This window comes from Numenius arquata, chromosome 9 (genome assembly GCF_964106895.1).
Source record: "Numenius arquata chromosome 9, bNumArq3.hap1.1, whole genome shotgun sequence".
NCBI classification, from domain to species: domain Eukaryota; kingdom Metazoa; phylum Chordata; class Aves; order Charadriiformes; family Scolopacidae; genus Numenius; species Numenius arquata.
The window spans coordinates 40,960,375-41,032,463 of NC_133584.1; the positions used below are offsets into that span (position 1 = coordinate 40,960,375).

Here is a 72,089-nt window from a genome sequence, read left to right on the forward strand (position 1 = left end):
ACTTCTTTATGCGGTCTCACTTTCCCCTGACACACAAATGCACAGAAAAGTGGTGGTGGTCATGAATTCATTTCCTATATTGACACCTCAAGGCACTCCACTTGGTAGAAAGCAGGAATGAAGGCACTACTCAGGCGATATAACATGGCAGAGCTACATGTGAGAATTATACAACTGACCCATCTCGCTATTCTCTCCGTCACCGAGGCCACATCTGGTGACTGAGCAGAGCCACAGCTCCTGTCTGGCTCCACCACCTTTCACTCCTGACACCTACAAGCAGACCTATGAGACAGCAGAGTGCTACAGAGCATGAGGAGGGGAATGCTGGATAGAGAATCAATGTGTCGGATTCCCAGTCATTTCTGCTGCAAAGTAAAATAACTAAATATAAAAAAATGCAGTTGTACAACTGCATTTACAACAAATGTGTTGTACGCAGGTCAGCATATGAAAAGGAAATGTGTTCCATTCCACAGAAAATATGCTACATACTAGCGTTTTAGGTTATAATGATTGACTAGTCACCACTTTAATTTCAAAGTCACAGATTTGGCACAAAATTTAGAATCTGGCATTTCTATTTAACTTCCAAAGAGCCAATTTTTGATGGAATAACAAGGCAAACAAGTCTTGAAAGCAGCGGAGGAATCCAGTCCCGACCACACCCTGCCATCACAGGGCCGGCAGCCTGACAAAACCCAGCCAGGTTTTGTACACCAGGATATCCCAACAGATGAAGCCAGATACAAAAAAAAAAAAAAAAAAAACAAAAAAACCAAACAAACACTAAATAAATAAATAAATAAATAAAAAACACTCAAGCTCTTCTGAAAAACGCCGAGCACGTGGGCTCAACTCCACCAGCAGCCTGGTTATGCCAAGGCTGTATTTGATGCTTCTTAAATTTCTACTCGGAGGATGCACCACATGCCGCAACATTGGGCGAGAAGGGAAATTAATGGGAAAACCAAGCGTGGCTCGCGGTGTAAGAGCACCGTGAGCTCGGTTTGGGGTGAGAGCCTGATGGGCTTAGCGCGGCGGAGACCCCCGGGGCAGCAACCGCCTCAGCCGCCGAGGGCTGACCTAGCGCCCCGCGCCCTCCCGAGTGGCCTCCGCAGCGACAGGGGAGGCAAGGGGCTTCCTCCCCTCCCCGCCACGCCCGCCGCAGCGGCCACCCGGACAGCCAGCCAGCCAGCCGGCCGCCCACCCTGGAAGACGAGGCGGCGGCGGCCGCCCCCTCAGTGAGGGAAGCCCCCCCCGCCGCGGAGCCCACCTGCCCCTTGCGGGGATACTCACTCCTGCCCGAGCCGGGGCTCCCCCGCCTCGCCTCGCCTCCCTTCTCCTCACCGCCACCGCCGCCGCACTGGGCCGGGCCCGGGCGGCCCCGCCGAGCCGCGCACCTGCCTCAGGTGAGGCGGGCGGGGCCGAGGCGGCCACCAACCGCCTGCCAACCCGCCCCGGTCTCATGCCGTGATTTCCCCCTCCTTCCTTCCTGCCCTCCCTCCCCAGCCCACACACTCGTGCTTGGCAGAGTTTCCCTGTTCCCTCCTTTTTTTCCTCAAATCAGGCAAAAATTGTAGCCGGCTGTAACGGCCGGTGCCGTAAAGCGAGGCGCGGGCGGTGCGACAGTTGGGAAGGCCCCCTCGCCGGGTGGCTGGCTGGCCCCGAGCGAAGATGGCGGCGGGGGAAGCGAAATCGGTGCTGTTCGTGTGCCTGGGTGAGCGAGGCGAGGCGAGGGGAGAGGCGAGGCGGGCCTTCTCCCGTCCTCCTCCCGCCGCTCTTCGGCCAGGGGCACCGGGCGAGGGTGTGGGGAGCGCGGCGGGGCGGGGGCCGCTGCCGGGGGAGCGGTGCCCGCCGGCGGGGTTGCGGGTAGGCCCGCCCCGGTGGCCGCAGGCCGAGGGTGGCTCTGCCTTCCCGGGGAGGGCCAGAGTGGTGGCCGAGAAGGGAGGCAGAAAGCAGTATCCATGTCTCTCCCCATCTTTGTGATAAGTCGGAGTAATCAATATGAAACGACACCTGAAATCTAGTATTAGTATAGGCGGAGGTTGTCTGTGGGGAAGAGCGGCTCCTCAGTACGCATAAACCACTCACGGGCATAAACCTCTCAAGGGCAGGCCTGAGGGCTGGTCGTTAGTAGCTTTCTGAAACGGGCTGCCCGGTCCTCAGCTTCCAGAGCAGCAAAGAGGGAAGGGGGACACGCCAGCCGAGGTCCTTGCCCGCGCTTGCCGGTGCCTCCGGGAGGCGGCTGCCGGTCCGAGCTCCCGGCAGGAACAGGGGCGGGGAAAACGTGACAGGAACGACTGGCGTCAATGGAGCGGCCTCTGCAAGAAGAGGGGAAAGATATTAGGACTTTTAAATAAGGAAAGGGACCTGGTGGAAGGTGGAGATAATTTTGATCTATGAAATTATAAGACTTTTTTTGAAGGGCTCCCTAAATGAAGAACTAGGCACCATTTTAATTTTTTTTAAGAAAAGATACTCTGTGTGTTTAAGTTGTGAATCTTATGTCACAAGAAGTCATGGAAAACAGATGTGTAAATGGGATCAGGAAGGGTTTGGATGCTTTCCTGAAGCTTAAGACAATTCATTACTGATAAGCAAGATGATCTTCTGCATGTTCACAACCAACATATTGCTAACCTAACCTGACTACATGGATTACAGGGCCGTGCCCCGTTTTGTACATGCTTTCTCTAAACATCTGCTTCTGCTCCCTTTTGGGAATAACAAGCTAGATGGCTCTTTGCTCTGATCTAGGAGGGCTTTTAATGTTATCTGCTTCCTAGCCTTTATAATCTTACCTATGTGCTGAGAGTTGATCCCTGTGAATCCCTGGCATTTTGCCAGTTTTGTTACAAAACCATTGGTTAATATGTTGTTGGTTTGTTGGTTTTTTTGCTTTCTGCTTTTCTGTTGTAACAGGAGAAATGCAGATTAGTTGAATAGCAAAACAAGAGTCTAGTTCTGTGAAATACGTTCTGATGCTTACCTTAGAGTAAAATCAGCTCCTAATACTAATTTAGGGAAAACACTCTTTAGTAAGGGATTATCAATTGGCATATGTTTGGGAGCCAGTAGCCTAGACAAAATTTTTGTATAAAAGCACCTAACTAATATTCATCCTTCTTTCCAAACACGGTATTCTAAAGGCATTAGCAATCTTTACAAAACTATTCATACGTATGGGTCTGAAGCCCATGATGGTGGTTTGCACTGTAGCAAGTTCCTAATCCAGTTGAGTATCTGAGGAACTGTTATTACTGGAAAATAACATAATAATTTAGGTATGGAGTGAAATTATTAATACTAAGCTTGAGGAAAGGGTGAACAAGTCGGGACCAATGTTAATGGGATGGAATTTTTAAAATGTTTTAAATACCTTTTAAATTTCTTCTGTGCTACTGGGTTATAAAAAAGTAATCATAATGGTATGTGACATGGGCCAAGGCCAATGGTATGAGGTTCAACAAGGCCAAGTACCGGGTCCTGCACTTGGGTCACAACAACCCCATGCAGCGCTACGGGCTTGGGGAAGAGTGGCTGGAGAGCTGCCCAGCAGAAAAGGACCTGGGGGTGTTGGTCGACTGTCGGCTGAACATGAGCCAGCAGCATCCTGGCCTGTATCAGGAACAGTGTGGTGAGGAGGACTAGGGAAGTGATCATCGCCTTGTACTCGGCACTGGTGGGGTTGCACCTTGAGTACTTGTCCAGTTTTGGGCCCCTCAGTACGAGAAAGGTGTTGAGGTGCTGGAGTGTGTACAGAGAAGGGCAATGAAGCTGGTGAGAGGTCTGGAGCACAAGTCTTATGAGGAGCAGCTGAGGGAGCTGGGATTCTTTAGCCAGGAGAAAAGGAGGCTGAGGGGGGACCTTATTGCTCTCTACAACTACCTGAAAGGTGGTTGTAGGGTGAGGTGGGTGTCATTCTTTTTTCCCAGGTAACAAATAGTAGGACAAGAGGAAGTGGCCTCAAGTTGTGCCAGGGGAGGTTCAGATTAGATACTAAGAAAAATTTTTACACTGAAGGGGTTATTAAGCATTGGAACAGGCTGCCTAGGGAAGTGGTTGAGGCACCATCCCTGGAGGTATTTAAAAGACAGGTAGACATAGTACTTAGAGATATGGTTTAGTGATGGTTTTTGTCAGTGTTAGGTTGATGGTTGGACTCGATGACCTTATCGGTCCCTTCCAACCTAGGTGATTCTATGATTCTAATTGACAGGACAAGCACTTCTTTTTTCCAGTTAAATATATACTCTTTTCAGTTCAGTTTTGAAGGCAACTTGTTTCTTCTTCCTGCTTAAAGTTTGCTTAATTTTTTTTTTGTTAGTCTTGAAGAGTGATACTTATGCCTTAATAGATTTTTTTTCTCCTAAATTTTATTAGAAATAGTACCTATGGTTATTGCTGAAAAGAGTACTCAACAGATTTCTATAATGTTTATCTGTAGTATTCTATGCTGGTTAATGAAGCACGTTAATTCAGAAGTTTGCCACATTCAGTGAGACCTGATCCCTGGAAAGACAAGCCTTCCTGAAAAATTACATTTTCTTTCTACATTATTTTGAAAGAAACCTATTTCTGAAATATCTGTTGACTGTGTTCTTTGGGTGTGATAAGGAGATATTCATCACACAACAAAATACAATCTAGTTAATGTGTATCACTACATTAATGCGAAGGGTTTCTCATCACTGAGAAATAAATGAAGCACACAGGAACATATGTAATTACAGTATATGAAAAGGCACCGGGAAAGAATTTTTTTTTTTTAAGGCAAAGAAATAATTAAAACTGGAGGTGAACCAAAATGCAATTTGCTCTTTTTGCACTTATGTAGCTCATCTAATTAATGGTAGAGCTCCAGAAATGAGCTTATTATGATGCCGTGTTACATAAATCAGCCTCTTTCTCTCTGATTACTTGTCCACTGTAACATAACAAGCTGCATGGGCGTCTTGGATCAGGCACAGGCCTACTGAGCTCCTCCGTGTGTGGAGGAACAGTTGTAAGACAGGTAAACAGTAAGCAAATAGGTTTTGGCTAGGTCCTCTGAAAATCGATGCTTGTTGCCAACCACTGAGTATGAGTTTTGCCATCAGAGTTCTAGACTGCATAAAATAATTTCTGAAATGACAATTTATTGGGTATGAAGAAATTAGGTTACAGAGAGATTTGAGTTTCAGTTGTCACAATCCATTATATGCCTTTAGATATAGCCAGATACAAGGTTTCATGGGACAAAATGCTGCAGAATGGAAGAGCAGTAGATTGGATGAGACATTTAAGAAGTCATGGAAAACAGCTGCTGTAATGAGGGTTCTTAAAAAGCTGACAAAAAGAAATAGTGCTTTTTTTTTTGGATAAAGAAGAGCATGTTAAATAAATGTAAGGAAAATACCTTTCTTTCATGCAGCATTGGTAAGATAGCTGTAAAAATACAATGTTTTATTTAAACTGTGTTTCAGAATGACGCAGAAGTAATAGAGAGTTGATACCACGGTTGTAAAAGCGATCTTGGGATTGGAAAATAAGATTAAGATGTATGCAGTCCTCGTTCAGACATCCCCATTTAGATATCTTGAGCCAAAATTGAGTTCCGCTTAGATGTGCATATATATACACACACACACACGCTAATAATTCAGTTTCTGAGAGAAATCCCACTGAGTGTTGGTAGTAGGGGGGATGTATGGAAGTAAGATGATGTCATTTAGGTAGCTATATACTTAGGTGTTTATCTGAAAGAGTATAAGTATTCAGTGAAATTGATTGTGAATGAAAAGGCCAAGGAATTTGAACTAAAATCAGAGCCCTTACAAAGCTAATTGAATGTTGAGTGTGACAAGATAGCCTTAACTGGGAAGAACTAAGAATCACGATGACATTCAGACAGACAGGAATTTGAGTACAGAATGGAATAGGGTGACTAGTAAGTTTTAAACACTTGCTATGAAGGGGACCTGATGGATGATGCAAATGATACTGAGAAGCAGTATTACAGTTACTCCAATGAACTGACTATGCATGGAAACATAAGTAGAGTTAAAAGCAGCTTTTAAATGTGAGAGGATGAAAGCTACTAAAACTTGTGTTACAGACAGCAGACAGAAAAACAAAGGAAGAGAAAAGCATCTGTTTGCATTTGGGGAAGGTCTGAAGGAGTTAGCTGAATAAGGAACAACGAAGATACAAAAATGATTGAGAGAATAGATGATTAGATCAACAGTACCTAGAGATGAGCTATGGACCTGAGCATGAAATGGATTCAAGCTGTCCTTCCTGTCAGTAGAAGCAATGCTTCCATTTCTATATGGGAATGGGTCAAAGATTACTGCACAGTCTGGAGTAAAAACTCAAAAAATTAAGCATTGCCTTGGATAATCATCAGTGGAGTCCTTGTCCCCAGAAAATGAGTGAGAAAGCATGACTCCGTGAAAGTGATCAACAAATCATTCCAGTACTGATTCTGTGATTGAAATTTAAGTCTCTTATCCTTGAATCATCATGTTTGGAGATGTTTGTAGGATTTATTTCAATGAGCAGACGCTGTCTAGTTTTCTGTGACTGAAAATGTCACTACAGCTTAACGGGCTTGAAATGTGAAAAATGAAGGGAGAAGGTGGAGATTCAGAGAACTTAATATTGTTAACGTCTACATAAAAAGAGCATGATCAGATCAGTCAGATATACAACAAAGGAGAAAGGAATATTAGAGGAGAATAGGTAAGAAAGATAAGATGTAGATAACATTTTAGGAAAATATGGTTCAAGTCAAGTGAGGAAGGTAATCTCCCTATGAATCTTTTTGTGAGATTCCCCCCTTCGTTCCCCAGTTATGGCTGTCAATCCATAACTTAGGAAATGCTGTGCATCTGAGAGGAAAGTCAATGAAGCCTGGAAAGACAGATGTGGGATGGTTAAAACTGGATATGAAATGGATAGAAATTATAGTGGGAAAGGGATGATAACCGGAAGACAAGGACGAGTTTGCACGTGTCAGTGAGATAAGGTAGGGCTTTACGTTATAACAGTCGCAAGGAATAGCATGGCTAAACAGAATTGGTTAGCGTGAAAATAATATTGCAGAGTATGTGGAGAAAAGAGCTTCTATTAAGTCAGTTCTGGGATTCTGTCTGTAGTCCCCAAGAATAGATTTGAATGGTGATTGCCGTTCCGTAATAGTGTTAATGCCTTCGGTAATATCTGGAATGTGTCATCATGGAAGACATTAATTTTTAAGTCACAAGCTAGGTTACGGTTTGTTTCAAAAATAATATTACTGCGATTTCTAGTTATTGCTAGAAGCGGTAGTTAATATATTTAATCAAAGATGATATTTATGGCTTTTAATTTTAATAGTGAGCAGGTTATAGAAGAGTGAAAATTTGGAACGAGACATTCAATCCAGGTAAAGTAGAAGGTTAAATAGAAGAAGCCACGAAGGATTTATTTCAAAAGTACCATTTTGAAATTTTGGGAGCTAGTTGATGAATTGGTAGGACCAAAAGTACTAATCATTGTTTACTACTGAAATTTTGAGTGTAGTAAGGAAACTTACTGTTCATACACAATGGCGTGGGATCATTCATATGGAGGAAAAGTATTAGACAGGAAGAAGTGGATGGCCTCAACAGCTGATGTAATGGAAACAGAATTTAATAGTTTAGAAAGAAGACTTAAAGGTCACCTGTGTGAAACAACAGAGAAAGAGAGGGAATGGAAAAATTAGAAGCAGGGGATTATGATCACAAATTTGATACTCATGAAGGAGTGAAGTGTGATTGTGGAAGTTATTTAAGGTTATTTTCAAAAGAGCTAAGTAAATATTTCAGACTTGCGGGTTTTTTCTTTTATAAAACAAATTGGTAAAAATCTTTTGGTGCAGTGTAGTCTGTGGTTTTATTTGTCAGTATTCAAGAAAAATAAATTCAAATTAGAACAAGTGCAGAGTCGGCTTAACTGGAGTGATTAAGGGTCAGTTAATTTCATGAGGAGACTGAGAGCTTGGTTTGTTTAGTTTAGCACAGCTGTGCTTGACAAGCATTCTGTTGAAAGAAAGAAAGGTTTTTAAGGTAGAAAGTGATGTTAACCAAGATCAGAGGAGTGTAGACTTCCAAGAGGAAATATTAAGTGGGAATTGGAAGGTTTTAGTCTACTGAAGGAAATAAGTATCTGAATAGCCTTTTAAGACAGATTATGCTTTTTAAAAGAGAGCTTGATGTGTTTGTAAGAGAAGTGATGCTGTGTATGCCTGCAATATCAAAGGATTGGGCTCATTGATTATAAAGGTTTGTTTCTGTCTTAGCTGTATGTTACCATGTTCCGTCTGTTTCCTATTAAAGTTACATTGTTTAATGCTTAACTCCCTTACTCAATTAAAGGTGAGATTAACTTTCTAATTTATTACCATATTCTGTAACATTCTTATAATGAATAAGTACTAACCTGTTTTCTCACTTACTTTATAAATAAAACTAACATTTTCCTGTTTTATTTTTATTTCAAGACTGATTTACTGTCTCTGCTTGGAATAAACTAGTTCAAACAAAGTTTTTAAAAAAATTGGAACAATTATTTTCCTGGGGTGTTTTTTGAGCTTGTATAATTGATTTGATTTTGGGGGTTTTAGAATTGGTATCTGGAGGCTGTTCTTGATGAGGGTTCAGTTTGACCTGCAGTGAGTTCACTTCAGCGGTCAGAAACACTTCTACTCCAGGTTGTTCAGCCATTTCCCTACCTTGGTTCCATAGTGGTGGTGTCTGTGTTTTGGAAGTGTCCAAAAATTTTTGTTAACAGATAGGTAGCAATGTAAATGCTTCAGGCAAATATTCATGATTCTCCAGTAAAGCATTAGTTGAAATTTGCCAGTGTGTAGGAAGATTTGAAGATACAGATTATTTGCTGCCATTTAGATTCTGTAATTTTTCCTGGTCTTCTGTGACCACAGATTGTTTGTGCAGGAGAAGAAAAGAGCAATGTGCTTACACAATATTCCTCCTATTTATTTTAATAAATTATATCTTATCATATAATGATATGCATTTCAAGAGACTGATAAATCATTCTATGATTCTATACTATCTAGGTGGGAAGGGACCTTCAAAGATCATCTAGTCCAACTCCTCTGCTATGGGCAGGGATATCCCAACCTGACCTTGAACACTCCCAGTGATGGGGCATCCATAACTTCCCTGAGCAACCTGTTCAAGTGTCTCACCACCCTCGTTGTAAAAAAAAAAAAAAAAAAAAAAATATATATATAAAATTTTTCCTTATGTCCAATATAAATCTACTCTCTTTTAGTTTCAAACCATTGCCCCTTGTCACTGCAGTACCCTTTATATATTGAAAGGCTGCAACAAGATGTCCCTGGTCCTTTTCTCCAGGCTGCACAACCCCAGTTCTCATTCAGAGGTGTTCCATGCCTCTGATCATCTTTGTGGCCCTGCTCTGGACATGCTCCAGAGGTCTGTCTTGCTTGTGCTGGGGATCCCAGATCTGGACACAGTACTCCAGGTGGGGCCTCGAGAGCGGAGAAGAGGGGCAGAATCACCTCCCTCAACCTGCTGGCCATGCTTCTTTTGATGCAGCCCAGGATACAGTTGTCTTTCTGGGCTGCAAGTGCACGTTGTCAGCTCATATCCAGTTTTTTACCCACTGGTATCCCCAAGTCCTTCTTGACAGGGCTGCTCTCAGTCCTTTCATCCCCCCGCCTGTGTTGGTACTGGAGATTGTCCCAACCCAGGTGGAGGACTCTGGATTTCCACCCTTGTGGAATCTCTTGGGTTATAATAACATAAGTAATCTGCGTTTTACCTAAGTAAATAAAAATCTTTAATCTGATCTGTGCTGACAAATCCACAGAATTATTGATTTGTTTGTTTTTAATCATCTGAAATTTCACTTTAATCTCCTGTTTCTATAGGAAACATTTGTCGCTCTCCAATAGCTGAAGCAGTTTTTAGAAAACTTGTAACTGATGAAAAACTTGAAAATAAGGTAAGCTATTTATTTCTGTTCCTGCCTAAGAAATAACTGTTTCGTAGCCAGTTAGTAGAAGTACAGGCAGTGAGAAAGGAAACATAAAAATATAAATTTGTTTTTCTGTAGTGGAGGATAGACAGTGCAGCGACATCTACCTATGAAATAGGAAGCCCTCCTGACTATCGAGGACAGACTTGCATGAAGAAGCATGGCATTACCATGAATCATATTGCCAGGCAGGTACTGTACTTTAATTTTCTTTAAATGTGTGTATGTATTTGTTTTGTTGTTACAGTGGATGACAGACAGCGCTGCTGTTTCAGACTGGAACGTGGGGCGCTCCCCAGATGCAAGGGCTTTAAGCTGTCTAAGAAATCATGGCATTGAGACAGCACATAAAGCACGGCAGGTAGAAGAGAGTATATTTTCTTTCTTATTCATACCCATGCTTTGTTTAGCCCCAGCCATTGCAATCACAGAAGTAATTTGACAAATGCATGGTTAAGCATCAAGTAATAAATACTACGTGCAGTTTTTCAAAGGGCTCCAAAGTGGCCTAACACTTCTAATTGAGGTTAGTAAGTTTCTTGTTACTAAGCTTCATTAGAAGTATAACTAGGAAGCATTGGAGCAATTTCTCTGTTATAGAAAAATCCTGCCTTGAAATGTTTAGTATTTGGGGCATTTTTCTGAAAGATTTTTAAAATACTTTTTAAAAATGGACTTTAGTAATCGGTGATGCTTCTTTCAGCAAGGAGCTGTAATACCTGTTCACCCATCACAAAAAGCTTCTGGTCTTGCATGAAGATCTTTTAAAAAAATGTAGAGTGCTAAATAAGAACAAAGGTACTGAAACCTTAGATTAGTAGCATGGTTGGTGGCAACTTTGTAGAAAAATGTGACCTTGGAGCATTCTTAAGTCCAAGACAGGTTTGTCACTTAGTGAAATCCTCTTAAGTTTTACGAAAACTCATCTCAGTTTTCAGTAACAAAAGGATGTTTATTTCCATGGTGTATTCCAGAGAGATGAGAAATAAATGTGTCTGCATCCATTTATATAATTCAGACACTCAAATAAATGCACATAACTTACTTCAGTTAACTATTCTCTGGATACAAGATATTCCTTTAGGGCTTGACCTCTACTTAGCCAGAGTTTATGCCACTAGTTCTTATACTGACAAAAAGATCAAGTAGTCTTGTTATTATCTTCCATTTCTGTTCCCTTCAGAATTTTACTAGACCTTATGGAGGTCATACTTACTTTCTTCACTTTCAAAGACTGCATATTTAGTTTTTCAACTTTTTAAAATAAATTCCCTCAATTACTCAATTGCCCTCTGCTGACCTCTCCTGATGCTAATCTCTGTTACATAATAAGACAAACAGGATTGAGCACAACATCGTTTCAGATTTTCAGTGTTTTACTAGTAGAATAATTACTAGGAATAGTGTGTTATAATCTTTTCCTGTTACAAGTTCTGGATTTACTATTTATTAGTGCTTACAAACAGCATTATTTATCATTATGCAACCTAAATGGTACTGAAACTAATCAGTCAGTGCTTCAGTCACAGTAGTGTAACATGTCTGTATTCTTAAAAGCCAAGCCTTGGAAACTTGAGAACTGTGCTTAGTTATTACTAGAGTGCTTTATGAGCAGTTAAACTAAAGCAAAACATCCAAAATCAGTTGATCCTCTGCCTTGAAACAAATCTGTGTATCCTCCTTTGGCAGAGAGGGAATGAAAACACTTATGCATTCTGGCAAATGAAGAGATTTTTAAAGCAGAAGACCCTAAAATGTTACATATACAGGGAGAGAAAATTAACAAGAATGAGACAATAAAATGAAAGTCTCACAGGATGAAAATTTGTTTAAAACATCCCAGTACTGTGGACCTGATACGGTCTCATGGTACTTTTGGAAAGAGAGGGATTCAGTGGTGTAGAATAGGACTTTTCGGAGTGGTCAGGTTAGTACAAGTGGAAGTGTATTTGTCTCATTATTATAGACAAACTCAAGGACAGAATTTTGTGTATGACTTGTTTCAGAGCAGATTAAGAAAGATTTAATACAGAAGCTGCAGAAATAAAGAGGAGGGATTTGTCTTCTGTTGCCTTTGAAATACTGTCATAAGATGACTACCTCATGCAATTATCCTCTTCTCTCCTGTGGAAAACTGTTACCCACCCAGTGAAAGGCACTTTCTTTCATGTAATTTTGTGCATAATTATGATAATCATGGATTGTATCTTTTTTTATTCGAAACTGACATAAATGCTACAGGAATGATTTATGTAAAAGAGAATGTTAAATTGGTTACATCCTACCATCATATACAGTGATTCCTTAAGTGAATTTTAAGTGAAAAGTGAAGTATAAAAATAAATGTATGTATTTATATATAAAACATTAACATTTTAGTTGATGATAGGTTGCTGTATGTTTATGCACCCATTGAAATTCTGTACGCTCTTAGTCTTCATGCACAAAACAGAGAGCTATTAATCAGTTTCACTTTTATTCATGCTGAGGCCAGAATTTCTGTATGACTCATACTGTGCATTTGCCTTAAATATGAAATTGAGATTAGAGGAAGGTTGTATTAAACACTGTTTCACAGCTGGATAAATTTGAGGTCTACTGTCTCTTTTTCTTTTTTAGATGGAGAAAAGGAGATTTCCCTTCTGTAAACAAAAGGAAGTGTTTAACAAATAAATTGGAATGATGATGATGTGTTTTCTCATTTTTAATGAAGACATCTCTGTGTCTTTAATAATGATCATATGCATTTTAATGTAAAGTTATTTTTGTCTGTGTAGTTCCATCCAAAGCTGACTACTTGAGCTCTCCATTACTTCTGTCGTCAATTTCTTTCCCCCAAAATACTAGTCTTCATAATTTTGAGGAATATCTTCAGTTCACTGGAGTTCGCTCAATTAGGCTTTTTGTATCTGATATTACTGTAGTGCTTAAGAGCACAAGCCAACCAGCAATCTTGTTTTTTAGGGCTGCATTTCCAACTGTGTTAGTGCTAGTTCATAGGGTAATAACTGTCAAGTTGTCAAGTGTACAGAGAGAGTGGGAAGTGTGACAGGTGTGTTTTACTTTTCACTGTTTTTTATTTTATTCTTGCATATGTCTGTACTGCAAGGAAATCTATGCCCACATATTTTCATAGGGGCCAGTGTTTAGCTGTGTAGAGCAATCAGAAGCAGCTTGTGGAGGTACTGCTTAGAGTTGCCAGGAAAACAGAGCTATTTCCACTGCAAAAATATTTTCATAGGTCAAAGGCACTGCATGAATACAGCAAATATTTTTACAGTGAAAATAAACAAGTCTGCATTTGTTTTCACCAGTAACCCTTTCTTTTCAAATGGTTTCCCCACCCCCCCTTCAATTCTCCTTGTGTAGAATGTTTCATTTATGGCTTTAGTCTCTTGATAACTTCTGTAGGTCTTTTCTTACTCCTTGTTATGGGAACTTAATCAGCATCTAATTGCTGTTTGCACAAAAATAGGTGGATTTTTTTTTTTGCTATCTAAAACTCTTTTTTAATATGTATATTATTTTTATGAGTTAAAACTCTGACTTGTAGGATAATGCGTTTTGCTGTTTTGTCTGTTCATTTGCTTACTCATTTCTCTAGCCCATACTTCCCAGAGACACCTGCCAGAAAAACCTGTTCTGAATGAACTTCCCAAGTTTCTTGGCTATGATACTACACCTAAGACTATGTGTGAAATGCAGTCTTAATGTGAACTCATTATAGATTTTAATTTCATTTTTTCATCCTCATTATGGACACTTGGTTCAGCTATTTTATACTTGCATACTGTGCATTGAGGGCATGATCTGGGAAGATTTTACCCTAAGATAAGGCTTAAATGTAAACTAAAATGTAATTATACTGGTAAAAATCTGCAGCCATCTTTATTCCAATACAAATAGCATAAGTACTGAAGTTAGTGGTTTATCTGCGGTGTTTGCCTACCCGACTCTGAACTCGGATCTCTGAATTTAGTTAATATTTGTGCTTAGGAGTCAGTAAGCTACAGGAAAGACGAGGAAGAGATGGTATGATGGTAGGAAGATGTACAATAGATCCCAGGTTTTTTTCCACATCATACCATAAATTTTGTAAACTTACATGGTCTAAAACACTGTGCATGCATTTGTCGTTTAAGAGTTTGTAACTCGTACCATCATACTTCAGCTTTGAATTTTATTTGGTATCTTTTTCTGTGTAGTGACAAATTTCTAGATTGGAAGCATTGCAACTGGTTCCAGGTTACCTACATTTTTGTTTTCCTATCAATAAAGTAATTTATCTACATTTTTATTGCATGGTTTCCATGACTGGAAACCTGCCTTAATTTTAGTAATTGGAAAGCATTAGAAATGTCATTTGTGATGATGTTCTAAGTTCATGCACGAGATGTTTGAAAAAAAAAAAAAGAAAAAGAAAAAACATATTGGTAAAATAGCTAACTTTGGGGTTTTTTTGTGGAAAACTTGCAGAAATTGATAAATAATCACGGCAAAGTATATTTAAAATGCCTTAAGTTATTGTAAAAGTTGATGAAGGTACACAGTTTTATTCTTTCCACCTGTTTCTCTTTTAATAAATCGGAACTACAAAATGTGAAAATACTTTTTTTCCTCTTTTTATAAATCAAACATAGTTTGTCGGCTAAAGCATATATTTTTAATTCTAGGTTACTAAGGAGGATTTCCAGACCTTTGATTATATACTTTGCATGGATGAGAGCAATCTAAGGTAACGTATGAAGAAATGGGACAAATTCATAGGGATTACTTGTAGTGATGTCTCACAAGTCACTTTGAAGACAGATGTCATGTTTTAGTGCTTAGCTTGTCTTGTTTTTTTTTGTTTCAGGGTTTTTTTTGTATGTGTGTGTGAATCATATCCTAATAGATGGATTCTTCACTTCTGAGTTTAATGAGCTAGAACTCAATGGTTTATTTGTGTGATACATGCCACTCCCAGATTAAAGACATGGCAATTTAGTATACTGTGTGCTGTAGATGTGCAGCCAGTGCCAGTATAGTTAAGAATGAGGATGTACTGTCTTGATCGAAGTGATCTGTTTTTCTAATTGCATGGGATTTAAAAGACACTGTGGAAACTTGGAAGATTTACTATGGTGGAGGTTTTTTTTTTTTCTTTTTTAATACAAATGGAGTGAGCTCTGAAATAAGTAAAGTTGTTAGCTGGGGGAAATCTTGTTTGTTACTGTTAACCATGTTCTAATTAAGTGCGTCTTTGAGACCATTTATGCTTTAGAAAGATTTGGTGAAGTAGCTGCTTAGTGTGAAAATTTGGATATCACTATATAAATAAAATTTTATAAATATATATATAAATTTTATATTTAATTGCATACATATTGATGACTGGGATTAAGGAGCTGAGCTTTAATAAACTGCAAGTGTCAAAGTGCTTGTAAGGACTATTACTTGTAAAGTTAGTTTAAAAAAAACAACCAAACAAAAAACCTCGGAACGCTCCAACCAACAACAAAACAAAACCCAAATAAAACCCTGTTAGTATCCTATAAAGACTTTTAGAAGCAGCACCACTTAACTGAAATAAGTGTCATTTTGTTGAATTTTCTGGAATGTGTTGAATGACCTCTCTTACACAGCCTGCATGAATGAAGGGTATATAACACTTGGCTTGATTGCAGCATGTCGGGCAAAGACATGACTAAGCTTACTTCTATTTTCACTTCAATTCTTAAATAGAAACTTACTTATGTATTAGCATTATATATGATATGAGCTGCAAAGCAGAAGAATCGTCACAACTATAATAGGGATATTGCTACTGCTGTACTTAAGTTTCACCTTAAACTTGCACCCAGTTCAGCCATTTCCCCTGGGGACACCTATTTGTAGCACTAGGAGGGCAAGCTGATTCCAGGTGGTGATGGAGTGCCTGTCACATCGGAAAAGGAAGATTTGGGACATCCCTTTTGCTTAGTACCAGAGCCACCTGGCCACCTCCTGCTCCTTAACTGCTATGCCAGAAGCCTTGAAGGAAATGGTCAGACTTTTGTTAATAATTAAAGGTTACAGAACTTATTGCAAATCTGTAAATCTAAGCAATAACTTCTTAGTTGAAAGAGGAGTCCTGATTTTTCTTCAAGGAAAAACAGTGTCGTGGTCTCACTGCTATTTCTAAGCTATCTGAAATTAATTTCTTAATCAGAATTAATGAATAATTAGAATTTAATTTCTTAAAACTGATTATGTGTATGACTAAGTATTTACAGGGGTTTTTGCCTTTTTTTTTTTTAGTGCTGCTCAAGTAAAATGATGATTTGGTATACAGGTGTGTAATATTAAAATAATTTAATATGTTCTTGGCTGTTCAGCACTGTGAAAATCATAGTACTGAGCTGCTTTTAAATCTGAAGATGGTGAGAGGTACATTTTAACTGCTTTTGGGATAATGGATGGCCATTTGTAAGTAGATGGAGAAAATACCATCTCAAAACCCAGTATGTTTTATCAATGGGAGGCAATGTAGAAGAAAGAGGATGTCAAAGGGAAGACAGGTCTTGCTCACCAATTTACCGTTTTCTGTTAACTGAATGTAGTAGGACTTCACGTGAGTTAGAGGCAGTATTGAGACAACTTGCAGCATACCGATTTTAAAACACCAGTTTTGAACAGATGGGAGAAGCTTACTTGTATTTCTGGGAAAATATCTAGATGATTGACATTACTTTTGTTCAGTGCAAGTTAAATATGGATATTGAAAGTAGTAATGGTTAATTTGAGGAAGAAGTCGATGAACCGACTGTTTACAAAGTCCTGCTGAATTAAGTTTATGTATATGTCTTCCATACTCAATTAAAAACCCCACACAATAAGAAACAAATGAAAACAAACAGTAGAGACTCCACAGAATTAATTGAGTCCACACGCATATTATTTTCCTGTTTTCTAGAAACGGTCATGAGCATCTCCTGCTGATGCCAAAAACATTCTGAAGAAAAATTCATGGGAAAACTTTATTTTCTCTTTTACAGAGATCTGAAAAGGAAAGGCAACCAAGTTAAAGACTGCAAGGCCAAAATTGAACTACTTGGAAGTTACGATCCACAGAAACAACTTATCATTGAAGATCCATACTATGTATGTGTAAGAAATTCTTTGGGTTGCTTGATTAAAAATTGTGTATGTATAGTATAGAATCTTTCCGATCCCACAGTTGATGTGACGTATAATCTGTTATAGAAAGCCAAGTGCAAACATAACTTTTTTTAAATGACTTAACAAAACAACATAAATTATTGGGATAGGGAAGGAAAAATATGTCTTTATGCTTATAACAATTATTTAAATTTAAATTATGCAATGCAGCTGTATTTTCAATATTGGGTGAAGCCCTGGTTGGTCATTCTTCTTGCAAAGAGGATGTAATCAGGAAAGACAGAGACCAAGACATGGACAGAGATGGTCAAAGAAGTTGAATAATGTAGCCGAGAGCAATCAGATTAAGATTCTTCAGTTTAGGAAAGAGAAGTGGGTGAGGATACAGTGGGGTTCCATAAAATCTTTGTATCATGGGGAAAGGTAAATAAAGAATTACTGTTCCTTACACAAGAAGTTGAGAATATCAAATGGCATTAGTGGGAAGTGGGTTGAAAACAAAAAAACTTACTTTTTTTTCCCCACACGGTGCTTCATTAAACTGTGAAACTCAACATGACAGGTTACTGTGAATGTAAATACTTGTAAGGGCTCAAAAGGTGCGTGGAAGGAGTATGTGAAGGAAAGTTCATCCAGGACTACATCCAGGAGTACAAAGTCAGTTTTTGGCTGTGAAAATTCCTGAGCTGCAGGTAGTCCAAATTAGGGAGAAACATGCAAAAACTATCACCAAGTATTTGTACTGTTCTTACTCTTCCCTAATGTCAGTTATTTGCCATTACTTACAGCAGGAAATTACTTTGCAAAAATGTTTTGTTTGAACCAATATAGCTATTCTTACATTCTTTTTCCTCTGTTCTTTTCTAGGGGAATGAAAAGGACTTTGAAACTGTTTACGAGCAGTGTGTTAGATGCTGTAAAGCATTTTTGGAGAAGCCTCATTAATGCTTCATCATTTTATTTCTAAAAGAAAATAATCAGCTTCTCCTGAAATATGTAAGGTTTACTTGATTCATGTGTTTAAATTGTAAACTTACTCCTTAATAGGTTCAAAACTTCTTCAGTTTAATTTTATGTTTTAGCTTTTCTGTCATCTAATTAAAATATATAGAAATCTAATCTATGGATTAGATGATCAACCATTTTGTCACACATCCATGTAATAATAAAGTACATAATTCGGAATAAATTTATCTGTGAACTCTTCCAGTGCTTTCTCACAAGCACTGCTAAAAGTAGCATCTTGCTTCTTTATGTGCTACGCTAACTAAACTGAGGTCTTCTCATTGTGCCCTTAGTGAGTTAACTTAAATCAATTTTCAGTGGGAGTCTGTGAGATAATAGTTCATGTGTGATAATTTGGGCGTCTCATCCTAGTGTCATTAGACAGCCTCCAAAGGCCTCCAAACAACTGAAGCTGTTTTGTATTGAGCCTGCTGGGCCCCCTGACAGGCATTGCTCTTAGTGCTATTTCAAAGCTTAAACAAGCAAAACGTGTCATCAGGATCCTGTGAAAATGTGTTTTTATTTCACTTTAAATGCTCAATTATTCAAAGAAGAAATATTTTTTTTTACTAGTAGTTTTTTATACTAATTAAGATGGACTTGATTCAGAAATAGTGATTTATGTTAGTAGGACTTCTCTGGCTGGTCTTCCTGTGGTCTTGTGGTTAGTTCCTAGCACACGGATACAAGTCCATGTAACAGCACTTACTTTCAGGACAAAACAGGTCATCTTAAAAGCCTAATTGTGAAATGTACATTTTGTATCTCATAGTAGTAATGTACTCAAATTCATGCAATATAATCAATGAGAAATTTGCTATAATCCCAGTTGCTGTGTGGATTTCAGACAATATTTTCAGATTTACTCAGGAGAATGGATAGCCTGTCAAAAGTGTTCTCTGAGAGTATAGTTCAACCTAAAGTCAGTCCATCTGTAATACGATACCAAGTTAACAGAAGGCCAGTAAAAGTTCTGCTCTTGGACAAAAATTTAATGCTTTGTAAAAATCCGTGCCTGTTCTTCTGAACATTCTTTCATCTCTGCCTTATGTAACGTCAGTGGAAGTGATACCATGATAATTTTCCTATTTTGAATAATACCGACATTGGTATGAACTAGCATTACCACGTTATCTGTAAAACTTGCTTTCTTATTTATTTAGTCTTGGTTTTGCCTCTGCCTTCCAAACTAGTAGAGTAGCCTCTGTATTTGTTACCCACCCTCCCTTCTGGGAGTGGGATGCATTTCGATAGAGAATGCCATTATTCCTGGGGAGGGGAGGAATCCTGCTGTCACTCTGCGTGTGCAGCAGGCTGCACAACAGGAATTAAGTTTCCTGGGACTCTTGCTGTAGGACAGCTGTGTTAGTGAGGTTTCTGGTTTGTGCTAAATTTCCATCAGACATAAAACTAAAGAACCTGCTTACAAAAAGGCAAGTGGTAGACGGAACACTTCAATAGAGAAATCAGGATCTTTGTGCGTTATTGCTTTACCAATAGTTTTGACTTTTAAAGAACAAGCTGGGAATTTGCAAGTTAATAGCTGTTTCACTTCAGGGACAAAGAGTAACACATACAATATTTCGGGTCAGATCAAGCACTGATTCTGGAAAAAAATTATCTTCCATTTCTTTTATGAATCCTTTGACAAAATAAATGAGGGGCAGTTAGTGACAAACCATCTTAAATGTGGTTTTATGCACAAACCTCAGAAGTGTAAGTATTTAGGCATAATCTAATGTTATTCTATGCCAAAATGACTATTTAAAATATTGCAGTGAAAGTAAAAATAACTCAGAAGATTAAGAATGTGATGGTTTGTGTGTTCCCATTCATGGCTGAGTAGGAACTGAATCTGTAGTTTCCTACGTATTAAAGTTAAGATTTAAAAGTCTTAAATCTTTATCTTTGAGCTGCTGGGGTAACAGAGAGGAGATAAAAGGGTATGGTGGTTTACCTTCACTAGGACTAGGAATCTTCCTCTAAAGTGATACTAAGTCAAAACTATTTGTGTTAAATTAAGTTTTAAGAGTTTAAGATTTAAAAGTTTCAGTCTTGAGATGTATTTTCAGCAAGTAATCTATTGTCTAAGTAATTAACCAGCTCTACTAGGAGGAAAAAGCAGATTGATTAATTAGTGGGTTTCTTTTGGAGGAGGGAAAGGAGAGCACCATGGTACTTTAAAAGAATTTGTAGAATAGAAGAATACAGAACAGGAATTGCCTTCAGGAAGGACCATTGCATGGTACCGTTCTTTGGACTCCAAGAGAAACAGTGAACATAAGATTAATACACAAGTCGTGTATCATACAGATGACTAAGCTCTTACAGGTTTAAAATACCACTTGTGAAAAATGGTAATGTTGAATGAAAAAATACAGAACTGACTCCTCCTTCCCTCCCCTGTCCCACGGCTTGTTTTAGTTTAGGTAGTAAGCTTATACATAAGAATAAGTTAAAAAAAAAATCTGCTATAGTCTAGTTGTATCATCTGTTGAAGCATGCTGACTTGTACTAAATCTAGAGAAAACTTCCATGGGGTTAATTTATTTATATTCATTTATTACGTCATTAAATAAATTCCTATTTTCCATTTACAAGGAAATTTTGTATAAAGTTTTTATCTAACCAGATTTCATGTGTCCTACTACAAAAAAGAAAGATTTATACTGATTTAAACTCCCATATTAAGTAATATGCTGTGATCTGATTTCAGTCAGTGGAACCACAGGGAAGCACAGAGTTTTACCCACATTTACTGCAGATGAGCAGCTTAGTGAATCCTGGAGTAGTAGATTCCTTTAACTACCAGTTTTTCAGTATGCATGTACTACTTCCATTGAGATATGGAACTTTAGCATTTAGTGATCCCTGAAAGCAAATACAAAATATGTACTTCTCCCTTACTAAACACAGCCATGTTCTAGGATGGGATTTTGTGCTTCTGCCTTTTTTTCCTTTTTTTTTCTTCTAAAGAGCTAGATGCTGAAGGCTCTTTAAGTGTGAATTTCAGGAATCCCAGCTCCTAGCTATTTCTCAGGGTGGGGAGGGGTGTGTTTATTCTTGTTTTTGTATTTTATTATTTGAATTGAGGATAAAATAGAAGATAAATGCCAGTATTAAGATAAAAGTAGCTGAGCTTCATCTCCAGATCACACACAAAAATTTTCTTCATGTTTGAGCCATTTTATTATGACAACTGGATTTAATATCTGACTTAAGAAAGGGAAACATGTATCAAGGCTTCTTGAGCAAGTGTTCAGTGACTCCTTAAAAATTTTACAATACTAAAATGATTTATTGGACATCTACTGATTATATAGCCTTGCAGTATCATGAATAGACTGGAGATCTTTCAGAAGAAAACAAAACCCAAACAAACAAACCCAACTGTTTGTCATAAAAAAGATTCAAATTTATAATGCTGTAGAGAATTGGAGCAGCCTTGTGGTCTGGGCATTTTGCGGGACTGGAACACACAGATCTGTCCATGCTCACAAATCCATAGAGAGTGCCCAAATTATTGGACTTTTCTGAGGTGGGTGTAGCTTTCTTCCTTACTCCATTGAACTTTTATTGGAAAGACAGTAAGTGTGGGTAAATGATAGCAGCTACCGGAAGATAGCTTGTTTATCTGGATTCAGTGAACAGAAAGCAAACTGAGAACAACTTAATACCAAACACTTTATTACTTACACTTGTTATTTACAGTATTTACATATTGCACGTTTGCTGGAATGTTTTATACATTTATTATATAAAGTAAATTAATGGCAGCTTGTGTTTGTGTACAAAATCCATGCTCCACTGTCCCAAAAAATATGTCTACTTGGAATTACGTTCCTGTTTGTCATGCAATTTGTACTCCTAGGGTACAATGTGACCCCAATGCAAGTCTGTTTTAACCAAACTTTTAAAAAATTGCATAAGCATGAAGGATATCAAGTGACCACAACTACTGTGGAGCAGATCTTTAGTAGTTCTAGATATACAAACAAACATTCCTTAAAATTGTAGAGTTAAGCAATAGAACATCAATTCTCTTGGTGAAATATTTGTGTTTACGTAATTTTTGGCAGCATTACACATCAGTTGTAAAGTGTGTTTTTAAGTATGGAGCATTAAGTACTACTGGCAGTTATGCTACTGTAAAGAATGTCAATCTGCAAACTGTTGACAACATACAAAATGCATGTTAAAAGAATTATGGGAAGTAATCTGTCAATCTGCAAAAATAAATCTCTTGTTCACAATGGAATATGTTATAAAGGTAATAAGTTCTATTTCCCTGTTGGTTTCCAAGGCACTTCTCTTGGTTCTTGGTGTTTCTTTTCATGGTAATAACATCTGGCGGATTGAAAGAAAGAAGAAAATTGCCTTTCATCATTTTTATACTCACATACATGTGTTCAAGAATGTATTTATCATATTGAAAATAGTAAATAAAACTGGAGAATTCAGTAATAACTTTGGAAAGATCTAATAGTGCATTTCTGATTTAGCTCAGTTTAGTTCATACCAGGCTGACTGCTAAATTACTGGTTTGTTTGTTAATGAAGGCTGAAATTTTGGAAAGCGTCTCTTTCTGTGCTGGTTCATTTTAGGTAGACAGATTTGGAAAATACAGTTCTACCTATTCAAAATGTGCTCATGGTTATGTTTAGTCTGTTCCCCTGAGTGCAGCCGTGAAGTCAAAAAGTGACTAGACCTCAAGGACGCTATTAACAGATTGCAAATTTCTGTCTTCATGTCAGGAAGCTGTTGATACAATGTCCAGTAATACAAATCTGTCACCGTAGGGTTTGAAGGATCCAGGAAGGATTTCGTGTTTCATTGGGCCCATTAATGAAGACACTTGGATTCATATAAACAAGAAACAAATAGAAGTAGCTTTCTGAGATTCAGTCATATACATACAGCCCCTGGGACATGCAAACACTAAGGCAACACTAACTGACTAGGAGCTGCAGTGGTTCGATTTGCTGCCTGTTCTAGTAACTCTTCCCAGAATAGTTTCTTGGAATGAAATCAAAACCATTTCTATGACACTGGTATCAAAACCACTGGTAAGAAAATATAAGTTTCCACATTGCTTATGTAAGTATATTGTCTGTACTCTAGATATGTTAATTCAAAGGTTGAACAGTGAAGGTTTCTATGACCCCTTTCCCCTGCACCTTTAAGCCTTCTGAGAAAAGGTTAATATTACCATCTCTGAGTACACGTATCTAGAAATCCATCCTCTCCCCAGTAACTTCTGAGTTTGTTTTCTGCAACCACGTTTTCTAGACAGGTGACCATTGAATGCTGCAAGCCTGTCTACCCAGTTTCATGTGTTTCTAAGACAATCTGCTAATGCCCTTATTTTGAATTTAAAAATGCACTATATCTGATTAGATAATGGGAACTGCACGGGTGAAAAATGGCCTTTACATGCAAACAGATTCAGCTGAAGCTTGTGTGTCTCAGACTCCAAAAGTCCACGTGGCAGATAAAAACCAGTGGTTCTCTGATACTAGAGTTCTGCTGATGTCATTTTTCAGTTAAAACTTCATATTGTCTGTCTGAACACATGTAACTGTCTTCCCCGTGAGCAATGTGAATGCTCTGAGATTTTGGGTTTCTCTACATTTTCTACTGCTTAAGTATAATTTGTAATAGAATCATTTGAATGCAAAGTCAGTCAGACTTGACATAATCCATTGGAAATCAAGCTATTGGTGCATACAGAAATACTTGTTAGTAGTAGTTAAACATATTTAGTTTTGCAATTTTTTTTAAAGCTATTAGGAAATGTAATAATGTTACAGAAAAGCTTAATGTAATTTAGCTTTTTTCTGGCTTTGCAGATAGGACAAATACTTTTTTTTTTTTTTTTTTCCTCAAATATCCTTCCTTAGAGGGGAAACTGACGTGTATTTTCCTTGTCTTGCATTTTCATCTAGCTTATTTTCTGTATGTGTGCCCCTACTGTACCCTATTTAAGCTGGGATGTTTAAAAACAAATTAACATGCTTTAGGTTTGATCAGTATGTGGTACAACTGACCAGTTAAACACTGAAAATTTAGTAACTAGTTTTTTCATTGCTAATACTAATGGGAACGTGTAGCTCACTGAGGATGAAAAACTGGAAGTGGCCAGGATGCTCATTTGTCTCCTTGACCTGCTTTTGTATGGATATCTGATCAAAAGGGTCTCGGATTCCCTGTCCTCAGCTAAACTGCAGTTTTCTAAACCCCTGGCATTTTCAGAAACCCTTGAAAAGGCCCTGGATTTTTAGCATTGATCAATCTGTTGTACTTTTTTTATGTCATGTGGTCTACGTTATATGCATCGGTCTAGGAACATTAAGACTGGAATTTAGCTGAAGGCTGGCAGGTAGTCTTAGTGGAGATACTGAATACTATTTGACTACAGTCTGTTGAGAGCATGGGTAGCTATACAACTCCTTTCTCCACTCATTCGATTCTTAGTTCTCCTTTGCTAATGGAAAGGGAAAAAAAAAGGATAAAACATAACACAAACTCAACCTGCAATATGAGCTGAAACAAACCAAACCATACAATTTTTCCAATTTTAAAAAGAACAAATGAAATCTAATGTAAAAGCATATCTCTGCTTTCCAAATTTGGTTCTCGTCATTATCTGCGCATGATGATAGTGATAAACACTGTAAGACAAAGCTATTCTGTGTAAGGGAATAATTTAGTGTTCTCAATACCAACATAACCTTTAAAATACTGTGCCAGTAGGATTTTGTAGCAGAACTTCTATGCGGTAGCATCAAAAAATTCCTTCCCCACGTGTGAACGCCCAGGGGGAAGCCTGCCCTAATGTGAGCATCAGATCACAGAGATCCACGGATTGAAGATGATGAAGCTCTAAGTGTTACACCTGGTGCTGGCCACAGAGATCCCATAATTCTGTGGGATTATGGGATCAGAATTGCCCCTTCATAAAACTCAGAATTGCCTCTTATTAAAATTGGACTATGCCACAGTAGTAACCATGTGCGTTGGCTGCCTGTTTAATTCAAAGCAATAGTTCTGATAAACGTCTTAAATTAGTTACCATGGGAAGTACTTCCTGTCACCAAGCAGAGGTGATTGAACCTGTCATGGGAAGTTGTATATGATGGATCAAGCTATACTTTCCACTTTCTAGGAAAAAAAGGGTCTGCCTTCACTGAATAATATGCAAAACCCACATCTTAATTCCACCTTCACTTCTTTTATGAAATGAAAGCGTCTGACATTTCTTGAGTGCACTCAATGCTAGTCTGAATAGGCAACTGTGCAAGACAGAAGGCAATTAAGGCTTATTGTTACGAAGCACTTGAAGCAAAACTTAAAAGCCCAAATATTATTTTGGTTTAAAAACAGTTTTTTCTATATAGTGAATATATAATACGGTGTATAGGAATGGGATATTTACTGTGGTATTTCAGTTTTCTCTTTATATATTTAAAGTTTCCAAGCTTATCTTGTATTTTCAGCTTTTTTAACTTATATGACTAGTATGGTCAATACATGTTAAGTTTACAGGGATTTTTCTGAGTTCCAAAGGAAATTCCGGTTATCAGTGTGCTTTAGCTTATTAGGAATTTTATAAAGACATTTTGACCTTTGTATGTATACATACTTATTCTTGCCCTATCATATGTTTCGATTAAGAAATACTGTTTCTATTGCTTTTCCTTTAAATATTGTTAATTATATCTGCTTCTCTAGGAAACGAGCAACTGGTAGATTATTTTTAATACACTTTTTATAATATATAAAGCTCGTTTTCTGTTCTTAGCCCGAGATTGCTACTACTTGCACTAGTCTTGTATTTATTAGTATAAAACTGTGTCATAAGTTTTATTTTGTTCATTTGAAATAACAGGAGAAACTTAAAAATACATAAATACTTGTCTGTACAGTAATTAAGAAATCTTCAAAATGGCAGTCTGTAATCATGCAGTCTTTAGTCCTTGACCTACTCCTTATGGTACAAGGAGGTTTTAAGCGTACGTTATGAGATCAGTGTTGGTCTCTAGCAAACACTTAAAGAGCAGGTAATGGAAAAGGGAGGGCACCAACAGTAGCATCTGCAGTTTTCAAACACAAGCAGTAAAATCTCTATGACTGTAGCCAAAGTGATTGTGACAAACGCTATCAAAGAGGCCAGATTTTCTTTCTCAGATTCATTACTGTTTGTCACAGGAAATCCACAAGTTCTGAACTGGGAACTTTAGGTAAAGACTTCAGGAATCTGGTTCCTGGCATTCCTTACCTGCTGCAGATACGGACAACATAATGGTTGTCGGATGTATCTGGATGGAGAGGAGCAAAGCAAGCATGGAGTATGGGAACTGTCGGGAAACTGGAGAGAAAAAGAGGCTGAAGGACAGGTCGGGACTGGACTCTAACACAGCTGTGTTGAACACCGGGAGGAGAAGGTGTTACAGAATAAAACTGGTGTTGGTGGCAACCAGGGAACATTGCCTGGGTTGCTGATGGGGAAAAAGGAAAAAGAACCACTGAGTGATGGGGTAATACAAATATGCTGCTCTGGCTTCAGTCACGCAATCTCAACAAGTAAAAGGGCTGCTACTGGGCTCCTGCACTGCTTTTATCTGTGGGACAGGCAAAATGTGAACATACACCAAAAAAAGAGAAGATGGTGCCCAGTTACAAATGTGTAGGATAAATGAGAAAAAGTGAAGGCTCCATAAAACACATTGTATCACACACGCGCCCTTAGGTATGTCCTGCGATAGTCACAGATGCCGAATTCCTGTTTTCGTGGCTTATTTTCTTGTTCTTAGCACTGAGTTTCAGGGTCTTTTGTACTTTAAAGCTATGATAGTCCACAATGCATTTTAAGTACAAATAAAAGGCAAATCTATCCTTTTTTGTTTCTTCACCCCAAATTGATCTTTAAATATAGACAGATGCCCGCGGATCTGAACAATGCACCAAAACCACTAGTTTGCCAAAGTAGCAAAACCCAGTAATTCAGCTATAGCCCAGCCCACTCATAAGCCTTCAGTGAAACAAAAATCAGTTACCAAAAAAACCAGAAAATTAATTTATTGGGGAAAATAAAAGTATGTGTTGATAATTAAGAATGGTTTCTTCTACTCGTTTATAATATAGGCGTTTAAAAGATTTTTTCAAATGTATTTTTCATTGCAATTAATATAAACGGTCAAATTCTGCTTGTGAATTTAGACCTTTGCAGAGTAGTATCATGTAAGAAATTTTTGTGGCCTAATATTCAGGAGTTAGTCTGAACTTCAGAGTGGATACTAACTAGTAACCTTATGGCAGAAACCAGAAGTGTTTACCTATTGCCTAAATAAACTCTTGGTATGCTAGAGAGCTATCTTAAGTAAGAAATGGCTTTGAATTCTTGTTTTGCTATGTATCAGTAGTACTACATTCAAAACTTTGCAACTTCTTGAAAACACCTTGGACTAATGATAACCAAACACTTTGTGGAGAAAAAGGATGGTTTCATAAGTGGAAAAATACAAAAAGAACACATTTTTTTTCTCCAGCTCAGTCTATGAAATGATGAAAACAAAGCCTACGTTACACTTTTCTGTGAGAGGGGATGTCTTACCCACACAAATTGAACTGATGCAGTGGAAGAGCCTTGAGTAGGAAGGATGCTTGGTTTTATGGAGACACCTGTGGATCTCAGGGCATGTATGGTGAATAGAATTCCTTTCTGCTAGTAGAGGCTGCTTAAGAGTGCTGATACTCTTCATGATTTGTGTGCGTGCAAAATAACGGAATTGGAGGCTTGTTAAGTTAAAAAATGCCTCCTAGTTGAGCAAAGAAGCTGTTTGGCAAAATGAGATGGACTTTTTTTAAACAGACTCCCAGCTTGACATGTGAACTACTTTAGTTACTGTTCCCTCATATGATGAGTTAGTGTTTACATGATTGGGCTTAAAGGTACAGATAAAACTTTCTAAAGAAAAGGAGAAAAGAATTCTCTGATGTAACTGCTTGTTAATATTGGTAATAACATTATTCACCTGTCCGTCACAGGTGGCTATCACGTAATTTATTCCTTGCTTTCTGGATTTTACAATTGACAGGTTGAATCCTTGGTATTTGTCCTAGTTAGACCAAAAGATTTACCTATTTGCTAACTTCTGTTAGTCCTAATACTATATGCAATTGTTTCCATGACTCGATCCCTGAACACATGATGTATGGGTAAGATTCCTGTCCACGTTTGCACGTTTCAAATTAAGACAACATGAAATGTAACAGTTACTGGGCATTAGAAGCATTCTGTGTTGAAGCCCGCCTGGTTTAGGTTTATTTTAGGAAGTCAAATGGAAAATGCTTAAGAAACGTTGAGGAATTTAGCATGAAGTCAGGCTGCTGAATTACATCTAATGATTTAATATATTGCTTCTGCCCTCGTTATTAGAAAAGTCTTTTTTCTAATGTCTAGCTGGAATCTTCTCTTGTTGCAAAGTTAAACGACTTATGTCGTATTTATCCACACTGGATAGAGAGAATGGCTTATAGCCACTTTTTGTGAAATTGAACAGCTCTATCACGTTTTTCTGCAGTCGACTTTTCTTTAGAGTAAATAATCCCAATTCGTTTTAGCTGTTCTTGTAACCTGAGTTTTCTAGGTTTTTGGTCATCCATGCTGCTCTTCTTTGGACTCTTAAAAGAAGCACCCATATGTCTTTGTGGTGTCCTTAATTAAATACAGTAGTCCATCAACAGTGATTATTTCAGGTGTTTTATAAACAATGTTTCTATGTATAAATTCCAGTATGTTGTCTTTTTTCAAGTAACATGGTTGACACACTCAGTTTGTCATCCACTACAACACCTATGTTTTCCACAGAACTATCTGACTAGTTGTTCTTAACTTGCCGTGTATTCCTGCATTTGATTACTCCTGCATGACTTCACAATTCTGATCTTTTCTTTAAATTTTATCCTGCTTCTAGACTATTCAGCTAATTTACCAAGACTACTTTCAGTATCTACCATGGTTGCTTCTCCTACACTACTGTAATCCATAAATACACTGTCTTCTATGACCCAGGTTGTTAATGAAAATACTGAACAATACCATACTCAGAATGAAGCTGTGTGACTCTCAATACATTTTTCCAGTTTGACACTGAAGAACTAATAACTTACTTGTATATTTTTTCCAGCCATTTTTACATGTATCTTGATCACGTTTCCCTACCTTGCTTGTGAGAACGCCATGCAAAGCAGCATCAGTGCTTTAAAAAAATAAACTATGATGCTTAACATTTATCGCTGTTTCTCACTGATTCTCTCCACAAGATGTGTATTTTATCACTGAGTTAAAATATCTTGGTTTGACAGCATTTGTTACTGACAAATCCCTGCGGGTTATTATTTATCCCTTTGTCAGAGGTCACGTTATTGGTCTCAGGTAAGAGTTGAATACAGGATGTAAATTAGTCCTTTGTATTCTTATGTGTCAGTTTTCTAGAAATACAGATAGTTTGGAAGTACTTTTCTGTTTGGTTGGTTGTGTTTTTTGTTTTTATTTTGGTGCATGATGAAATTCCAAATTATTTGTGGGAATTAGAGGTACATCTAGGCAAAAAGGGAGGGAATAAACCCATAGACATGAGAGGTGAGCACAATGGAAATTCCAGGAAATCCGTATAGCTTAAAGTTAGTTTATCAATGCCATTAATAATACATTTTAATTGAATTACTATAAAAGCACCTGCAACCTATCTGCATTTATAACGCTTTCATGTGTATAGCTATGTATATATTAACTCATACTAAAATGTACACTATAGAACCACAGCTGCACACATCAAAAGGCTGCTGCTGCCAATACAGGCAATTGTGTACTGAGTCAACTCTTGAAAAATAAGCTACAGCTGTTGTGGTTTTTTTCCGTAACAACAAATTCACTATCTGCTAACTGTATGCTGCTATGAATAATTCACAGCTGATGCACATGGACTTTTATATAATGACTTCCAGTAGGGGGTACCCTTTATTTGTCACCAATATTTGCCAGATTAAGCTTACTTTAGGGGACTTTAAGGGGAATAAGTTGCTTTGAAAGGGGAATACCTTAGCAAAAGGACAACTGTTAATACAATGCCATGAATTTTCATGTATGAAGCACAAAATCCGCTGCTTTGCTATGCAGAAGAATGTCATTGCTGCTATGGAAAAGCTTACCTTTATCCTTCCATGCACATTGGGCTTACTGCCAACCGAGTAAGAAGCCTGGCACATCTTTTATAGTCTGTCATGAAAAAAGAGCATAAATAGATTACTAAAGCAACCAATTTTGCTTGTAAAAATAAAAACCGATAACGGTGTGCAAATTATTGTCGTAATGAAGTTCAGCGAAACCTTAGTTTGCAACAGTATAGAAATCAGCTCCTTAGACTTAGAAATGGAGCGTGTAAAAATCTGTAACTGAGAGTCTTGTCTAATGGCACATAAAACTCTATGCAACTGATTTCTGCACACGTACCATCTAAACAAATAGCATGAATGTGCTGGGAGGCTCTCCAAGTGTATGTACGTGTGAAAGTGTATACATCTGTGTCTGTGCCTAAGTGTGGGATCAAAACATGTTGTTGTAGTGTTTCCATGCTAGAGGAAGAATAAGTAGCACTCATCCATCTTTGAAATCCAGCCCTCAGCGAGCAAGTCTATCAACTTAATATTTTAAGTAACGCAACTCTCCAATAAATTTGCTTCCTGGAAAAACTGTGAAATTAGACAAATAACATCTCCTAGTCATAGGATTGTTGAGTCCAGCCAGAGTAGGTGACCACTTCATACAAATTCATTCATAACTGTAAGGAGTTTCATCTTAAAACTAGTAAAATTTTTTTTTCTACAGCAGTCCTATTGTTAGTAGTTCTTATTTTAGGCACCTTCTACTTTTTGGCCATTTCATAATAATGGGCAGAACCAATGCAAAACTACAAAATTAATTTTGCGAAAGCTGGTTATGGAGAGACAGCAGAGTAAATTACTTTTTAGGTGGGAATGCTGCTATGCTGTACAAAGTACTAGCGGGTATGCCAACTAAATGCTTTTGTAGTGCCTACCTCCGTGTTGCAGCATCACAGATGCTTTTAATTTCTTTGCTGTTTGGCCTTTGAACTTCTACATAGAATGAACAGTATTAGCTGAAATCAGGATATTATCAAACGGTAACATCATACTGTGCATGAAAAATTAAAGCAGGTTGTTTACCCTCATTTTCCTAGACGAAAGTTACTTCAGGGACATGCTAGTCAGTCCAGTCCAGTGACTGATGTTGATTTTCATTAGGCATTATTTCATTAATGAGAAACTACATCTAATGTTTCCTAGAGATGCAATGTTACCAATCCCTAACTCATAGCATAGATATGCTATAATTGCCATTCATACAAATTACCCTCCATTATCCAGACATTATGCTGGTGGATATGTCACCTGTCAGGAGGAAAAAGCTAATTCAGACTTTAAAACCAACTAGTTTTTAGCTTCACAGCTTGGAGTACTCATTAGTGCTGAGTCAAATGATGTTTGTGTTGTGATTCTTAGGAAAAAGGTAATTTGCTTGTTGAAAACAGACTAGTTATGAACAACTTCCATCTCCGTCCATGTAAATGGAACACGATCTGGTTAGCCATTATGTAGAAATCCTTATGGTTCGAAGGTATTCCTAATCTGAAGCCTTACAAACAGGAAAAAAGTCTGCAATTCTTACCAAATATGCCTTTAAAATATATTGGTCTGAAATATTTATTAATACTTGAAACTTGGAATCTGTAACTCGTTTCTATTCCCAGCTCTGCTACTGACCCAACTGGTTGACCTCAGACAAGTAAAATAAAGCGTGCTTCCATTCTGAAGAGGCTGTACTAAAATAGCATCTACTTACTCAACATGCCCACCTCAGTATGAATCTGGGGTCACATCTACTGACTGATGAGTGTCAATGTTTGATTTTATTTTTTTTTAATTCTCTGTGCTGCTAACACTGATGAGCTATCATAAGCTGAATTTGCTTATTTGTGTCCATCGGCACTTTTTTTTTTTTTTTTACTAAGCCTTAGGAAGTCACACTCCTGTAATTCACTGAAAAGAAGGGGCGCAAAGATTCACTGTCAACATTCCTAGTAGACTGGTAGCTGACCAGTCAAAATATGTTCTGCATAAATAATCAATGAAAAAGAAATAGCCCCACCTGGATTTCTGATCCTACCTTGGATTTGCAGCACTAGAAATGAAATATGAGAGGTGTGCGAGAGGAGTTGTGTGTTCCTATGAACAGCAAACACCTTTGGTTTGGAACCAGAGGCGTATCCATCAGGACCTAAGGACTTAGAGATTACAGCTTACAGCTGTTCTACACAGTGTATTTGCAATGAAAAAGTGGTGTTTTCATTTTCCTCGCTGTAATGCTGATGCTGTTCTAGCAACACTGTAAAGCATACTTAGTACGTTATAGAGCACTCCAAATTCTTCATTGCAAGGAATGTATTCTAACGTTGTATCACTACTGGTACCTCATACAGCTATTAAATTTTGGAGTTTTCTGTTGTTTTATGAAAGTCTCCGGTTTTGGCACTTACATGCTGGGATGGTGCAGTCCCTTGTATTGTGATAAAGCCGATGAAAGTGTTTACTGCATTTCGGGCTAAAGTAGAGTGGACCTGAAATATTAAAAAAAAAAAAAAAAAAAAAAGTTATGAATCGGCACAGCTCACAGGAAGTGTAATGCAGCTTATGGTATGTATGTGAAATGAGGGATACCAACGCAAAATTAAAGCATACCTGTTAAATGCTTTAAGAACTTGTCTTTCATCCTCAGATCTCTGGGAACTATCTCTGTTGGACAGAAAAAGGAATAGTCACTCTGCTGCACTAGAGCTATGCCTGCCAAGCATAGTATGAGGAAAGGGAATAAACTCTGTCCAGCAAACATTGCCACTACGTCTTGACAGATGCAGAGAGGCCAAAAGTCCTTTGCATACAGTAGGCCAAATTTCAAGCATTTGTTTTACATAAGAAACCACTGTAAAATGCACTGTAAAGCACACTGTGATGATGAAACAAGTAATGTCTGTTAGCTGTGTAGTCATTAACGATTTTGACAATTAACTAAGAGTCAGATTTTAGTGCTCTGTAAATTGCATTATCAAGTTTACCTAGATTTAAATGCTTCCAGAAATTTTCGTTCATGGTTGCTCAGAAATGGCATATTCCCGTTATGGTAACGACCCCAAGACATATTCAAGTTTGCGTTTGTGTCTTCTAATTTTCTTATGCAAATGTATCCACTCTTTTGTCACAGGTATGTTTGTACAAGCACGGTCCTGCTGTAATCCTCAAACTGGATTGATCTCCTTACAGGAATCTTTTTTTCCCCCCTCCTCTAGCAGTAAATAAAATTCACAGGAAATGATCCCAAGCAAATTGCTCTCTTCTGGCTCCCTGCGTTTGTGGTTTACCGCCTTGCGTTTTGTGTTCAGCAGATGGCAAAATGAAACTGGTTTACTGAAATCCATTTTAGCCCTAACCCTTCCTTGTGTCTTCCTGATTTACAGCTATCTTTGATTGCTTTCCGCTACGAACTCTATGCTGATAGCTTGGTGCTGATTGTGTATGATACACTACATGGTGCTTTATTTATTTGACCATAAATGCCTGAGCAGCCTTTTTCATTCCCCTGGCACCTCTTATCAGATATAAAGCAAAGAGCATTTCCATCCACATCTGATTCACTTGTGAGGTTAGACACTTCTCGAAAGTCATTCTTCATTTACTTCTAACTTTAGTCAGTGTAAGTAAAATTGACCTTATCATATTTGACCTAATTATGTCACGAAGAGCATTAAAAACACACATGCTTCACTCAGAAATTTCCCGTGGGACAGGCTCACTGGGAAAGTGATGCCAAAACTGAAATGAAAGACTCTAAGCCGTAGTTCCTTTTCAGGGTTGCTGGGAATAAATCCATTATAATAACAGAATGAAAAGTCCTGATTAGGAGTCAATGGCACCGCAAACAACTAGGCTGCTCTGAAGTAGGTTTATTATTTACATAGATAACCGTTCAGCACAAACCAGACGTTTTGCACCAATAGGCTGATGTAGGGTGGCCAAAAACTATGCCTGTGTTCCACGTGGAGATTTAGTGTTGTGCAGATCCGGGTCCCCCGCTTAGTCTGCCCTTCTTAACTTTTAACCGTTCATAAAACAAAATGTTCTCACTCTGCTGATCTTAAGTGGAACAAAACTGTCTTCCTTTGTATATTCATTAATTACCCAGATGGAGAAGTAACATTTTCATGACAACCACCAACAAATGCAAATCATGAGGATATTTGAATATGAATGAGAATGAAGAAAAGGTACAATGAAGCTTTATGAGATCAATAAAGGCAAAATAAGTAGCATATTAGCAAAATGAAAGCCAGTTTGGAAAAAGGTGAGTGTTGACATCTGCTGGAAAATATTCAGAAAGTCACTTCCAGTAGGAGGGGTAAGATAAGCAGTAGTAACGCTGTAGGGGGTTGGGAGTGACAGCGAACAGCAAATTAGACACGGCAGCAGGAGAAGCTAAATCAACTTTCAACTGGACGCACAGAAATACATCACGAAACTGAGCAGTAACTATCCATCACTGTGTGACTCGGTACAACTGCTTCTGCACTGCTCTATACAGCCCTGCACCTCCGACAAACCAACCTGGGCTTTCACTGCAGATCAGAGAAGAGCTGTTCAAATGAGAAGGAGGAGGACCGCAGGGGTTGTCCCAAAGTTGTCATAGCTCATACTGTGACAGGGGAGTACTCTGTTTCAGTTCCCCAGTACTTCAGAGGTGCTACCTCTGGAGTACAAAAGGGACTCACAGGCAGGAAGAAAAGTTTACTGAAGCTGAGCTACAGCCAAAACTTCTAGAGGTGAGATCTATAAGGACATACTGAAATCCTGCAGGGGAATTCTTCCTAGGGTCATTTCCAAGCAACAGTTAAACCAAGCACATTTTAGAAAGTGGTAAACTTCCAGGAAAAAGAGCATTTTCATCCCTTATTTCTTTGATCTCAGTCTACTTCACTCTTCACTCATTAACAGGTTTTGTACAAAGCCAACACACAGAAAGTCGGACTTTCAGTCGAGTGCATCATTATCCAGAGAGTAAGAGTCCCTGAGATGTGAATGGAGTTTTTCTATTCCAAATTTGCCGACTGTGTCAGTTTCTGACACCAAGGGAAATCCGCAGGTTTTTTGAGCAGCGAATTCTTGATATAAAATTAGTAACCTGATGTGATGTCTGATTCACCAAGGCACCCTACAGAAATGAAAAGATCTCCTAAGTCATGGAACTGTGACTTACCAACTCTCTGCTCATCCTGGTATCCTCCGTAGTCGGCCACTTCCCTTCGATCTAAGTTATAGTCGTGCTTGGAGAAGTACTGCACCCCACTGTCCTTCTCTAGGTGGTACCTTTTCAGTTCCTGAATGATCTCCATGATCAGATTTAAGAGACTTTGCCTGTCCTTCAAATCTGTGGAGTCAGTTTTCTCCTTGCAATATCCTGCCGAGAGCATCAAGAGCACCAGCCCCAGCAGCCCAGGAGACCTTAGTCCACTCATTGCAGTCTGACCTGAAGGGTGCACGAGCAGATGGAAAGGAAGGATCCGCTGCTGTGGGAGTATTTCACTGGAAGAGAAAAACGGGGGTGGGTCGGAAGTGGGGGGACTCGTGGGGGTGAGATCGAGAACATCACAGGAGGGATGCGCGGAGACCGCTCCGCAGGTTACACAACGCGGGGGGAGCCCAGCCCGCTCCGACAGCCCCGCCGCCGGGCTGCGGGGGGGGAGGAGGAGGATCGCTGCCGGGGGAGCCCCGCTACGCCGCGCTCAGCCACTGCGCCCGCACCCGTCCCCGGCGGCACCTCCTCGCCCTGCGCGCTGGCGGAGCGGAGGCTCGGTCGCCAGGGGCCAGCGGCGCGTAGCGCCCCGCCTCGCCCCGCCCCGCCCGCGGCTGCGGAGCGCGGCGGAGGAGCGGAGCGCGGGCGAGAGGCGACAACTTTCCCTAAAGTTTTTTTTGCCGGAGAACCGCGGCGGCTGCGCACCCAGAGAGCCTCCCCCCTCTCCGCCGCGCTGCGGGGCTCCGCGCCGGGGCTGGGGGCAGGAGCGGAGGTCCGGGCCGTGCGCGGCTCTGGGGGTCAGCCGTCCGGGGTCGGGGCACGGCAACGCCAGCCTTTCCCTTCTTCTCTGCCCTTCGTCCCTCCCTGCCCGGGGAAGGGGCGCGGGCGGCCGGGGCCACATCCGCAGGGAGCGGCGGGGGACGCTGCCTCATGGCCGGAGCCGCTCGCCTTCGGACGGCGGACTGCCCCCTCCGCTGGCTGCCGGGGGCGGCCGCCCCACGCACGGGGCTGCCCCGTCAACTTTGGCGGGCTGTCACCGGCGTGGCCCCGCGGTGCCACCGCGCTCCAGCTGAGCGGGGCGGGAGCGGTGGAGGCGTGGGGAGGGAGACGGGGGAGGAAGGAAGGTTGCCGGCCCTTCCCGGCCGCTTTTACCTGTCTCTCCGTCCCAGCAGCCGAGGTGTCTTCCCCCCCTCTGGAGCCGCTCCCCGGCTCTCCCCGACGGCAGCAGCCCGCGAGCGGCAGGGAGTCCAAGTTTTCCGCGGCTGGCCCGCCCGCCCCCCTCCCGTCCCTGCGCTCCCGTCGTATCCACAAACTACTCCATCGCCGCCAGCCCCAGCGCAGCCGCTTATATAGGCTATAGGATGGACATGAGACGGCAGATAGTATCGACTTGGAAGTGGGTGGAAAACAATAAAAGTCCACTTGGCAACCTCGGAAGCGTCGCTGCTTGCACAAGCCCCCCCCTTCCCGCCCTCCCTCCCTTCCCTCCCGCCCCGGTCCCCCCCCGTTCCTCCCCCTCGCTCGGCTCTCCCGGGCAGGGCTCAGTCACTCCTTCGCCTCTCTCCGACGTAAGGAGACGGTCCCAAGTGTGTGTGTGTGGAGTGGGAGGGGGCGGCGGCGGGATGATGGGGACGGGGGGAGTGGTGGGGGGGGAACGACGCGCCTCTCCCGAGCCTTTAATTAGAAACGCGCTGAGGAGCCTCTGAAATATTCATGGCCTTGGCGCGGCTCCCCGTCAGGCGGGTCCCCGGCCCCGCGGCCGCAGCCGCCGCTCCCCGCGGGGGGCCCGGCTGGCGGGGGCGGGCGGGGAAGCCGCCTGTTTACCGGGAACTCCGTGCCCGGCTGCGGCGGGGAAGGGGAGGTGTGTTGGGGCGGGGGCGAGCTGCCGGGGAAAGGGAAGGCTATTTTCTCCTCCCGCCCGACCGGGAAGCCGGCGGAGAGATGTGGCTGGAGCGGGGTCCGGGTGGAAGAGGCGGGCGTGTCGCCTCTCTCGCCGGTTCTTGGCAAGGGCAGTCCCGGGGGGACGGTAGGGGGGTGCTGTGTGTGTGAGGCGGCTTCCTGGGCTCTCGCCGCGGCGCTGCCTGGAAGCGCTGCCAGCGGGGCTGGGTAGGGTGAGGAGGAGGAGGAGGAGGCCGAACGCACCGCCACCGGCTCCCTCAGAAGAGGTGACAGCCCGAGCGATGGGGAGCTGCTGGCTCCGGCGGCGGAGGGCGAGGGGAGGGCGACAGCCGCCTTGTGCTTCCCTGTAAAAGCGAGACCCCTACGGCCAGAGCCACCCACCGCAACACACACAACTCACTCCCCAGAATAAACCCTTTTCAGCCCAAACCCCCCGCTGCCTTCCCCGCCGAGCCCCTCGGAAGGCGCGGGGCGGCGGCGGCGGGGGGCGGGGGGGGGGGGATGAAACACGATCCGGCTGAACTTTCCTGTTTACTTTGACTGTGTGGATAAACCTCTCCCCTTGGCAGCCGCGGCGGGCAGAGGCGGCGCTGGATGGGATCGCCCGCCGGCCACCCTTCCACAGCCCCCCGAACGGCGGCGGGGTGGGAGCGGGAGGCGCTAGGGGGGGTGTGCAGCGGCGGCCGACCCGCGGGGCGCGGCCGGTGGCGGACAGGTAGCGGTTGCGCCTCCGGCAGCGGCGACAGCGGCCCCCGGCGGCCGCTGCCCTGCCTGGGCGCGGCGCTGCCCGCCCGCCCGCCGCCAGGCGGCGCTGAGGGGCGCGGCCGTTGGGGCCGTTAGCGGCCGTTAACGGTCGCCCCCGCCGCCCCTCGGAGGGTCCGCCGCGCCCCGCCGGGCCGGGGGAGCCCTGCGGGAAGGGCTGCTGCCAGCGGTCAGCCAGAATGCAGGAAAAAAAAGGTGATTTCCGTTTCGCAGCGCTCCCTCTACGTCCCTTATTCTATGCGCTTGTGTTCCTTAACTACTACTGTGTCATTTTTACCTATATGATCCGATTTAGCTTTCCTTTTAAAACTACATGTCAATGGCATGTATGTCTGTTGCTACCAAAATCTTAGCCCGTGCTGTCACCATGAAGTTACTGAAAAAAAAAAGAAAAAAAAAAAAGGAGAAAATACACAACATGATGAAGAAAGACACCCAGAGGCAAGACCGAGCAAGAACGCTTTGTCAGGAGGCCAGAATCAGAATCCTTCCTCCTCTTCGGCTTCATGGCTTGTTTCCAGTCACCTTAAGACTCAGGGAAAAAAATAAATTGAAGGAGCCATTCAACAGTGAGAGAGAACGGCATACCTTGGCATGATATAACTTGGTATGGTGATATTTACTATTTAGTCACTAAATATTGACATGTCAGGGTCACCTAATGGAAAATGAGCCAGGTAGTATAGAGCTTGATGTTCTGTTTCTACAATTCCATTTCAAGTAGTCCTTCACCCAAAGTAATCTCTTTGGAAAAAGGTGGATGCAGCTGCAGAACTGAAGGAGGTGTTCGGGAAGTCAGCTAAACACCTGGGTGGATTCTGCCCTAGCTGACAACCTCAATTTCCGTGTCATTTTCAGTCACGATACCCTGAGGAAGGAGCAGCTTCTGTTTTGAGTACACACCAATACAACTCAGGAACGTCAGGCTGTGTCTTTCCTAGTAAGTTAGATGTACCCAGACATGTCATGTCTGGCACGGAGACCAGCTGGCATGGAGTGATCTGTGAGTTGTTGAATAATATGGTTTACGTAGCTCTCTTCCATTTGAAGAGACAGTGGACATTATCAAAAACTCCACATTAATCCCTTTTATGAGGTAACTCCTCTATGAGTCTGGGAATGGGATAGCTGGCATGGGCCAAAGACACACCAAGGACAAATTAACATCATGGGCAATTTCATTCCGATGCTCAGGAATATTCCCTTTAAATTTACTAATATAGACCTAGATTCAAAGTACAACAGAAATATTAACAGAGATATGAGATAGATAAATAAACAGTCTGTTTCCTTTTTATGCATGCAGAATCTGAGGGATTAGACCTTGCAAGGGTCTATTCCGATTTGTTTACACAGAGTTATACAAAGATATGTAATAGTTCCCATGACTTTAGTGGAGTTAATTGAAATTCATACAGATTTAGGATGATAATTTAATGTTCCAACAGGTAACATTTTCTGAAGTGTGTTTTCTTAGGGCTCCACCTAAGCTAACTGCCTGGATGCTAACCACCTAAATGCTACCAAGCTCCTACTCTGCATATTTATTGCCAAAACTGCGATCCCCAAGACTTCCACGCACCCTCAGTCTGACTCCTCAGACTTCTAGAGTGAGTAGGTTCACTGCTTACCATGACTGGTCACAGGTTCTTGGACTTCTTCCCTGGATACTGGGAAGCACCTGACTCTTGTCAACACTAAGCAGCCAGGATGATGAAGAAAGCATTTTTTTCTGGGATTTACAAGATGTAAATTCTAATCCCTTCAGGCAGAGATGAAAGATGAACACACCTTCCCAGCCAGGACAAAAACCTGCTTGCTTTCCTTGAAGTAAGTCAGAGAGGGAGATACGAAACCCAGTCTCAGAAAGCAACATGAACCTGGGATGGCAGATCATAGAGGTAATGATACTTTGGCTTGTCCTGGAGGGGTAGATTTCATTTAAAAACACCTGGTATGAATTTTTGGTTTATTTTTAGAATATGTCAAGCTAGTGAACTTGAACAAGAATGTGCCCTTGTGACCAAGAAGGCCAATGGTCTCCTGGGGTGCATTAAAAAGAATGTGGCCAGCAGGTCGAGGGAGGTCATCCTCCCACTCTACTCTGCCCTGGTGAGGCCACATCTGGAATACTGTGCCCAGTTCTGGGCCCCCCAGTTCAAGAAGGAAGGGGAACCACTGGGGAGAGTCCGTCAGAGGGCTATGAATATGATCAAGGGACTGGAGCACCTCTCTTATGAGGAAAGGCTGAGAGACCTGGGTCTCTTTAGCCTGGAGAAGACTGAGACGGGACCTTATCAATGCTTATCAATATCTAAAGAGTGGTTGTCAAGAGGATGAGGCCAGATTCTTTTCAGTGGTGCCTGGTGACAGGACAAGGGGCTACGGGCACAAACTGGAACAGAGGAAGTTCCATCTGAACATGAGGAAAAACTTCTTTACTTTGAGGGTGACAGAGCCCTGGAACAGGCTGCCCAGAGAGGTGGTGGAGTTTCCTTCTCAGGAGATATTCAAAACCCACCTGGACACGTTCCTGTGCAACCTGCTCTAGGTGAACCTGCTTTGGCAGAGGGGGTTGTACTAGATGATCTCCGAAGGTTCCTTCCAACCCCTACAATTCTGTAATTCTGTGATTCTGCAATCAAAATCTATGAATAGATCAATCTACAATGCTATTAAAAATGCTCTATCTTTCAAGTAAACATCATGATCCTCAGAATAAGAACTTTGTTAAATAAGCATACATGAATGAGAAGATAAAATGCAGTATCTGGTGGATAGTTTTACCTGGTGTACTGTTCCATGTTCCCTTGGTGGTTATGAAACAGAGGCACTGCATTTAGGATTTGGAACAAATGCCAGGCAGAATTTCTAGCTTTGTTAAATAACACACATTAGTCACTGTTTTCACCAATTCCATTCTGTTATGCCATGCTAAGACAGTAAAGGAAAGATATCTTGACTTTTCTTACTTAAATGGTGTACATGAAAACAAGAAAATGTGTTCTCTTTGGTTCTGTCTTCTAAGACTGGTGAAATTTTCATGCTAAGAGCCCTACAGTTTCAAGCATGCTCTTGTTTCAGCTGATTATAACAGACATAAGGGTTCCTATCTATATTTAATAAAAGCAAGTGCAACATTTTCTGAAGTGATTGCAGAGCAGAGCTGATTGTCTAAATGAGGCTCATAACCAATACATGAACTGAGTGCATGCTTAGGAGAAAACTCCAATGGACATTTGTAAGACTGGACTATAAAAGTGCTTCTTGTGTTGCTCTTTATTGACCTCAGAACCTCAACACAATATTTCGAAATACATTTTTTCTTTAAACATCACATTAACTTACAAAAATCTTAAAAAGTCAAGTTGCACTGTTGGCTTAAAAAGCAGACTTTTCACACCTCTCAGAAGAAAAGTAGTATTTAATTTCAGGTTATACGTCAATCCCACTAGAGATAAATATGATGGAATGAGATGGGGCTGGTAATTCTGTTGGGTTAATTGAGTGGGTATCAGTTGGTTGACATGGCAACTGGACTTCCAAAATATTGACCACACACATGGCATCTACATATATGAAAATTACTTTTAAAATCTATATAGAAAAATATATACATCACATCCAACAGATGATACTTTCCAAAATCTCTGCTCCAAGTTACGAAAATGCAGAATATGTTTTCAATATAATGTGTTGTACATAAGTATAAAATAATATTTATGCACCTGGCTCAGTCATCTCTGTGAGCCTCCAACTCTCAGAGGCAATGCCCAATGACAGCTCCTGGGGAGACTAAAGATGAGGCATTAAGAATTCCTGTAGCACTGAAATCAGCCAGAGAACATATATAACTAGAACAAAAACTTCAACAGATGTTAGGGGTATTAAAGCCAAGTGAGCATTTTAAGGGCTTTCCCCACTTCCTACCTGATGGAAGTGCCAACAGGATTAAAATCCCATCAATCATCACTGCAACCAAAACTGAAGAACTTTGATACAGATCCCAAACATTTTATCAGTATTACAGACAGGGCCAGCTTGATGTTTGGTAGACAGTTTAAAAAAAAACAAACCACACAAAAAAACCCTCAAACCAGATTTCTGGCTAAAACTTTTCTCTGCATGTGAATTCAAGGCTAAAGACAGCTCTGAGTTGGCCAACACATCAGTTATTGAGCCAGTTTCGTTGGTGCTGCACCAATGCAAAGCTACTATGGGAATCCTACTGAACGAGCAGGAGGAAATGTAAGTCTTATGAGAATAGTCTCACTTTTTTTAGGTGCCTTTCATAGTCTTCAAAGTAACCCTTGAAATCTCCAGAGACCACCGCTCTGATTTATTCCGTATTTAGGTTTTCAGAGATACTTTATTTTGTGCAGTAAAGATAAATGCCCCAGAGAAGCAAGTCAAACCTCTTGACTGTAGGCTATTGCCCACAGGAGGACACTAACATAGACCAGACCCCTAACTTTAAGTAACTAAGGGAGGGTGAGGAGTAAATCCCATTCTAAGAAACTATCTTTCAGGCCACAAACAGCTCTATAGTTACTGTGCAGCAGTGAGCCTACTATATGTGTGCTCACTCTTAACTCCTATCTGTTCACTTAGAGTTAGATAGCTGCAGCTGCAGGAACTGCCTTTCCACATCAAATTAAGATTACGAGTAAAAGCCCTAGCTGATGTCTCATTAGCTGATAGAGCGCATTACATTTTCTGGCCTGCTCTGATCTCTCTGTGCCAAAGGAAAGAGGATGGCTTCAGTGTACATAAAGTAGTTTTAGAGGCAGAGTAGCTTCCTCTTTCATTCTCAGCTATGGTTCTTATCTCAAGGAGACAAGTGGGTAACGTGTTTTTTAGAGCCATTGCTTATAAATGATAACATGTTTTGATAGTATAGCCTAAATTTGAGAATGTTATGTCACAGTGCGTTTGCACCGCTTCTTAAAAAATTTATGCTGAAAAACAAATGCCATCTTAGGCAACATAAGGATATCCCATATGACTCACTATCAGCACCTGAATGCTAAGTATAAGCATTGAGAACTTTAAAAAGCAGAGGTACTTTTTTCCTTCTGCAGGTCATCAGTAGGCAGGCATGCTGCTCATTCAGTGACCAGGCCCCATGACTACCTGGTGGACAGCTGGGTGACTTTTTACGGATCAGATGTAGAGCAGGCCTATGGGCAAGATCATGGTCCAGGGACTGCTTATAGGCAAGTGTACTCTTTGGAGGATCACATGCCTGCAAAACAACCAGTGGCTCTTCTCCTTACAGAAACCAGCACCGCAGTCCCGACTGTACCAGGGCAGCCTCTTCATGATCAACTTCACAATGAAATAAGCTGCCTTCCAGGGTAAAGGCAGAAAGTTTATTCAACAGCAGCAGAAGACTATAAAGAGCAGCCTATAGATTTAGGATTTCAAGTCCTAGCCTTTCTTGATTCTGCACTTGAAGTGATACAAAGAAATCATCCACTAGCCCAGGGTTGTGAATGTTGTCTCTTCTTGTATGGAGGTCTGCTGTCCTTTAGAGGAGAGAAAATGTCCTGAGTCAGCCAAACTGCAGGAAGTCCAGGACCTGGCATACACAGGCTACATCCACAGGAGTAAATATAATGTGCTCAAAACCATTGATAAAATCTGTGGCACTTAAGCCAGCTGGCACAAGATAGGCCATATCCATTCTTTCCATCCTTCTTACTGCCTGTGAGAGGACAGCCTTATGCAAACTACTCATTAGGAACACTTCCTGGGCTGCCTGGCTTCCCAACAGTACCCAGGAATCGATTGGGAGAGTTGTCACAGACTATGTGCCAGGGACTGCTCTAACAATTTAATAGTATTGATGGCTGGGTTCCAGTGCCAGGAATCCTCCCTGGCAATGTTCAGTTTTGTCTTCTAGTATAGGCACCACCACCACCTGTGGGTCCCACCTGTGTTGCAAAGGATAGAGGCAGCTGCAAACCAGCTATGCCTTTGGAGTGTCTTACCAGTTGGTAGAACTGACAGGAGCTTTTTGGCAAACGGCCTAAACTGGAATAAAATAAGCATTGGAATCTGGGATCTGCAGCAGCTTCAAAAACTTGACATCGGCTTAAAAAATAGTTCCATGTCTTTATGGTCAGGCAGCTGTACACAGCCTCTACTGAAGGCAGCAAAGAATCAATGTAAATTGGACAGAGTCACAATGAAATCAACTTAGTTACATAACAGAATAAAAAGATATTTTTTTTCCTTTTTTCCCCTAATGTGCGTTATCTGCATAAATGCTAGTGGGAGGTGTCCCTGCCCATGGCAAGGGGGTTGGGAACTCCATGACCTTTAAGGTCCCTTCCAACCTGAACCATTCTATGATGTGACCAAAATTGTCAATATCTTTAGTTAGCCCAAAGGAAAATAAAAGGTTAAAAAATAATTTTATATGACCTTTACAAGCTGGTCTTTCTCCTAAGACAGAAAATGACTTTGCCTCACATTACATTATTTTTAACAAGCTATAACATACTTACTGAATATTTTGCTACTGCAATTGCTCTTCAGCCTCTTTTCTGACCTGATCTTCCCTCAAAAATTACTAGTCCATTTTTTAATGGAGAAATTTTCACACGTAACAGAATAGTACTGTTTTGAGACTGGTGAAAACGTTCTATTCACTTGAGGCATTGTTGGTTTTATTATTATTATTATTTTGTTTTATTTTTCGCCACTTTTTTATCTCATTCTAAGCTAAAATGTCAGGTTTGACCAAGTTTATCTCACAGAACTTTAATGCCAAATGATTCTGAAACTGGAAACTGACTTGGATTTGACCTTCATTACAAAGTGGGACCAATCTTCAATTTTTATGGGTTGTTTTATTGTTGGTGTTGAAGTGTCGTATTCAAAAAATCACATTGTAAAAGTATGTTCTACAATTTTCAGTCTAACTTGTTTCTCTTCAGGAAACAGCTAAATGAAAAAAACAGGTATAGCTGTGAGAAGACCTTATGTTGCTGAATATGTTTGTTATCATAAAAGATAAAAATCTAATCAACTATCACTATTTATGTTATTCATTTAGATTTTATATTGAGCTTACCCTGGATAATAGAAGCAGTGTAATTGTTTTCACCTTTTCCAGTTGGCATAGTCATCTAGGGAAGTCTTCATGCATTTTTATAACAATTTAGTGACAAATACCACAAGGGAAAGGTTTCTGTCTTAAAATGTTAATTTTTAATTAAAATATACAACTGAGAGGTTATTTCTCTTGTATGCAAATTTTGTAAAATGTTGTTCTTCTTTACCAAAGAATTTGTCTCTGTAGTTAAAGGAATGTGGATGGACTTCTATCACTGCCATCAGGTACGGCACATAGATATGGCTATTTACACCCAACTTCTTACTTATTTTGCAGTTCTAGTTTAGTGGAAATATTGCTTTGGTAGTTTCAGTTAAGTCAGAAATTGCAGTCAAAATTTTCTGTTAGAGGCTGTCATAGAGTGAGAATGTTCCCTGGTCAGTTTTGCCCAATGCAGCTGTGATATCTGCAGTTATTCTATTTGAAAACACAGGATTCAGAGCTATTTGTCTTCTTTTCTTTGTCCATTCCTCACTTGTTAGAGGAGCAAGAGAACAATACTCAAAGGAAAAGGGCTTTGACCGTAGTAATGGTGATTAAGATCTAGATGAAATCTGGAACTTCCATTCTCTGTAAAAATCCAACATTTCAAAACATCTTTCTTTTGATTTAAGACGATCTCACAAACAGATGAAAAAAGCCTTCAAAAATATTGACGGTGGAAAGTAAGTATTAAAAGAATTTCAGGAAAATACAGAATATCCTATGATTTTTCCAAATTTAAATGTTGCTCCCAGCTAATTCAGAAGTGTGAACACTCTTGGGAGTTACCCAGAATGAGGACTAGCATGTGGAACAGGATGTCTAACAAGTCTTGAAGTGCCTTCCAGCGTCTTTAAAGCTTGGATCTAACTAGATTTCCCAAGGCTACTATGTTCTTGGCTCCATGAGGTCCTGTAGCTCCTGACTGTGCCAAGAAACTTAATCTTGAGGTTGGCTGTTCAGTCTGTTAAATCCCCAGTTGCCTACCTCTGAAGCAGTCTGTTTGGTGCAGCCGACTAAGGGGCTGCATTTGTGATTTGCCGGAGCTTGACTGAAAGTAAAATATTTCTGCAGAACTTTGTTTTGAACAAAGCAGTGCTTCTCTAATGAAATATTGCCATGTTTGAAAACATCTTACTAGCTTTCTCCATGTAATAGGAAGTTTGCAGTCTGAGAAACTGGGTGAAGGAATAGAAATTAAAGGAGCATGATCTATTTAGGGTAGTTCTTAGTAGCAAAATACTAAATATTACTGCCTTTTTTTTTTTTTTTTTTTCACACAGAGAAGGTAAAACTCTCTGTGTTCAATGAGCAAGTGCTGGTGTAGGGAAGCCGTTACCTACCAAACAGTGAAGCAGGAACAAACATCAGAAAAAAAAAAAGTTTTTTATGTTCACGGCAAAATTAAGTATTTTCATCTTATTGATCTTAATCTGTATTCAAGGTGAGGTGGCACTGACAGCAGAACAGTTATCTGTCAACAATGTATCCCTGGAGAAAGTCAAATGGATCTGGCAGTTTTCTGTAGCATACTTTGGAAAAGAAATTTTATTCCAATATTGATCATATATGCATCCAGGGCAAATGGATGCTCTGATTAGTTGCTCCAGATAATGTGGAAAACGGGGTTTTTTGTTGCCATGAAAGGGAAATTTCATGATTTTTTCTTATCTTACCCAAAGAAATACATACAGAAGATCAAACTCAGGAGATACTTAGCTCAGTAGAACCACATTAACCTTGGTCCTAGCTGTCTCAGCTGATGAAATATCCATATATTTTATGTCTCTAGAAAAGGTCTTAATGAAGCCAGCTCCAATTAACTATTCAGACATCAGTGGATTAATCATAGTTTAATGAACGACAAGAGAGGTAAGTTGTTGTGTTTACTTGCCTGTTTTAACAGATTTTCATGTTATTCAAATCAAGAACACCTGACTGCCAGTCTTCTTCCAGTTTATATCAGAATGTTTCTTTTGACACTTTCTATAGCCCTTAAGTTATTTTTATGTTCTTTTTTGTAGTCCTTCCACTTTTCTTCCCAACAATCTTTTTTAAAAGGAAACATCAAAAGAATTCATAGCATGCCAGTAACAGTCTCACCAGTCCGGTATCTGGATTTACAGTTGTATATCTCTTATTAGTAAACTTAAGTGTCATTCCATCATTTTGCTACAGGATGGCACTGGGTTATTATATTAGTAGCATATATTTAATTCCTTAACAATATGATATCTGTGCAGTTACTTTTGTCAACAAAAATCAAATGTCTAAAAAAAAATATCCACCACATCTTGTTTGAAAAAACCTATTTTCTTTTGTAAAAACATTGTTGACTGAGATTAACTAGAATCCCATCTTTTAATTCTTTATTTATTGATTTTTAAATAATTTTCTATTAATTTATCTCTGACTGGAATCAGACTAATCAATTATCTCTATCACTCCAGTTCCTCATCCTGAATGGTGACAAAAAAAAAAAATCAGTGTTTTCAGTCTTCTACAGTTTCATTGTCACTGTAATAAATAAATAAAATTAAAATCAGGAGGCCAGATATTTCCTCAGCAAACAATTAAGTGTTACTGGAAACATCTTGTACGCCTTTGATGTTGTCTAATATCTTCCTCAGTTGCTAGTGAATTGAGAATCTTTCCGTTATTCCTTTGTGATCCATGTATCTCATCTGGCTTCCTTCTAAAGACAGAACAGGAGTATTAATTGAATAAATGTTCCTTTTCGGCACTATTAATAATTTAACAATTCATGTCTAGTTAAAAGGCTCGTTTCATTGCTATGATTCATTTCTTTTTCAGTGCATTAGAATTCCTCACTCTTAGCTGTGCTGCAAATGGATTTTTTTTTCCATTGTTGTTAGTTTTCCTATAGTTCAGATGGTGTTAGCTACCTAACATTGTGTTTCAGTATTATTAACATGAGTTTTGTAAAGGAAAGTCATACTTTACAAACCTATTGTGCTTTTTTGGAGGAATCATCATCCATTAGGGAAAACTGACTGGTACTGTCAACAAACTCTCTCAAAAGGCTCCTACATAAATAAAGCATCCACTGAATAAGAACCAAAGTCTTTATGTACGTAAATAATTGCCTAGAATACAGAAAAAGGAGATTGGAGTAAGGAGCAAACTTTCACAGTGCAAGAAGTTTATCAGCAGAGCCTTTCAGGGATCTGTGCAAAGATTAATAATTCCCAGCATATTAAAAAATGAGGCATTCCTTGGAAAATGTGATAGTGTTTTCTGATATCAAGTTATTCAGAAAAGCCTGACCATGAAAAATCATAAAAGAGCTTTGTAAGACTGAATGGTTACTGTAATGGAGGATGAAACTCAGTATAGATACATCCAATGTCAAGCAAAACATCTAGGGAGAATAATCTGAATTTTACAGAGAAAGTAGATTCATCTCTGATCTGATTATTAGTCTTCTGGAATGTTGTCTTGGAATTATAGTAGATAGTTCTGTTAAAAATGTCATCCTGGTGCTCTAAATCAAGTCAATATTAAGAACTATTTAAAAAAGACCAGAGAACACAGTGGAAATCACTCCTCCACAGAAGGGGGTGATCTGTCTGCAGTTGTGTTCCCTCTTCCCTCCTCACTGCAGAAATATATACTAGTACTGGAGGAGGTTCTGAAGAGTTTAGGTAAGGTGATCAAGTACATGATATAGCTTCTAGACAGGTTACAGCTAAGTGGATTAGAACTTTCAACATGGAAATTATATGAGTGAAGGGGTACGTGGTAGAGGTCTATGAAATCAAGAGTGCTGTGGGTAGAGTAGTAAATGGGGAATGATTGTGCCTTCCAATGTAAGGTGTGGGGCCTTAGATTCAAAACAGATGATAGCAAGTGGTTCTTAATATAAGGTGTGGTTTATCTGCAAAACACTCTGACACAGAATGCTCCAAATGGTGAGAGTTTAAATGCATTCAGAGGTGACCATAAAAATTTATGGAAAAAAAAAAAAATAAAAGGCTACTACATTTATAAAACTGACAAGTCTGTCCTCTGAAGCTTGTGAATGAACTCCTAGGGATTCCAAGAGTAATCTTTTCTGATAAACGTATCATTAAATGCATGCACTTCTATGCTATTCCCTATGCGTCCTCTTGTCAGAGGAATCTGGATGCTGTTCTACATGGAATCTTGTTTTTGACAGGTATTGCCACTCTTAAGGAATGCTATGGGCGAAAGCAAATAATTCTGCGTAGGGCATTAAGAAATTTAAACACATTGCAGTCCAGATCTGTCAGAATCAAAATTAGCAGTTGTGACAGTAGTTTGGTGCTACATTTTAAGCCTGTCCAGAGCCTGTTTGCCTTCAATTACCTCAAAATCAACTACAAATTGTGTCACTGGCTCTAACTTTTCTCCTAGCTCTGAGGTCATCATGAAACACAGCAATTAATTAGCATCTTCAGTACCTATTTTTATAACTATAATCATATTTCACACCTAACCATAGTTTTTAATCATCTTGATTTATATCAACTGCAGAATTTAGTCAATTAACCCTTGCTCGTGTCCAACATCCTTGCCCTGCAAATTTCATAGAATTTAATAATAAATCAACTTTCTGTCATTATTTATAAGATGACCTTAATTAAGGTTTTGAGGGGTCCTGATAACCCGAAATCCCTGTGCAACCAAGCCATAACACAACAGCATGAGAACCCGCAGTCATAAATATTTTGGTCCTAACAGCAACACCCCGCTTCCTGGCTCTTAGGCTTTAGCTTCTCACTAGTGCTGCCCTAACCTGTCATTCCAATCCCACCTCTCACCTAAATCTTAGTTACCTGCCTACAAAGCAATAGATAAGCCAAAGTGATAGACCTGACTAGAGGACAGCTGAGCAGCCAGCAATGGAAGTTATATAGTTTGTCTTCCAACACATGAGTCTTAATGGATATATTTGCTGCAAAAGTCTAGGCAGTACTGTGTAGCCACCACTAACAAGATCTGTTCGTGATCTATATGACAGTTGTTTTGGGAAACCCTCTGCAACCTTTAGAAGAGATACCTCAGAGGTCTGTGCGTATTCAAAGAATCATAGAATCATAGAATTGTCTAGGTTGGAAGGGACCTTTAAGATCATCTAGTCCAACCATCAACCTTACTCTGATAAAACCATCACTAAACCATGTCACTAAGCACTATGTCTACCCGTCTTTTAAATACCTCCAGGGATGGTACCTCAACCACTTCCCTGGGCAGCCCATTCCAATGCTTAATAACCCTTTCCATGCAAAAATTTTTCATAATATCCAATCTGAACCTCCCCTGGTGCAACTTGAGGCAATTTCCTCTTGTCCTATCTCCTGTGACTTGGTAGAAGAGACCAACCTCCACCTCTCTACACCCTCCTTTCAGGTAGTTGTAGAGAGTGATAAGGTCTCCCCTCAGCCTCCTTTTTTCCAGGCTGAACAACCCCAGCTCCCTCAGCCACTCCTCATAAGATTTATTCTCCAGATTCCTCACCAGCTTCGTTGCCCTTTTCAGTTCCTTTAAGTTCAAAATGTTCACCAGTTCAAAGCATTCTTGTTTTTTTTTGTTCTTGTCACCTTTTTAAAATTTTTTCCATTTCTTTGACTGGAGTCGGTAATGTCTCCACTGTCAGTGGTTGCTGTTTCTGCACTGATTGGAATATTATTTTATTAATCTTTCCAAGGACACTTCCTCAGACTTTGCGTATCATATTGTGTTGTTGGTGTGTGTCAGGAGTATTAAACTTCATAATGGCAGCTACTCTACTTGTTAATGAGGGGAGGGGGAGAAATGCAGTGATAGGTTATTCATACTAACTGTTGCTCATGACAGCAACAAGCTACTTTATATTTAGAAGTCAGTTCAGAAAATGTTAACCATAAACTATGCCTGTTAACTCCAGCCTTCACCCTATTCAACTGAAGATTTGAATTATATAGCACTTGTCCCAGTTCTTTGTGGTCCTGAACCCTAGCCCATCTCTAGACCAAACCATTTGCTTAATAGTAGCCCAAGATCCCATCACATACACTACAACCTATTTTGAGTTGCAGAAAACCAACTATATTCCATATATGATATGACGGTCATACTTGCTTCAGAAATAGACATCAATTTGATGGCCCCAGACCTCCAGTTATTCCTGAAGATTTTGTAAAATCTGTATTAAAAAAACCCAAACCCAAACAAAAGCATGTTTTCAGCAGTTTCTGTTGAGAAACCTTAATTGGAGGAATAATTAAGTCTACTGTAGGCCAAAGACCCATGCCAGTTATGATCTCTGACCCTCGTTATAATCCTGTAGATGACTATGCTTTGCTCTTCAGCTTTGTTACCCTTACAAACCACCTATCAATACTTGCTAGAAAAATAAAATAAAAGTCATTATATGTCTGCGGGTTTTATCCTAGCCATGTGAGCTTTGCAGGGTTCAAGTTTAAAGCTAATTAATCTATTCTTCCTGTTCTGAATACTTTCAGTTTACCAGCAATGCAGTGATGACTCACAAGAACTAATTTTGTTAGCTCCCTCAAATAGAGCTCATGTGTCTTTTTTTGAATCTAGCAAATCGACTGTTTCTGTTCCGTAATAAAATGATACACACGTGCTTGCAATAAACTCAGGAGGTTAATTCCTGCCTCAGTGAATTAAGGTCCAGGCTAGAAGGTGTAGGACAGCTTACATACCAATTTTTCAAGTATTTATGGGTTTTAAAGGAGTGGGGCTGCATTGTGTGTGTCCTGATTCTTCTACAATAATTGGAAAATCTTCTTGTTTTCTCGAGGAAGAAGAGTTTTGTTGTTTTTGTTCCCTGGGAAGAATTGCTACATTTGCTTTATGTTGAAACTCTGATCAAGAGCTGCCCAGTGGAGTTGCACTAGCAGACCTCCTGCAATGACCATAGGCAAAGCCAGTCTACCTGAAATGGAGAATGTGTGCAGCAAGGCTGTTGCCAGAAGCAAACACAGATTCAGAGTTCCTTAGAAAGATAAAAGAAGCTAGCAGCACACCACTATCAACGGGTGCAGCAAATATAGCTATAGCCACAGTTACAAAGGCAACTGTGTAAGCAGCAGTCCCAAAAGAAGCTTCAACACGAACCTGTGAGGAGTTCTGAGAACTTATGCATAGTAAGAGCTGCAGCTACAGAGCAACACTGAAAGCAAGAGGCTTCAGAAGTAAGGAAAATAATTAAAAGCTGTTGCTCTGATCAGTAGACCATGATAAAAAGAAAAGCAGCACATAGAACAAGTACAGTCATGGAATCATAGGATTGGTTTGGTTGGAAAAGACCTTTAAGATCGAGTCCATCCATGAATCCAGCAGTGCTAAGTTACCACTAAACCATGTACCTCAGCACCACATCTACCCATCTTTTAAATACCTCCAGGGATGGCAACTCAACCACTTCCCTGGGCAGCCTGTTCCAGTGCTTGATAACCCTTTTGGTGAAGAAATTGTTCCTAATATCCAATCTAAACCTTCCTGGAGCAACTTGAGGCCATTTCCTCTTGTCCTATTGCTTGTTACCTGGGAAAAAAGACTGACACCCACCTCACCCTACAATCTCCTTTCAGGTATTTGTAGAGAGTGGTAAGGTCTACCCTCAGCCTCCTTTTCTCCAGGCTAAACCCCAGCTCACTCAGCTGCTCCTCCTAAGACTTGTGCTCTAGACCCTTCACCAACTTCGCTGCCCCTCTCTGGACATGCTCCAGCACCTCTATGTCTTTCTTGTAGTGAAGGGCCTGAAACTGGACGCAGTACTCAAGGTGCAGCTTCACCAGTGCCAGGCCACCTGGGCACACTGCTAGCTCATATTCAGCCAACTGTTGACCAACACCCCCAGGTCCTTTTCCGCCAGGCAGCTCTCCAGCCACTTTTCCCCAAGATTGTAATGCTGCATGGGGTTGTTGTGACTCAAGTGCAGGACCCAGCACTTGGCCTTGTTGAACCCCATACCATTCGCTTCAGCCCATCAAGCCAGCCTGTTCAGATCCCTCTATAGAGCCTTCCTAGCTTCAAGCTGATCAACACTCCCGCCCAACTTGGTGTCATCTGCAGACTTACTGAGGGTGCACTTGATCCCCTTGTCCATGATTATTGAAAAAGATATTAAACAGAACTGTTCCCAATATTGAGCACTGGGGAACACCACTTGTGACCAGCTGCCAACTGGATTTAACTCCATTCACCACTACTCTTTGCGCCCGGACGTCCAGCCAATTTTTCACCCAGTGAAGAGTACACCTGTCCAAGCCTTTATCAGCCAGTTTCTCCAGGAGAATGTTGTGGGAAACAGTGCTAAAGGCTTTATTAAAGTCCAAGTAGACAACATCCATAGACTTTCCCTCATCCACTAAGCAGGTCACTTTGTCATAGAAGGAGATCAGGTTAGTCAAGCAGTTGATGTTGTCAATGATGTGGAAACTCACAGGGAATGACTGGCTCCCAGTAAAATCAGCCTGAGTGTAACCTAGAAGTGTTGCTAGAGCTTTTAAGTGGCTTACTGAGGTCCAGACACCCTTGGGTTTTCAAACCATCGAATTTGTGGAAGGCAGCTTAGGAAATCCCAGAACTGCTGCAGGAATTCTTGCAGGAATGGAAGATCTCAAGTCAAAATGCATTCACTAAAATTGAGGGCTAGATCTTGCTAGTTACTTGATGTGAATATTATATGAAAAGACTTCTCAGGAGCATTAAGAGCATCCATGAACCAATACTGTATTTTACTTCATTAAGAGAGAGCAAGTTGTTGAGCTTCATAGGATTCTGTGGCATGTTGTGAAGGATGGCTATAGTATACAAGGCCTGGATCTATTACGTTTAGGAAGTCCTTGATGCTTTCAACTTGCTCCTGATTTTCAGGACTGAGGCACAGTAACAGATGTGGAGATTATGTCCTCAGGATAATAGGGGAAGATAAGCAGCTGCCTGGAAAGTTTTCAGAGATGTTTGTTTTGTTATTAAGGATGTGCATTTCTTTGGACACTTCTATACAGGTGGTTGTACAACTTCTGAATATAGAAAGCATATGGTAAAAGAAAAGCCTAAAGCATACAGTAAAAGAAAAGCAGAAGATGGGTGGAAACAACATTGAAGAGTTAGATGATGAATAGGATAGCTCAACCGTATTAGTTAAAAAGTCTTACAGAGATCTGACTCTGTATTGACTGTGATATATCTGGTGCCGCAGTTATCTTTTGTGGATGTTGGAACATTTTGATGTCTTTATCTCCACTGAAGTATCAGCATGCTTACTGGGGGTTTTTCTCTTGCATGGGCTGCAACAATGTTAACAGGGAATAATACTGCAAGTGTAACTCATAAGTGAGCTGAGAGGCTTATCTGCTCTCTTAGGTGCCTCTTTCCTGATAGCATACATTAATTCAACTCTCATGGTAGGATTTTATTGCTAAAACATTGGATGGGTGTTCCCCACCCACCCTTGATGACAGGGCTCTGAGTACACCGCGAACAGCCTCTCACGGTTTTGGCCAAGTTTGCCAATGCCAAGACGACAGATGTTCTCCCCAACCTCTTGCTCCAAGGAGAAGAAGAAGAGGGATAAAGAGATTTATGAGTTTAGAAAAAACAAAACTACTTTAATGAAATATTAATAAAAAAATAAAAAGGGAAATAAAGAAATAGGTACAATATATACAAATATATACAAAACCATATCAAGTTCCCAGGAAGATGTCACTGGCAGGCACTGGGAAAGTTCCAGACTGGACTCAGTGACAAATGGGAAGTGGGTTCCAGAACTCACTGATACGGATCGAAGGTTGACAAACTCACAGGGTCTTCCTCAGACATCAGTCATCAAAGAAATGGAGCCATTGAAGAAGAGCCAATTGAAGAGGGGCCAATCTGACCCCTTTGATCCCTCAGCTTTTATACTGAGCATGGCAGATGGGATGGAATACCCTGTTGGTCAGTTTGGGTCACCTGTCCTGTCCACTCTTCCCCACTGGTGGGACCCCTCCACAGGGTACACAACCAAATCAGTTGACCCTGGTTGCCACAGCAACAAGTAAGAGCAAGTGCCTCTCTCACTGAACAGAAAGTTGGCTTTGCTCCACCCCAAACCAGGACACAGACCCTCTCTGAGGTGTTGACCACCTGTGCTCAAGGCCAGCTCTGATACAGTGGAGCTGTGTAACCTGGGATCAGTCTGCCATGAAAGAGCTGTGAGAAGCTGCGTTGGAGGCCTCAGCAGGCTCAGGAGCTGAATTTCTGTTCAGGCCCTTGGTCCTGGTCCTTATCAAACCTTTACATTCACCTCAAACCCGTTTTTACCATACCATAGGGTACCTGTAGTGGCTAGAGAAACAGCTATAAAACATTTACCTGTACCACATGCAGCACCCATCTCATTTTGAATTATGTCTGTTATGGTCCAAAGTGTAACCTTCAGTAAAACTAAACTTATAATTTCCAATAAATCAATGATCCTGATAATTCAATAGATGGGAATCATAGGCTGAAAATTACTATACTGAACGCATCTCCCTCTGTCAGTTCAAGTTTTGTTTTTGCTGGTCTTTGAGAACTGAGGAAAAGTTAAGTTTTTGCTGGGTTATATTTATATAAGAACCTCACACCTTTTTCAGAAGCCTAGGTGCTTAACTGCAGCCAGGAGATTTCATTCCTACCTGAATCCTTAGGTAAGATAATAGTGCCCACCAGTTTCATAACATTATAAAGTGTTATAAAGTGAGACCAAATAGCTGGTAATACAGTATTGGAATAAAGGGTCATGGTATTGGAATAAAAGCTGGTGCCAATAGGAGTGGGGGAGTCATGGTTCGTTCTGTGACAGTTATGACTAATAGATACAAATTGAGAGCAAAGATTAGGAACAGTGATGCAGTTAACGCTGCAGATAGATACTGAAGAACTTGATCTTGCAGGCATCTTGCAAGCCATGCAGAGCTAAGATGAGTGTTGAAACCAGTAGGGCAAACACTTTATTTTTGTTTCTGGCTAAAGGTAGGTGTATACTTTGATACCAGGTTCAGGTTAAGGAAAAAAAGGATAAAGGATAGAGGCATTCCAGACCCAGCCTTCATCCAGTTCCTGCATGTCTAGCAAGATCCAGCAATAACCTTAAAAAATCAATAACTACCATTCTTAAGCTTAATCGCAAAACTAGGGGTGGGGTTGCAGTGTCAGGGGGTGAGGACGCAAGGAAGGGAGGTAAAAGCACCATCCAAAATACAGCTCTATCCACAAATTTCTATAATCTCCACTCTCCAGTAGCACTACCAACACCAAACTCAAATCTTACTTTCAGGCTTATTATCAGCCTAAAATAACCTAGGAGTTTACTGTGAGATACTAGATCTTGCCAGGTCAAGCCCAGTTTGCCAAGTAACATGTCTTGACAATATAATGCAGTAAGCTCTTCATTTTGCCCTAACCCCAACCTTTTCCTTTGTCTTAACTCCACACTAGCAGGCTGGATTAGCCACGGAACTATCTCCTAGGTGATTCTCATTAGAGACTTCTTCCTATGGATGAGGCTACTGTTAAAAAGTTTTAAAATAAGAAGCAGTATTATGATGATGGGAACCAGACAGTTGGGATAACGGCTTTATCTTTCCTGCAAGGTCCATAGAACAAGAAATATACTTGATTTTGGTCTGAGTGAGAAACTAAGGTTAGTTCTAGGGGAAAGGATCATAGTTCTAAGGAAAATGTAAAGTCTGCAGCTAATTTTATGGTATGGAGTAGTACTAAGAAAAGCAGGGACTGAAGTTTTTTAAGATGTATTTTGCAGAGGCAGAATGAGGATGAATGTTAGAAAAAAATACTTCTTTTGAGTCTTTAGATATGATGATTGCGTTGGAGGATTTACTGTTTTAATGAGGTTTAGGAATAGAAATAAGTGTAAGGTGAGAGAATCAGGTGAAGAAATTGAGTTTATTGGTACACTTAGCAGAGCATACAGGACCAAAAAGTTCTGTTAAGGAGTTTATGGGCCCTTAAAGTATAGCTGAAGGAAGGATTAGAATTGAGGAGAGGGCAGGGTTAAATGTGGGTTCTGTACAAGAGGTGCTGAAAAGTTTTGAGAATTTTGTATTTTATAATGCCTGAAGAATTAGGATGAACCCACAACTGGCCTGGGTAAATAGTTTTATTTCTGGTTCAAATATGCTTCACATAAATCTAGGACGGGTGCTGTAAGGAAATATAACAGTTCATCAGCAAGTGATAAAAGTTATTTGTTGCAGCCTGTGTAGATGACTGAAACAAAGACTGATGTTTAAAGGAAAACTGTGGTTAAGACCAGAGTAGGGTCTGATGTCTCAGTTAGGGACAGGTACAGAAGATACTCAAAAATCTATGTTTATACTGGAACTGAAACTACAAGTCTCATAGAGCTGGGATAAGAGTTTAGCAATAGAAGCAAGTGGGTTTCCAGTAGATTTGAGGCAGGTTTAGGTTGCATGCCTTATTTAAAGCTTGTTTTAAAGATGAGGTGCTGTAAAGCAAAGCCTCTGGAGCTAAACTGGTTACAATATCTTCAGGATATTCTGAGCCAAGATGAGGGATGGTCTGGAAAGCCTAATGTCTAATATTGATGTGGGCATCGATTGCTGGTAAAAAGAGGTTATTTATTACAGTTAGGTTTTTTTAAAGACAGGAGATCAGCTATAAGATATTTGTTTCTACAATTTCCAGGTCTTGTTTTCTGTCTTTTTTGTTGCTTCCAAAAATAACCTCAGCCATTTAACACTTTCTGTCCCTGACTCTGTGAGTCTTATGGGTTACATGTAGCCCCCATCTTCAGTACTTCTTAATATTAGTCTTCAAACTGAAATGAAATATAAAGCAAACTTTAGCAATAGACTTGCTGGCCAGGTCCATCTCATTCTGTTGTATTCAACCCTGCTAATTTAGGCCTGCAAATCATACATAATGAACTGAAAAATTCAGTTCCTGCTTCACAAAGTTAAACTGCCACCCAAAACAGAAACTTTATTTGTACTCTATGGTTGTGGACTATACTGTGCCATGTATGTGACCCACTTCAGGCCTTGAGTATGGGCATTCTGGGGTGCAGGGATACAGGAACCTGAAAATTAATCTTATTCATCACTTCTTCATGTTCTCAAAGCTAAATCACAGCTTTTTTCAGGTATACTCTAATTCATACTTGTAGGTAGCCTTGCTGGTAAACCCCTCAGGTGTTGGAAAATTCTGTTTATGTTCTCAGGACCAAACTTTATCCCTATTTGTAACTATACCCAGAAGCCTGTAACATCCAGAAAACTAACCGGAGCCAATTTGCTCCTCCAGCACCAGGTCTTTCACAGACCTTTGTGCTTTTCAAGTGCTATCAATAACGCCATGCTCCTTCATCCCTCCAGGTCCTGATCTTACACCTTTTTTTAAACGAGCAATTCACATCTGCATTCAAACTTAGCCTAGAAATAGATGAAGCATACTAACATACTAACTTTCTTTCCTGAAAAGAAACTAATCCCAGGACTGATACTCTACCCACAATTTCAATGTAAATAAACAAGTAAAACAAAGTCACTACAAATATCCATTGATTCCGTACTTAATAATAATTGGATGTATGATTGCATGCTTTGCACACAGCTAAATTTTAAGAAAAACAGAAACGATAATTTAATAAACTTTAAAAAGTTAAACTGAGATAACGCAGGAAACGTTAACGTAGATATTTCCAAATTTTTGATTATATGACTTTGAAACCAAAAAAAGATTATTTTTTTCTGGAGCTCTTTTTAGATACCTGAAAATAAATTATTCATTTGTATTAGATCTCCCTGAATCTCTAAGTAGAACCAGTTTTTTATACAACAGGAGGATTCATCTTGGGGAGATCCAAGTGCAGTTTTTACATTTTCTTTAGACCCCCTAAGACACAGCAGATGCTTCTTTATGTCTCTGCCTCTGTGAATGATGAAGTTCAATTATAGTTGGAGTTTTTTAACTGTCACCTACCTACAAACAGTCTCTGGTCTTGAGAGCATTAGTAAGAAATATAGGCCTCTTAAGCTTAATAAAAATACCGTTTTCCTATCAAAGCCTATTAAAAATTTTCTTCCAACCTTCAAAAACCCCTTAGACTTGAGAGTTCTTTAAAAATAAAAACATAGAAATGTAGATTTTTAATATTTTCCCCACACTTATTTCAATAATACTTGAGCTTTTCTAGTTGTGTTCAAATGAGTTGAAGTTATTAACATTGTTACAGTCTAAATGTGCAAAGTCCTCTACTAAGAACAGTAACAACTATTACAGTTTTTCCTTACTTGTAAAATAACTGTATTAGCTCTACCAACCGCCCTACCTTTATTTAGTTCAATTTCTCTTCCCACATGGACCTTACAAGCTTTTTTGTATTTCAATTCAAAGTTGCCCCCAGTTTTGCAGTCAATAACATGATGCCAAAACTGCTTTTTCGTATAAGCTTTTTCCATGTTATTGTATTTCCTCATTTAGGAGAGACAGAATTTAATGGCCTAAATGCAAGATTAACAGGCAGCCTCCCTTTTCCTACACTTTGCCCATTTTGTACATGCTTAAAGCATTTAGATGAAGCGTGGAGAACTCTGAGCACAAATCTTTTATTTCTGTTCCAACATATGGCTGGGGTTGGTGCTGAGCTGGCACAAGGTGCCCTGGATAAACAGAAGCCTTTGCAAACATTGGCACAATTTTGTGTGAAGCTCAACCAAGCTCAGTCCAATGCTTATTCCCCTCTGCAGAGTAGCATATAGTTACAGGCTCCATCAAGAAAGCAGAGAACCTGAATTATATGCCATGTGCAGCTCAAGGGTAATCACGCACTCCAGGAGAATACCTCTCCGTGAAAATATTATTTTAAGGTTGCTTTGACTGGTGTTGACTAGGCATTTTACATCTCTTCACAAGTTGTGTTACCATTCTAGAAAGACTTCAAAGTTCAGAGAGTAAGAGAGAGACAGAGAGCGAGCCCAGAGGTTGGGCTGTGACTTCATAGCCACATGACCAGGCACCTCTGATGAGAAGGTAGCTCCATTTTAATCCTGCTCCTTGTTCACTTTCTACATTTTATACTAAACAGTTACTAGTTTGATAAAAAACCCTCCTCTTTTCCAGAAGATTGTCCACCTGGTAACAATACTATGTCTTCGCTTCTTTGATGATTTTTTTTTTTTCCATAAATTTGAAATCGTGGATGATTCTGAAATTCTTCAATGTAGAAAGAGTCTACAGGCATTATGAAGGAGATGATATACTTTCTTCTTGCAAAGTGACAATTCTTAGAGAACTACCTGAGTCACTCTAAGATGTGTGTGTCTGTGTGTGCATGTGGGTCCCCTTCAGACTGAAAACCAAAGTGAAGTCTTCCTACGCATCACAAGGAGTGTTTGAGTGTGGACGCACATGTGTGCATAACTGGGAAAAGACAGGAGGATCGTATTCTTAATATTTCTTTGGAACAAGACATTAAAACCTTCTTAGCTCTTTGATGTCACAGAAATAAGCATGTCAGGGACAACTGAGGCAATAGAGACGTTCAAAGACACATATTCCTCCTTATAGTTTTTCTAATAACTGCTTTGAGCTGGCTTCTTCTGTGATACTTGTTTTGAGTCCTATTCTGAGGTACCCAGCATCCACAAATACCGTTGAGAAACTAGACCTGAGTTTCAGGGGTCTAAATGTTAGCTGCAACATGTAACTTTACTGGATCTAACCTAAGCTTGACTATAAAAAATGTGCTTTTGTTTATCTAAATGTAAATAATCAACCAAAAGTTATGTTTTCAAATTAATGTATTTTTTCAAGTTACTTTGTCAGTGTCACAAAGGGATCCTTACGAAAGGATATATTTACTTCCTTCAATATTTTATGTCTTCTGAAAGAATTATTTTTTTCAGGTTTGTTTCCCTCATTCCTGTGTAAATTCTCACTGAAGTTCCATCATAAAAAAACAGAGAGATAATCCTGGCAAAGTATCTGCATCCCTTATATGTCCATGTTTAAAGAAGTCTGACTAGAGCAGGACTTACACCCTACAGCATTCTCTTCCTAATAGAAGACATCTGTTGAATATGTTACGGGAGCAGGACTCTCTAAGACTAACAGTTTTTCTTTATTTAGTATGAAAAAGTATGGCAGAAGCCACTTGGAAATTCAAAACACAAGAATATATTTGGACTGTTTTCTCCAAATCCCTCATTGTTCATGATCTAATTTTCTTTGGGAAGTAATGGGTTTTAGCTGTTTTTTATTTAAGTAAACTGTTACTTCACTTTACACTTTTTAATGGGAGACGAGACAAAATGCAGATGTAAGAGCCATACTTTAAAGCCTCAAGATTTTTCTATCTGCAATTTGATTACCTATGCTCCCAAAATATTCCAAGGACCTCTGCTATTTTGGGTTACATGGTAGAAATAGTAGGGTAACCCTGTATTGCCAGATGACTAGTCTCTTGCAAAACTAATTTCTCCCACTCAGATAACTGGCTTTATTTTGGGTCATGCAGTTTGAAAAATCATCTCTGCAGTTTTATTTAGCTACGTTGAGAATCAAACAGGGAATCATTAAACCAGAGCCATCAAAGAAGGCAACAGGGAAATCCTGCACTGTAACGCATAACTCGGGGACCAAGGGGAAATGATGAGAACTCTCTAATACTGCCTTTCCTTCTCCATCTCTTGTACTCTAGTGGCACACCACAGGGCACAGGTGTCTGCTGCATTATTTGTGTGCTGGTGAAGCTACTAAATTCTGGAAAATCACTCCTTTGAAAGCAAATTAATCATAAAGAGATTATAAGTCTGTTATTAAGGGCTTAGAGATATAGCTAAACCATAGCAACTTTGTAAATAATCTATTCTGCTATATCTAATGAGAACTAATTTGACCAAACTTAGCCATTGTGAAAGAAGTTTTTCAAATTATTTTACTAAGAATACATACTTACCTGGCTCAAAAAAAAAAAAAAAAAAAAAAAAAGTTTAACAAGGCGACTTAAATGTGCTGAAGTACTCAGACTTGAGTCAATCTCTGATAAAAAGGGGTTTTGAGATTGGGTTTGGAGATCTTACTGCTTTCAAAAGACTCAGCGTGGGTGGAGAAGGGAGACAGCTGTATTACAGCCATATAGAGGGCATATTTAATGTTGTGGTTTCATTAGGACAGTTACAATTAATGTCACTCTCTTGCAATTAGGAGAAAGTGGCTGATATAAACTACATGGTGGCTGGGTACTCAGCTTTGGAATATGTCAGGGTGCAAATATAGATGAAAACAATCTTTGACCTCATACCTTTTTGGAAGAAGTTTCAGTGTACTCGTTTGAAACAGCCTACTCATAAAAATATTTGAAATTATATTCACAATTTTACATCATTATATAATTCTTTGAATCTTTATTGAATATTGTTAATTTCAGCTTATTTTATATGGCACATGAAGAAATGTGACTATTATTGCCATATGTCCTTCTAGAATACACTAGTATTTGCTCAAATATTTCATTGGTTTTTATTGTTAAATGAGATATTCAGAGTAATAAATGAAAAACCTCAGTTGTCAAAGGTTACAATAACTTTTGTTATGAAATACATAGAAGTATTTATAGAGAACTTGAAAGGTAGCATTTAAAAAGGCAAAGGACAGCTTTTAAAATTTCTGCCTTGTTTTAACTTTCCCAAGCTTTCCTTTAGGCTATGTTTTGGAAACCAAATGCAAGAATGAGGTACTGGGATTCATACCCTTGCATGCAATATTGAATTAAAGTGTGGAAACCAAGGCTGTAAGTGGGTGAAAACATAGAAGTCTAGGAGCTATCTGATAAAGAATGAACCTCGTTATAAAAGTGCTACCTCAAAATCTAGACCTAATCTGTAAAAACCCTATTTTTTTAAAGATGTAATCTCTGTCTGTAAAACTGAACTTTGTGTATCTTTAGACATATTTGACTGTGTAAATGGGATGACGTTTTGCTTAAGGATTCTAGTTAAATCTGAAGGAAGGTTCTTGTCACTGACACTTTTTTCAATTATATCAACTATAGTCCTCTTAGTTTTGAAAGGATGCTGTCTCTAAGGACATCTGTTCTTTTCCACTATCTTTTTTCTACCCAACTTAACAACACTTATACAGCTTATTCTTAGCTGTAGTCACAGAGAAGTAATTCAGAAAATCAGAGAACAAAAGAAGCTAGATCACAGTGTAAGAAGCTGCAACTGTTCAGTTTAGCACCACTTCAGCATTGAGATATCTTCAAAGCAACAGCATCATGGATGAGACAAAGTTATAAAGTACATCTGAATCATTAGAGTGAGTGTTTTCTTTTAATGGGCGGTGCAGAGGCCAAGATATAATGGTCTTGAAAAGAAGATGTGCTGAACTTATGTTGAGACAAATAATGAGATTTTATCAGAATTAATGTTCATTAGTTTGCCTTTCTCAAGACTGCTGCTTGAATGCTGTCTTCTGAGTAAAGGATTTCAATACTTTATCTGGGTTAACACTTTGTTAAGATCACACACATTTGCCATTTATAAATTTGTTACAAGGCAAGATCCATCAAGCCTGAATTGACATGATTTGCCCATAGCAAATTTGAGTCATACCACTCTTTATTTTGTATTAGTGTGATACAGAAAACCTTGTAACAACTGGAGATAGAATCCTTGTTCTGTATGTGTCCTTTTACTAATAATGTGTTGAAAGCTCTCATGTATAGCTTCTATCATAAGTTAGGAACATGCTAATGTTATAGAATTGACAAAATCTATAAAACTTTAAGCTTTCTTATGATGTATGATTTATGGAAGACTTTAATTCAGTGTTAGGAATTTCAGTGCTCAGATAAGTGTGCCAGCAGTCAGGATGTCTGGTATACAAAGCACTTATGATGCAGTTAAAATTAGAAGTCGTGCTACTAGAAAAGCACAACAGAGCTGTAAATTTAATGGCAAAATTTGTTAACCATAGTCACAAAAGTAGGAATAAGAAAGAAAAGGACTAGAGAAGCCTGAGAAAGGTCATCAAGCTGAATTTCCATTGGAATATAACCAGTTAGGGAAGTATAGGGTAACAGAGAAAAAGAGGGTTTTTATTGTTTTTAGAGAAGGCAACTTGCAGCAGTAATGTTCCATGGAAATGACGGCCCAAGTATATCCATGTCTCTGTTGCACTGGGGAGCCCCGAACTGGACACAGCACTGCAGATGTTGTCTCACCAGTGCTGAGTAGATGGAAAGGATCATCTCCCTCCACCTGCTGGCAACATTTGCTGATGCAGCCCTGGATGCTGTTGGTCTTCTTTTCTGCAAGTGCGCATTGCTGGCTTGTGGACATCTTGATGAAGCCAGAACACCCAGGATGTTCTCTGCAAAGCTACTTTGCAGCAAGTTGACTGCCAGTCCGTACTGGTGCCTGGGATTTAGGTGCCGGCGGTTCTTCATTTCCCTTTATAAAACTTCATGACATTCCAGTAGGCTTGTTTCTCCAGCCTGTCAAGGTCCTTCTGAAGGGGAGCACAGCCACCTGGTGAACCAACCACTCTTCCCAGCTTTGAATTGTCTGCAGACTTGCAGAGGGTGCAGTCTGCTATGTCATTTATGTCATCAATGAAGATGTTAAACAGTAATGGACCCAGTATCAACCATAGGTAAATCATTCCAGCTGGACTTTGTACTTCTCATCACAAGCCATTGAGCCCAGCAGTTCAGCCAATTTTCTGTCCACCTCACTGTCCCTTTATCTAGCCCATATCTCCTCAGTTTGCCTATGAGGATGAGATGGAGACCGCCAATAGCATTACTAAATTCAAGATAAGCAACAGTCACTGCCCTCCCCTTATGTGCCAGTCATCTCATTGTGGAAGGCTATAGGGTTGGTTATGCCTGATTTCCCTCTGCAAATCCATGCCAGCTACTCCCAATCACCTTTCTGTCCTTTATATGTTTGCACATGGTTTCCGGAAAGGTTTTCTCCATCTGCTTCTAAGGTGTTGAAATGAGATTGACTGACTGGCAATTCTGTGGATCCTCCCTCTTGTCCTTCTTGAAGGAAAGAGTGACATTTTCTCTCCTTCAGTCCTCAGGAACCTCCCCCAGTCACCATGACCTTTTATAGATAATAGAAAGTGGCCTCACAATAACATTGACCAGATTCAACTCCAGATGGGCTTCAGCTTTCCTACCCCCATCACTGCACACTCCAGCTTAATCCCTGTTGTCGAGCTGTGAAACCGGTTGTTTACCCACAGGACCCGTCTACTCTTCCTTGATCTCTTCCCTCTCACCAGCAGGATTACAGGTAAAGAGTCCTTTGGACACCTGGCTGCTTTGAAGTAAGCAATAGTTTTCCCTTTTGTAGGAATTGCATTTCTTGATAGTTGTGAAGGAATCAAAGGACTACTTGGAACTCAACCAGTGCTTTTAAATTCTTCATGTAGCTTTATTGATTTTCAGTAGAGTATGTCGGACTCCATATGTTTAAATTTCCAAATTCATTTTCTTGTGTGAAATCTATCATATTCCAACTAAAACTGAATTATGAATTTAATCAGATAATAAATTTTATAGCAAAAAAAAAGATAAGATTAATCTAGTCTAGTATTAAGTGTAATAATATCAGTTTCTTCCAGTTATTCTTGTGTTAAATTAAGATTTCTTGCTCAAAAATGCAATGTAGGTTTTCGCTTTCTCAAAATTTTGTCAAAGATTGTTCCAATTGCTTATTGTTTGTATAATAAACTGTAAAATATAAACTATATTGGAAAAAAATGTTTGAGAGTGTAGGGATAAACAAACATGAAAGATTTCATTATCAGCAATACTTGTTCTAATAGTCTGAGGGTTTTTGTATTTTCTCAAATGTCCTTTCTTTTTTTGTTAGGAAATTATTTGAGGGTTCACAAAGTTAATAGGTGTCATGACATTCTTCTATTTTTACACAGAAAGTTCTAATATGAGAACAGTGAGAAATTTCTTCCATGAAGGCTTTCCTGCTTGAACGAGAGACATGGCAATTTGTGATTTTTCCAAGATATAAACAATATATATATTCCAAGATATATGATCTTGGCAAATGACAACGTAATAGGCAAAACCTTACCAAATCTAGACATATGAGACTATTTACATTAAACCTAATGTTAATTCTAGTTAAGTTTTATTACATGCAGGTGTGTCTCTGGGAGACACCTACATCTAATGCACAACCAATCTGTTTATGTCTTTATATGTCTTTGTTCTGTCTGTTCCCCCTATTTTCTATCTCCCTACCTGACAATCACACTCTTTAAAATATGCTGTTTGGCCTAGACACAGACAATTTGGGATTCACACTTAGAACTAAGACATCTAGCTTATCTAAGCCACTATCTATGATAAAGGCTAAGAGTGGGCACTTAGAAAATAGTATTCCTAAGTATGTCCTCCCACAAATGTTTTTCATAGAAACGTCACGAGACTCAGTTGTATCTATACCATTATTTTTAATACTGCTAGATGAACATTTCTTCCAGAAATATGACTAATTATTTTTGAACCCATTTTTATATCTTTATTATCCAGAATTTGCTGTGGCAATGAGTTAGCATTGTGAGAAAATAATTTTCTTTTAGACTTCAAAGTGATTAGCTGTGATTTACATTGAAGCTACTTTTCAGTATTCATTGGTGGTTTTCCACTTAAGGAATGGCACTGAAATGCTTAAAAGCCTATAGACATGGTCCTGACAGACAGGAAAGACTTTTCAGCAAATGTGTATCAACCTCAGTCATTATCTCCCTTCTAATACCTCTTATGGATTTATCTTTAAGAAGAATTATTAGAGAGCCAATAGAAACTTGCCTATCTGAATCCCTCTGGATTTTTAAAGAGTATAATGAGCATTTTCATTTCCCATTTTGAGACACTGTGTGGTATCTCTTTACATTCCTCTGTTGTGGCCCTTCACCCTTGTCAGAAATGGATGGATGAAACAAAATCTTCTGTCTTTCTAGCTTCTAAGGACATTGTTCAACTCATCTCATTAACATTTGTACAGTGGCTGATCACAACTGCTACAGAAACTTGAAGTACTAATCCAAAGCTCACGGAAGTTAATGAAAAGATTTCCATTGACTCCACTGGGTTCCATGTGCTCAGGCTCCAGAAGGGCAAGGACCTGACAGCTGCCTTAAGAATATTTCCTTTTATATGTTTATCATAGGCTAGAGGCTTTTGTTACAAGGCTAGAATGTCTGACATATGCTCTTGGATGCTACTCTTGAAGATTTTGCATGAGTGTAAATAATGACATACTGTAAATGCTGCTTAGCTAATGGTAATATTGAAAATATAACTGTACAGAGACATCAGTGCAAAACATAGCATGTAGCTTATCTAATGTATCATTTTTTTGCAGAAGCCAGACTGTTCAGGGCACAATATCTTTCCAATCTGTTCAATTGTATTATCTGTCAGCTAGAATGTTATAAACACAGAATCAGTGATGACAGTAACAACACAGCTGATATTGTAGTATATACATGTAAATGATATAGCTGATGCCAGAGCTGTAAATTTACATTGATGTTTACCTGGAAGGAGAAGAAACAGCAAACCCTGAAATTCATAATGCCTCTAAATGAGGAAGTAGTAAAGAGGTAAAAGGTATAAAGAAGAGCAATTTCACAGTAATTTTCTTACTTGTCCTGTCTTGACTCAACTGAACCATCTGCTAGGGTTAGCTGTCTTTAGCCCCCCAATAGGAAAAATCCACGTTTAGGATGTAACCCCAGCCCAGAGTCCAACACAGAACTCTCAATGCTAGTGTTTGTCCTTCAGGGGGTTGCTAGGTGAGGAGGGGAAAAGATCTGTCCATGTATGGATGGAGCCTGGCACAAGAGTGCCCAGGCTAAGGGTTACTGCTAGGTTTAGAGGTACGTGCGAACCTTTAGAATATCTGACCTTCCCAGCATTTTGAATGTCCTGATTAAATTTCCTAGTAGAATATCCTCATTACCAGGCTATAAGACTGAGAAGATGTGAGAATAGAACCATTCTTCCTGCAGAAGTACCACTTGTTGCACAAAAAACCCAAGAACCTCTATTGTGAGAGACTGGAAGATATGTGAGCACTTTTCTACTGACCAGTGACAAGGTCCCTCTGCTTGGAGGAGGGAGTCTTGATAATTTCCACTTTTGCCTACTAGCACACTGGCTTGAAACCTTAAACAAAAAATTTGCTTTTCACCTTTGTTGATAAATGGATCAAAAGAGGAATCCAAAGCTATTTAAAACTGCAGATGGAGAGAAACGTCCCCAGGGAAAAAGTGTTCTGCCAGCATCTGCTGGCAAGTAAAGGTAGCTGCCGGGGCAGGCTAATCCTCGTTTGCGATCAGTTATGTAAGGATTTGAGGCATTGTTAGTGTTTCAATATGTTTTGAAGCTTGAGATTTTATTCAGAACTGAAAACCTCTGGCGGATATCTCAGGTCAGTGTACCTGGGTGAACACGTAACCACACTTCAGCCTGTGGCAGGACCAAGCTTAAAAAAAGTCAGATTGAGAAAATGGGAAGGAGACACCAGTTTCCTTTCCCTGTTATGTTAAGAATTTTTCAGGACCCTCAAGTTCCTCTGCAAGAGATGAAACCCTGCTGGGTTTGTTGGAAAAGGTGGGCAGAAGAGAAGGGTGGTAAGTGCAGCAGTAAAGACAAGTAGTGATGATGGCAACATCATGACTGGGGCAAGAGGTAGACCTTTCCAGCAGTTGGACTCCTCTTTCATAGACTGCAAAGGAGAAGTGGGGAATAGTCTAACATTGATACATAGTGATTAGTTATTTTTCCCCATTGAAGCACAAAAAAGCCTGTTTTTTTTCTTTTCCTAAGTGGGGAAATATTGTTAATTATTGAGTAACCAGATAACATTGTTTATTTTCTCAAGTTTCATCAGGGTGCTTGAAACATATTATTCATATCTTTAGGGGGAAGAAATTTCTAGAAATTCTATCGACAAATAGTCAAAGGACAACATGCATGATTGCAATAATGCAAAGGACAGGTGTTTGGGGTTTCCACAGCAGGTGGCATCTAGGATGTCAATAGTGAAATCTATTGCTGAAAACAGTGTGCTAGGCAATACATAAAGGGCAGGGAATAAGTCCAGGAAAAGTTATTTGAACAATTCTAGGAGAAAGGGAAGACAGCAATATGATGACAGAAGGAAAGGTAAAACCAATTTAAGGAAGAAGAAAAGATGTTACTGATTTCACTCTCTTTAATAGCAGGAATGTGATTCGTGCTTGATCCAGAATGATTTTTATCTATGTAGCAGGTAGGTAGAGGAAAAATGAGAAAGGAGCACTGAGAGAAGGGAGTTTTGGTTATACAGTGAGTTTTCCTGCATGTCTGCCTTTCAGTTTTGAAATCATGCTATTCTTCAATCATGAATGACTAATCCACTATAGAACTAACTAATAAACTTGCATCAGTGAAGTGTTTTTTTTTCTTTTTTTGTTTATTTTATAATGTTGTATTTTTAAAGATCTTAATATGAAACTTCAAGGTCGAGGAATGATGGCAAGTTTTATTCCTATAACCTAACCCACATATGAAAAAAATGTGAAAAGTATTCAAAAGTACTTGGACACTGAAAAACTAAAATATCTTGTCACTTTTCACTAAGCTTTTCACTAAAGCATTAAGTGGAAAATTAAGTGGAAAATTAACTCTTTCTGTAAGCATTTCTGGTCTCATAACAGTGCAAAAACCACTATCAATTGTAATTGTGGAGGTATTTGGAATTTGAAATCTTAGTACTTTTAGATGGATTATGATATTCAGAAATAGCTTTCATTATATCAGTGCTACTACGTATAAAACTGTGAGTAACAGAAGCATTGTGTGGCCAGACAATGATAGCCTAGCAATCAAAATGGCAGAGTAAAAGAATATCTGATGGGAAGCAAAGCCTGTGAATTTAAATTTGCAATGTGGAAACACTGAACAAGACTATTTTAACCAATAGTAGTTCAACCCAATTCCATCAAGGACTTTTTGCAAATTAAAATGTATTTCCTGAACTTCTTTTTTTTGGAAGAGATTTTCTGAAGTAATTAAATAATCTTGTTTGTACCAGTTTCAGTTTCAATATTAATTTTCAAAAATTTTTTTTTTTCTGAAACTAGAGAGTATTTTTCATCTGACCCCTGGATTCCTTTATGATGTAAAAATTAGGCAATTAAAAATGCTGCCACAAAGGCCAGATGATCAAATCTAATCAGCCAACAGATTATTTCAGTGAAAAAATGTCTGTGCTGCTGGGCTCATAGAGCTTGTGATCAGCAACATGAAGTTGGGCTGGAGGTCAGTCACTAGTGGTGTATCCCATGGGTCAATATTGGGTCTGCTACTGTTTAACATTTTCATTAATGATGTAAATGGTATAACAGACTGCACCCTCTGCGAGTTTGCAGACAATACAGAACTGAGAAGAATGGTTGGTTCACCAGATGGCTGTGCTACCCTTCGGATGGACCTCAGCAGGCTTGAGAAATGGGCCTATCGAGTGTCATGACTGGGGGTCCTGGTGGACAAGAAGCTGATCATGAACCAGCATGAACATTTGTGGCAAAAGCCAACAGCATTCAGGGCTGCATGGGGAAGGGCACTACTGGCATGCTGAGAGTGGCAATCCTTCCCCTCTGCTCAGTACTGGCGAGACCACACCTGGAGTACTGTGTCCAGTTCTGGGCTCCCTAGTACAAGAGAGACATTAACTTATTGGAGCAAGTCCAGTGAAGCATCACAAAGAAGATTAAGGACTTGGAGCATTTTTCAGATGGAGACGAGACTCTGAGAGAGCTGGGACTCCTCAGATTGGAGAAAAGTAGGCTCATGGGGATCTTATCAATGTATATGAATATCTGGGAGGGAATGAAGAAGAGGAGGTAGACTGTTCTCATTGGTGCCTGCTGACAGGACAAGAGGCAATGGGCACAAATTGAAACACAGAAAAAGCTGTTTGAACATAAGAAAAAAACTTTTTATAGTGAGAGTGGTCAAACACTGGAATAGGTTGTCCAGAGAGGTGATGGAGGCTTCATCCTTGGAGATATTCAAAACCAGTCTGGACAAAATCCAGTAGTAGTTGTAGTAGTTGCACTAGTTGAGCTGGCTGTTGGGCTAAAGAGTCCGCAGGTCCCTTTCAATGTCATCCATTCTGTAATTCGGTGATTCTAATTCCACCCTGAGTATTTTTATCCTCTTTAGCACATGATTAAAACACAAAATTACAGTGTTAAAGTAAATGGTATGCCCTACTGATTGACAGAACATCATTATTCTGAGAAGATGATTCTCTGGAAACAATGACTCTCTATCCCCTCCTCAGTCTACCAAACTGATGATATGCATAAGGATTTTATAGGTTTATGATGTTTGGAGAAAAGGTTATATAAAATGCAGAATGTTATTGTACATGTTAACACATAAGAAGGTCAGCTACTCCTCATAGATCTTTGTAGATTACTACTGCAATTTGAGAAGTAACTACAGAATTAATTATGTAATGCTGCCCACATGTTTCTATTTTCATATGGAGAAACTGGTGCAGATGTGTTGTAGGTGTATACAGTCTCTTTTGGCAGTGCGTGTGGTTTTATCGGGATGTTTAGTTTGATTAAAGAATAAGTATAATTTCATTCATTTATCTCAGATGACTTGTG

General features: G+C 39.7%; 2 protein-coding genes across 3 annotated transcripts; one reads left to right on the forward strand and one right to left on the reverse strand.

Annotated features, from left to right (window-relative positions):
* The first annotated feature begins 1,640 nt into the window (after positions 1 to 1,640).
* On the forward strand, positions 1,641 to 22,642 carry ACP1 (acid phosphatase 1). Of its 2 annotated transcripts, none has more exons than XM_074153033.1 (6): positions 1,641 to 1,720; positions 9,929 to 10,002; positions 10,114 to 10,227; positions 14,709 to 14,770; positions 17,052 to 17,157; positions 18,043 to 22,642. In XM_074153033.1, exons 1-6 carry the CDS (start codon positions 1,678 to 1,680, stop codon positions 18,118 to 18,120), a joined length of 477 nt encoding a protein of 158 aa, XP_074009134.1. In that variant the 5' UTR covers positions 1,641 to 1,677; the 3' UTR covers positions 18,121 to 22,642. The 2 variants fall into 2 exon arrangements, with proteins under 2 accessions (XP_074009134.1, XP_074009135.1); XM_074153034.1 differs by lacking the exon at positions 10,114 to 10,227 and adding an exon at positions 10,283 to 10,396 and having other exon boundaries at positions 1,666 to 1,720.
* Positions 22,643 to 30,395: 7,753 nt separating this feature from the next.
* ALKAL2 (ALK and LTK ligand 2) lies at positions 30,396 to 35,886 on the reverse strand. The gene is made up of 4 exons (XM_074153035.1): positions 35,567 to 35,886; positions 33,001 to 33,054; positions 32,799 to 32,879; positions 30,396 to 30,460 (listed from the first exon to the last, which is right to left on the reverse strand). Exons 1-4 carry the CDS (start codon positions 35,823 to 35,825, stop codon positions 30,396 to 30,398), a joined length of 459 nt encoding a protein of 152 aa, XP_074009136.1. The 5' UTR covers positions 35,826 to 35,886.
* Positions 35,887 to 72,089: the final 36,203 nt, after the last annotated feature.

Excerpts from the sequence above, each read along its gene's own strand:
- ACP1 (XM_074153033.1), top strand. The coding sequence starts at position 1,678 with ATGGCGGCGGGGGAAGCGAAATCGGTGCTGTTCGTGTGCCTGG. Across the intron at positions 10,228-14,708 it reads TGAATCATATTGCCAGGCAG|GTTACTAAGGAGGATTTCCA; the intron begins GTACTGTACTTT and ends TTTTAATTCTAG. Across the intron at positions 14,771-17,051 it reads ATGGATGAGAGCAATCTAAG|AGATCTGAAAAGGAAAGGCA; the intron begins GTAACGTATGAA and ends TCTCTTTTACAG.
- ALKAL2 (XM_074153035.1), bottom strand. The coding sequence starts at position 35,825 with ATGAGTGGACTAAGGTCTCCTGGGCTGCTGGGGCTGGTGCTCTTGATG. Across the intron at positions 33,055-35,566 it reads CCAGGATGAGCAGAGAGTTG|AGATAGTTCCCAGAGATCTG; the intron begins GTAAGTCACAGT and ends TCTGTCCAACAG. Across the intron at positions 32,880-33,000 it reads GTTCTTAAAGCATTTAACAG|GTCCACTCTACTTTAGCCCG; the intron begins GTATGCTTTAAT and ends TTAATATTTCAG.